We start from the raw sequence: 72089 nt of genomic DNA on the forward strand, positions 1-72089 counted from the left end.
ATGCACCCGGGCTCCTCTAGTACTTGTGAAGGGATGGCTCCTGTACAGGCTAGTGGAGGTACAGTAATGGTAGGGGAAGGTTTTCTTGATGCACCCAGGCTACTCTAGTACCTGTGAAGGGATAGCTCCTGTACAGGCTAGTGGAGGTGCAGTAATGGTAGGGGAAGGTTTTCTTGGCGCACCCTGGCTCCTCTAGTACCTGTGGAGGGATGACTCCTGCACAAGCTGGTGGAGGTACAGTAATGGTGGGGGAAGGTTTTCTTGGCGCACCCTGGCTCCTCTAGTACCTGTGGATGGATGACTCCTGCACAAGCTAGTGGAGGTACAGTAATGGTGGGGAAAGGTTTTCTTGATGCACCCTGGCTCCTCTAGTACCTGTGGAGGGATGGCTCCTGCACAAGCTGGTGGAGGTGCAGTAATGGTGGGGGAAGGTTTTTTTGGCGTACCCTGGCTCCTCTAGTACCTGTGGAGGGATGGCTCCTGTACAAGCTGGTGGAGGTACAGTAATGGTGGCGGACGGTTTTCTTGATGCACCCAGGCTCCTCTAGTTCCTGTGGAGGGATGGCTCCTGTACAAACTGGTGGAGGTGCAGTAATGGTGGGGAAAGGTTTTCTTGATGCACCCAGGCTCCTCTAGTACCTGTGAAGGGATGGCTCCTGTACAGGCTAGTGGAGGTGCAGTAATGGTAGGGGAAGGTTTTCTTGATGCACCCAGGCTCCTCTAGTACCTGTGGAGGGATGACTCCTGCAGAAGCTGGTGGAGGTACAGTAATGGTGGGGGAAGGTTTTCTTGGCGCACCCTGGCTCCTCTAGTACCTGTGGAGGGATGACTCCTGCACAAGCTGGTGGAGGTGCAGTAATGGTGGGGGAAGGTTTTCTTGATGCACCCTGGCTCCTCTAGTACCTGTGGAGGGATGACTCCTGCACAAGCTGGTGGAGGTACAGTAATGGTGGGGGAAGGTTTTCTTGGCGCACCCTGGCTCCTCTAGTACCTGTGGAGGGATGACTCCTGCACAAGCTAGTGGAGGTACAGTAATGGTGGGGAAAGGTTTTCTTGATGCACCCTGGCTCCTCTAGTACCTGTGGAGGGATGGCTCCTGCACAAGCTGGTGGAGGTGCAGTAATGGTGGGGGAAGGTTTTTTTGGCGTACCCTGGCTCCTCTAGTACCTGTGGAGGGATGGCTCCTGTACAAGCTGGTGGAGGTACAGTAATGGTGGCGGACGGTTTTCTTGATGCACCCAGGCTCCTCTAGTACCTGTGGAGGGATGGCTCCTGTACAAACTGGTGGAGGTGCAGTAATGGTGGGGAAAGGTTTTCTTGATGCACCTGGGCTCCTCTAGTACCTGTGAAGGGATGGCTCCTGTACAGGCTAGTGGAGGTGCAGTAATGGTAGGGGAAGGTTTTCTTGATGCACCCAGGCTCCTCTAGTACCTGTGAAGGGATGGCTCCTGTATAGGCTAGTGGAGGTGCAGTAATGGTAGGGGAAGGTTTTCTTGGCGCACCCTGGCTCCAATATTGGTGCTATGGGTGAATCGTATGATTATGTGATGCTGGTGTAAGAGTGACACCAATTATCCATATCACGAAAATGAAGCCCAATCATTACATTATGAAACATTCTGTAATTTCATTTTTCGCTTCAACCCCTCACCATTTGTAAGGTCTCTGCTTGTCCCCGGAAAATTGGATAATTCTCCTTTACAGCCATGTAAAACCATCTTCAGACCTAATACCACTCACAGCTCACTGGGCTTCCCATTCCAGATGGGAGTCGTAACAATGGGAGGGTAACAATGTTTTGAACTTTTGACTTTCAGGCTCCATATCTCACCATCCACTACAGCTTCCACCATGACACAACCCTCATAGAATGATAGACTGTTGGCGTTGGAAGGGACCTCCAGAGTCATCGTGTCCAACCTCCGGCTCAACGCAAGATTCACTAAACCATCTCAGGCAGATGTCCATCCGGCCTCTGAAGACGTCTATTGAAGGAGAATTTACCACCTCTTGTGGCCGCCTGTTCCACTCATCAATCTCCCTCACTGTCAAAAATTTTTTTCTAATATCTAATCTTTATCTTCTACTTTTCAGTTTCTTTCCATTGTTTCTAGCCTTTCTTTGTGCAAATCAGAATAAGGCTGATCCCTCTACACTGTGACAGCCCTTCAGATATTTGTAGACAGCTATTAAGTCTCCTCTTTCTTGCAAGCTAAGCAATTCCAGATCCCTTAACCATTCCTCGTAGGACATTAGGACATAGTTTGCAGACAACTCACCATCCTGGTCGCGGTTCTCTGAACTTGCTACAGTTTTTCGATGGCTTCTTTAAAACTGGAGACAGTATTCCAGATCAGGTCAGACCAAAGAGTAGAGGGGGATAATTACTTCATGTGGACTCTGTGCTTTCCTTCATACATCCCAGAACTGTGTTTGCCTTTTTTTGCTGCTGCATCACCCTGCTGACACCTTGTGAAGTCTGGGATCTATTAGTATACCCAAGTCTTTTTCACACGTGCTGTTGCTTAGTTCTATTCCTCCCATTCTGTAGATATTTTAATTTTTCCTTGCCCTGATGTAGAAGTTTGCATTTCTCGCTGTTAAATATCTTTCTATTAGACGCTGCCCATTGTTCCGGCGTATCTATATCATTTTGAATTCTTTCTTTGTCTTCTCTAATCTTTGCTATCCCTCCTAGTTTTGCATCTTCTGCAAATTTAATTAGTTTACCTACAGTTCCCTTATCTAGATCATTTATAAAAACATTGAACAGCACTGGGGCCAAGACAGAGCCGTGTATCACCCCACTTGAAACACTCTTCCAATTGGATGTGGAGCCATTTATTACCCCACTTTTAGTACAACCTCTGAGCCAGTTATGAATCCACCTAACCATAGCCTTGTCAGTCCCATACTTGGCCATTTTTTCAATAAGGATAGTATAAGATACTTTATCACATGCTTTGCTGAAGTTGAGATATACTACATCTACCGCATTTACCTGATCTACCCAGTCAGTGATTCCAAAAAAGCTGTCACTTGTATCAGAGATAGTCTCAAACTCTCTTAACCTGCAAGGGTTCGAACCCTTGAAGCTGTGCTTTGTGGTCGGCTTGTCTTTCTACTGAGCCACAATGGATAATAGCCTCCTTGGCTCAATAATTTTGGTTATCGCATACATAAATTTGACTTGCATCTATTTAGCATATGATTAGTTATGCAGATTCTTATCATCTCACTCCATTGTTACAGTTTTGCTCCTAAAAAACTCTAAATTTTAGTTTTGATTATTTTGTTAGTATTTTATAAATCCCCCTTTTGGCTTTCAGCTCTGCCTTAATCCCCCTGAGCTCTAGATCAGATTTAACCATGTTTCCACCAAAATATGATCCCAGTCTCTTCTACATATTCCTAATGTTGGCGTATACTGGTCGGCTCACTTGGGTATGTATACAGAGTTTTCTTCAATTCTACTCACAAGTGTTGGATTGGGGTCTGGAAACTGTGGGTACAATCCAGCTCCTCTACTTCATTGTGATTGATCCATTTCTTCTCCAATCTCACCGTATGCTTCAGGTCATTGTCCTGCTGGAACATTATGTCGTCCTTTACATACCCATAATACTCAAGTGTATGAAGTAACTTGTTTTGTAGGATACTCCCATATAGCTCAGCATTGAGACCACCATCCATCCTGGTCAAGTATCCCAATGCCTTTGGCTGTCAAACTTGACAGTTCCTTCAGTTCCTTGATCTATTAGCCCTTTATTCCCTTGTTCCTCCCAGACCCGTTTGCCCCCATCAGAGACGTTTATTGACCTTCATTTCATCGCTTCATATCATCCGTTTCTAATCTTCTACTGTCCACTTTTCGTCCTTGTTTGTAAACTCGAGCCAACGCTTCTTATGATGATATTGCAGTTGAGGCTTCTTCACGATTTTTCGGGCCACCATTCCAGACTTGTGTAATTTGTGTCGCTCGGGGCTTACATGGACGTCTGTGATGTCACTATTATGGAGCAGACGAGCCGCCTCCACTGCCGGGTGTCACCAGAACTGATAGCCTTTGTGATGAGCGACTTGTTGACTCCGATATTTTGCCTGGATGTCACCTCTTGGTTTTTGAATGGATGGACGGACTTCATTTCATTTTCTTCCAGCTGTCATGGCCTCACATGATGCAGTTTGGTAATTTTCTTGGCCGAGAAGCCACTATCGATGAGCTGGCTGTGGCTGTGTCTTTTTTCTTGGGAAATGTTTTTCATTGCAGCTCATTATCAACTTGATAACGTATCAACCTGATAACACACTGAGCTATTAGGAAATGTGAGAACAGCTTGTAATTTGTAGTATACAGGAAGAAAAATATTTTTTTCACCACTAGGAGCAAAATAGTAACAATGCAGTGACATGACAAGAATCTACATAACTAATCATATCCTAAATAGTTGCAAGTCAAATTTATGTATGAGATAGCCAAGATTCTTGAGCCAAGGAGGCTTGTATCTGCTGTGGCTCAGTAGACAGACAAGCTGACCACAATGCACAGCCTCAGGGCTCAAACCACTCACGCAAGACTTAAGGGTACTTTACACGCTGCGATCTCGCTAGCGAGATCGCAAGCGATCGTACCCGCCCCCGACGGTTGTGCGACACGGGAAAATCATTGCCCGTGACGCACAACCTCGCTTACACCCGTCACACGGACTTACCTGACCTGCGACGTCGCTCTGGCTGGCGAACTGCCTCCTTTCTAAGGGGGCGGTTCGTGCGGCGTCACAGCGACGTCACACAGCAGTCGTCCAATAGAAGTGGAAGGGCGGAGATGAGCGGGAAGTAACATCCCGCCCACCTCCTTCCTTCCGCATTGCCGGTGGACGCAGGTAAGGAGATGTTCGTCGCTCCTGCGGTGTCACACACAGCGATGTTTGGTGCCACAGGAACGAGGAACAACATCGCTAATAAGCAGAGAACGATTTTTGGTTTCAGGACGACATCTCCGCGGCAAATGATTTTGACCGCTTTTGCGATCGTTTAAGGTCGCTCGTACTTGTCACATACTGCGATATCGTTAATGACGCCGGATGTGCGTCACAAACACCGTGACCCCGACGATAATTCACTAATGATATCGCAGCGTGTAAAGCCCCCTTATGAGGTTCCAAGAGTTTGAGATCTCTGGTACAAGCGTCAGGTTTTTTTGTCTATAAAATGAAGGTCGTCTCATGCTCAAAGCTGTAGTGGATGTGAGATATGGAGCTGGAAAGTCAAAAGTTGAAAACATTGTTACCCTTTTGTTCATTAGTGTACTACCATCTCCCCAGAAGACACCACCAAATAACTCCCCATATTTCAGCCTCCTCAGCTCCTTTTAGTGTGACATTAGTTCACCCCGGCATCTTATACTGAGTTAGACTAATTGTCGGCTGTGCTCCAGTTTGACCAGCTGGTGCCTAGATAGATAAAGAGGAAAAACTGAGCATGTAATAATCCCCCATCATGTCATCAGGGAACTGAAATATCAGCATGAAAAGTGGGAACAACACTTGGGTGGAAGGGTTTGTGCATACGGTAGATCAGCACATGGTTCTGTAATACAAGCCATATGTCTCTGCACTGCTGTACCGGCTCCATGAGGTGCCGTATGGATGGAAATGCTTCCAGAATATACAATTCTAATTCCCCAAAAAGTTTGGTCGCTGTGAAAAATGTAAAGAGAACAAGAATTTAATGATATTGAAATCTCTTACCGCCTTATTTTATTAAACAGCAGAGAATATAACAGATCAGTTGAAAATTAGCCATTTTTCCATTTCATTTGAAAAATTCTCTCATTTGGAAATTGATGGCAGCGACAAATCTCAGAACAGTTGTGACTTACTTGACCCTCCAGCTTCCACTTTACTTTTCCAGCCTTTTGTTAACCAGGTCACGTGAAAAAGAGCATGTTAGAGAGGCAGAGTCTCTCTGAAGCAAAGATGGTCAGAAGTCACCATTCTGAGAACTGCGTCTACAAATTGTGGAAAATATAAAGATTAATGTTCCTCAGCGTAAAATGGCAAAGACTCTGAATATCCTTCTTGTACAGCACATATCATCCTCAAAAGATTCAGAGATTCTTGAGAAATCCATGTGCACAAGAGACCAGGCCGAAAATCAATATTGGATACTCGTGATCTCTGACGGCAATGCATTAAATACAGGCGATATTCCGTCATGTAAATTAATGTATAGGCTCAGGAATGTGTCCAGACAGTCATTGTGTGTGATCACAGGTCCACATACAATCCACAAAGAAGGAGCAATAAATCATCACTATCAAGAAACTCTGCTGCCTTCTCTGGGCCAAAGCTCATTCTAAATGGAGGGAGACAGAGCGGGAAACTGTTCTGTGGCTGGAAGAATTAAAATGTGAAATTCTTCATGGAACCACAGATGGCAGGCCACGCAAACTCAGAAGGAGACGGACCAACTAGCTTGTTATCACTGCACAGTTCTGCATCTATGATTGTATGGGGGGGCTGGGTGACATATGAAAGGCGCTGTCACTGCTGAGCATTATATAGAGGTGATAGAACCAAACATGCACCATCCAGACAATGTCTATTTCAGGGAAGACCTTGTATATTTCAGCAAGACAATGCTAAACCACATACTTTAAGGCTCGCAGAAGAAAAGTCAGAGAGATGAATATTATAGAACAAAGACTCCGGACTATGGAGCAGTGGGGATCTGACATCAGAGAAGAAGGGAACAACGTTCCCCTTTAAAAAAAACCTCCAGAAAATGTCTCCTCACTTCCCTGACATTTAGGGACTGTTGTAGAAAGAATAGGGGTCGCGGCACAATGGTGGACATGGCCCGGGCACAACTGTTCTGAGATGTTACTGCAATAAATTGCTAAATGAGTTAATCTTTTCACATGAAAAAGAAAAATGGCCAATGTCTAACTTCTGTTTGATAAAATATGGAGATGAGGTTTCGAGATCATTACGTTCTTGTCATCTTTACATTTTACACATCATCCAGACTTTTTGGTATTGCGGTTGTACATACAATATCCGATTTTGTATATCATTAAGACATATGTATTATGTAATGATGTGAATCAGACTTTCACAGCTGAGGTTTCCTAAAGTGCAAAAAAATTTAATTCACAAAATGGGCAACAATAATAAAGAACACTTTTAATTTACGGAATTGCAGGAAAGTAACTGATTTCCCTGAGAAGCGCCTCCTCCCCCATAGAGAGACTGGTAAAATGTTTCCAATAAATAATCTATACGGTAAATGTTTTTTTTATGTCATGAGCACAGGTCATACTTTTGGTGTCTGAGTAGACCAGTCTGATAGCGGAATGTTTTGTTGCAGTCTGTACATAGAAATGGTTTCTCCCCCGTGTGGATGCGTTGATGGACGACAAGATTAAACTTCTGACTAAACTGTTTGTCACATTTCTCGCAAGAATACGGCTTCTCTCCAGTGTGAGTTCTCTGGTGAAGGACAAGTTGGGAGGCCTTGCTAAAGACTTTGTGGCAGATGCTGCACCTGTGGCGGCCACTGGTGTGCATTGTCTGATGTTCCACGTACTGGTCTAACTGGGAAAAACATTTTTTACAATGCTCACATTTATATTGTTTTCTTTCTGTTCTTGATCTGGTACCAACAGATATCAGGCGATTTAAGACAGAAGATGAAGAGCTATCATCAACTTTGTTGAGTTCAATTTTATTAAGAAATGTGGATTTTGGTCCTTGTTCAGGAACTTGGTTGACCACAGGTGGACAGTATGGAGATATATTGTTGTTTATACCGTGGCTATGAAATTTAGGACTATGTGAAATTAAGGAGGGTTCAACCGAAGATCGAAGAGTAGAATAAAGTGTATTGGTGCCATTAAATGGTTCGTTAGTGTCCAAGGGCTTCAACTTAATATTAACTTTATAGGATGCCGGGCGTGTGGTTATTGTAGTGGCTACGTTTCCTGGTATTGAATTTGACTTGAGATGTCCGCCCAATGGTGAAGAAGACTTCTTAAATGTTGTACCTTGACAACTCTCTTGTGATGGTTCTGTTCCAAACTTCTTTGTTAAATCTGGAAGTTTAGAATTATGAACTTTTTGAGATCCCTGAGAAGCAGATGGAGACTCTAATGATCTATTTGTTGTAGGGGTTGACTGTCCAAAGCGTGGTTTAGCAGTAGAAGGGTTTTGTAATGGTGGCTTTCTTGTACATGATCCATGCCTCTCATGACGAAGAAGACCTGTTCGGTAACGGAAAGATTTACAACATTCTGTGCATACATATGGGTTTTCTCCTGTATGTATTCGTTGGTGTACCACGAGATTGAATCGTTGGCTGAAGCTTCTCCCACATTCAGTGCAGACAAAAGGCTTTTCTCCGGTGTGAGTTCTTTTGTGAAGGAGAAGGGTGGATTTCCTTATGAAACTCTTATTACATTCTGGACAAGTATTTCGTGATCCGGTGTGGGATTTCTCATGTTCCATCAGTTTATTCTCGTGAACAAACGCTTTTTTGCACTGACTACATTTAAATGGTTTTTCAATAGGACTTTGTGAACTGGTATATAATGGGGCTGTAAAGGAATGGGTCAACGGGCAAGCGGAGGTGGGTGGTTTAGAAGGCTTACTACCAGGCACTTGAGAAGTTGATGATAATGGCAATGAAGGTTTAATAGGAGACTCCATTACGAGAGGTGATTGGTGGGTGGAATTTACAAATGAAGAGCATTTTTCACCAGATGTATCAGTATGGGATGAAGCGTATGTCATATCGGAGGATTGTGAACATGAGACTATGGACAATAATTGAGAACTTTCACTTGCTGGAAGATATCTAGTTGAGGATCGTTTTACATCTAGGATAGAAGAAGAGGAGGAAGGTAATGTAGGGTTTTTAGTCACTTGGTAAATGGGGTAGGATGATGTGGTTGGGAGTTGATTTATAGCTGGTGCATGATGTCCTGAATAACTTGAGGCTATGGTTAGCTTCTTATCTGATAGAGGACTAGGCTTTAATACATCACAGTTGGAGGAAGGTGAGGCCAACAGAGTCTTAGTATTCACTGAATGATTGATGGAAGAAGGCAAGTCCAATGGAGGTTTAGTATCCAATGACTGACTAAAAATGGAATGTGAGGCCACAGGAGGCTTATTATCTAATATATTACTGTTGGAGGAAGGTGAGGCCAACAGAGCCTTGGTATTCACTGAATGACTGTTAGAAGACAGTGATGGCAATGGATGCTTAGTATCCAATGAATGAGTTATAGAAAAAGTATTGGTCAATGGAGGCTTAATACTCAATGAATGACTGATAGAGGAAGATGAGGCCAATGGTTTCTTAGTCTCTAATGAAGGACTGGAGGAAGGTAAGGCCAATGGTTTCTTAGTCGCCAATGAATGACTCGAGGAAGGTGAAGCCAATGGTTTCTTAGTGTCCAATGAATGACTGATGGAGGAAGGTGACGCCAATGGTTTCTTAGTGTCCAATGAATGACTGATGGAGGAAGGTGACGCCAATGGTGTCTTAGTATCCAATGAATGACTGATGGAGGAAGGTGACGCCAGTGGTTTCTTAGTATCCAATGAATGACTGATGGAGAAAGGTGAAGCCAATGGTTTCTTCGTATCCAATGAATGACTAATGGAGGAAGGTGAAGCCAATAATTTCTTAGTTTCCAATGAATGACTGATCGAGGAAGGTGAAGCCAATGGTTTCTTAGTCTCCAATGAATAACTGATGGAGGAAGGTGAAGCCAATGGAGCTTTTGTATTCAATGAATGACTGATGGAGGAAGGTAAGGCCAATGGTGGCTTTGTATTCAATGAATGACTGTTGGAGGAAGGTGAGGTCAATGGAGGCTTAATACATAATGAATGACTGATAGAGGAAGATGACGCCAATAGTTTTTTAGTCTTCAATGAATGACTGATGAAGGAAGGTGAAGCCAATGGTTTCTTAGTCTTCAATGAATGACCGCTAGAGGAAGGTGAGGCCAATGGAGTCTTATTATTCAATAAATGACTGGTAATGGAAGGTGAGGCTAATGGAGACTTAGTATTCAATGAATTACTGATGGAGGAAGGTGAGGCCAATGTAGCTTTTGTATTCAATGAATGACTGATGGAGGACGGCGAGGCCAATGAAGACTTATAATTTAATGAATGACTGATAGATGAGAGCGAGGCCAATGGAACCTTCGTACTATTTAATGAATGACTAATAGTAGATGTTGAGGCCAATGAAGACTTCGTATCCAATGAATGACCAACAAGGGAAGGTGAGGGCAATGAGTGCTTAGTTTTCAATGAATGACTGTTGGAGGAAGGTCTAGGAACACTGTAGACGGGAGAAGTAATGGCTACAGTTGTTTTATTACCAAATGGAGAACCCATAATGGAAGGTAAAGCCGAGAGAGACTTTATATTTGATTGATCATATGTCGAGGTTGACGGAGATTTCATTCTCAAGTCATGGGACATGATAGATTTAGATGATGAGGGACATTTAGTGCTTTTTTGATGATGTAAGGAAGAAGGTGCAGATGAAAGGTTTTCAACAACTGGTAGATTTTGGTTAATGCTCTCCAGGGAGGACAATGATCTAAGCTTCAATGGATGAACATTAGAATTTACTGTATCATGGCTTGAATTTAATGATGATTGATGAATGGGAGAACATGAAGGAGCATGTAGTGTTTTAAAAGTAGGCTTAACATTTGAAGATGCAGCCTTTTGAGGAAGATGTCCAGGGGTCTGATTCTTCATTGCGGTTTGTGTCTTCGGCATAGTTTTCGCACATTTTCCATCTCTCTCATGCCTGACAAGTGCCGGCTTGTAGCGGAAGTTTTTTTCACACACAGAACATCTATATGGCTTCTCTCCTGTGTGAATCCTCTGATGGATCACCAGGTTAAACCTCTGACTGAAACGTTTCCCGCAGTCAGTACAAGCGAATGGCCGCTCTCCTGTGTGCGTCCTCCGGTGAAGCTTCAGGATGGACTTCCTAATAAAGGTCTTCCCACAGTCGGGACATGTAAAGGACTTGTTTTCCTGGTGCATTTTTTCATGCTCGGCCAGAAGACTGAGGTCGGTGAATACCTTAGAGCAGTGTACACATTTACTGAAACTCTTCTCTGTTTCTAATCTTTGAATTCTGGTTCCCTTGTGGGAGTTGTAACATTTTGTTAACTCTTGGTCAACTTTTTGGGTCTTTATTGTGCACGTTGACCAATTCAGATTCTCATGGGTATCAAAAGTTTTCCACTCATTGTATCTTGACATCTGAAGATTTGAGATGACCTGTCTGTCATCAGGCATGAGCCGTGGTTTGTTTCTGTAGTGGTCAATCTTATGGTCAACAAGAAGGGACCAGCTATAAAAAATTTCTTGACACTGGGAGCACTTGTGGTGGACGTCTTCTAATACGCCATGGCTATACTTCTTGTATCGACTGCTCACATTTTCTGTGTCTTGGTCATTCCTCCGAGTTCTTCTCGATTTCCTCCTCACTGAATTATTGGAGAATGTAGAGGTGTTTTCGTTGGGTTTACCACAATGCAGGAAAATGTTTTCTAGAAAAAGCAAAAAGTTGTTCCAGGAAATTAATATTTCTATAACGAGGTGATCAAATATGTAAATTATGTAAACCCCTATATACAGTCCATCAGATGATGACTTCTACAATCCAATTCAAGCCTCAACTCTACCAGCCCTTTACCAGTTCCACCATGGCCTTAACTTTATCCTGCCTACTGCATCACAGTATTATTTCCTTACCAACTCAATCTCGGCCTCCACTTGACTAGTTTCCCACTGGCCTCCCTTCTACCAGTTCCTCCATTTTCACTTGTATCATGCCTATTTAATTCACACCTCTGAATTCTCTAGTTCCTTACCCAATGAAAGCAAGATCTCCAGGTTCTCCTGCATGACCTCCATGTACAGGGCTTTCTGCCACTCCTCTAGATGGCGCCATTCTTCCTTTGAGAAATATACTGCCACATCATTAAAGTTCACAGAAACCTGAAATAAAGAATTGTGTAAAGGTCAAAAATGTTTCTTCACGCTCCTAACTGGTGAACATAGTGTGTGTGAATAGGGATAGTTCATTCCTAATAAACAGTGCAAAATCATAAGTGTAATCCACAGGTAAAGTGACGACGCTCCGTCTTCCTTATAACAAATACAGTGGAACCTTGGATTAAGAGTAACTTGGTTTGAGAGGTAACTTTCTGTACATATGTACATACAGTACACCATTATACAGTACAGTATATACTATATAGCATGTCTATCACTTTGCATTTGTGGATACAGTACTCTTCTTTCTTTCTGCTTGTCTTGCACCTCCCGCACACCAACAATTCTATTATAAGATAATGTGCAGTTTAATTTGTTTTACATGTATTTTACTGTACAGTATTTTGTATTAGTGACTGTAATAATTTTATATGAATACATTACATTATTTTGTATTACTGTAATAAGTTTGTATAAATACACTAAATATTTTTGGGTTGTGGAACAAATTGTCTGCGTTTCAATTATTTCGTATGAGAACATTTTTTTTGTTATAAGAGTAACTTGGTTTAAGAGCTCACTCCCGGAACGAATTATGCTCGGAATCCAAGGTTCCACTGTATACGGCTTTCTTCATGTATGAATAAGACCACAATGTGCAGATATCAGGCGCATTGCAGAGATTAAAAAGAGAAAAAGTGTTCATACCCCATAACTTTTTCACATATTATTTTTTTATTTTATTTTTTTCACTTTACATCCACAAAGTAAAAAGTTTTTTTTATTGGGATTTTATGTGACACTAAAAGCCACTTTACACGCTGCGATCTCGCTAGCGTGCGTACCCGCCCCCGTCGGTTGTGCGTCATGGGAAAATCGCTGCCCGTGACGCACAACATCGCCCGGACCCGTCACACTACTTACCTGCCTAGCGACGTCGCTGTGACCGGCGAACCGCCTCCTTTCTAAGGGGGTGGTTCGTTCGGCGTCACAGCGACGTCACTAAGCGGCCGACCAATAGAAGTGGAGGGGCGGAGATGAGCGGGACGAACATCCCGTCCCCCTCCTTCCTTCCTCATTGCGGGCGGCCGCAGGTACAGTGAGGTTCCTCGTTCCTGTGGTGTCACACATAGCGATGTGTGCTGCCGCAGGAACGACGAACAACATCGTACCTGCAGCAGCAACGATAATTGAGAAATTGACAGCGTGTCAACGATCAACGATAAGGTGAGTATTTTTGATCGTTAGCGGTCGCTCGTACGTGTCACACGCAACGACGTCGCTAACGTGAACAGATGTGCGTCACAAATTCCTTGACCCTCAACGACATCTCATTAGCGATGTCTTTGCGTGTAAATTGTCCTTAACACTAAAGGCCCCGTCACACACACAGATAAATCTTTGGCAGATCTGTGGTTGCAGTGAAATCATGGACATATTGTTCCATTTGTACACAGCCACAAACCTGCCACTGATTGTCCACAATTTCACTGCAACCACAGATCTGCCGCAGATTTATCTCTGTGTGTGACAGGGCCTTAAGGGGTACTTTGCACGCTGCGACATCGCAGGCCGATGCTGCGATGCCGAGCGCGATAGTACCCGCCCCCGTCGCAGCAGCGATTTCCTTGTGATAGCTGCCATAGCGAACATTATCAATACGGCAGCTTCACATGGACTCACCTGTCCTGCGACCGTCGATCTGGCCGGCGACCCGCCTCCTTGTTAAGGGGGCGGGTCGTGCGGCGTCATAGCGACGTCACACACCAGGCGGCCAATCGGAGCGGAGGGGCGGAGATGAGTGGGATGTAAACATCCCGCCCATCTCCTTCCTTCCGCATATCCTATGGAAGCCGCGGTGACGCCGGTAGGAGATGTTCCTCGCTCCTGCGGCTTCACACACAGCGATGTGTGCTGCCGCAGGAGCGAGGAACGACATCGGACCGTCGCATCAGCGTAATCATGGATTACGCCGACGCTGCACCGATGATACGATTACGACGCTTTTGCGCTCGTTAATCGTATCATCGAGCCTTTACACACTACGATGTCGCATGCGATGCCGGAAGTGCGTCATTTTCAATTTGACCCCTCTGACATCGCACCTGCGATGTCGTAGTGTGCAAAGCCCGCCTAAGTATAAGGATTTGTGAAGCGTAAAGGAAATAATACTGGATTTTCTAAATATTGTAAAAATATAAATCTGAATATTGTGCTGTGCATTTGTATTCAGCCCCCCCGAAGTCAGTACTTTGTAGGACCACCTTTCTCTGTCTTGCGTTTGTATTCAGCCCCCGGAGTCAGCACTTTGTAGGAACCCCTTTCTCTGCCTAAAGGCCGCTTTACACGCTACAATATATCTTATGATGTGTCGGCGGGGTCACGTCGTAAGTGACGCACATCCGGCATCGTAAGGTACATTGCAGTGTGTGACAGGTACGTGCGATTGAACGGTAAAACGTTCATCGCACGCACGTCGTTCAATTCCTAAATATTGAACGTCAGATTGTTCATCGTACCCGGGGTAGCGCACATCGCAGTGTGTGACACGCCGGGAGCGATGAACAGATCTTACCTGCGTCCTGCGGCTCCCGGCCAGCAATGCGGAAGGAAGGAGGTGGGCGGGATGTTTACGTCCCGCTCATCTCCGCCCCTCCGCGTGAGGGCTGCCGCGTGACGTCGATGTGACGCCGAACGTCCCTCCCACTCCAGGAAGTGGACGTTCGCCGCCCACATCGAGGTCGTATGGAAGGTAAGTACATGTGACGGGGGTTAATCGTTTGTGCGACAAGTTCAACAAATTGCACGTGCCGCACATACCATGGGGGCGGGTAGGATCGCGTACGATATCGTATGCTGGATCGTATGGTGTAAGGCAGGCTTTATATTTGTATTCAGCCCTCGGAGTCAGTACTTTGTAGGACCACCTTTCTCTCTCTTGCATTTGTATTCACCCCCGGAGTCAGTACTTTGTAGGACCCCCTTTCTGTGTCTTGCATTTGTATTCAGCCGGTGGGGATGGTGTTTTCAGGGTGATGTGCGGTATTAGTGTTCCACCACACATAGTGTTTTGCATTTATCTCACTTTTCCTTTGGTCTCCTCTGACCAGAGCCCCTTCCTCCACTGCTCGCTGTGTCCCCTACATGACTTCTTCTTGCTGCTCTTCCGTAAAGGGCAGGTTTGTGGAGTATAAGACTAATACACATCCTGTGGACAGATTCTCTCTCTGAACTGTGCTCACTGCGGCTCCTCCTGTGACCATGAACATCTCGGCTGCTTCTCTCATTAATGCTCTCCTTCTTGAGATGTCCGTGGACGGCCATGTCTTGATAGGTTTGAAGTTGTGCCATACTCCTATTTTTGGATGATGGATTGAACAGTGCACAATGAAATGTTCAGAGTTTCGGCTATATTTTTTTTTTATAACCTAACCCTGCTTTACTCTTCTACACAACTTTATCCCTGACCTGTCTGGTGTGTTCTTTGGTTTCCATGCTGCTGTTTGATTCCCAATTTTCTCGACAAACCTCTGAGGCCTTCACAGAACATCTGTAGTTATACTGAGAAGACATTACACCCAGGTGGAGGCAATGTACTAACTATTTTACTTCTGGAGGCAACTGGTCACTCTGGATTTTATTTAGGAGGATCAGACTACAGGGGGCTGAATACAAATGCACATTACAGTCATCAGATTTATATTTTTTAAATATTTCGAAAACAGGAATCATTTCCTTTACACTTCACAAATATGTGATACTTAGTGTTGGTATAAAATAAAATCTCAAGTTGGTCAGTGGTAATGTGAAAAAAAATGTGGGAGTACACAGTGACTGCACCAGCAGAATAGTGAGTGCAGCTCCGGAGTATAATACAGGAGGTAACTCAGGATCAGTAATGTAATGTATGTACACAGTGACTGCACCAGCAGAATAGTGAGTGCAGCTCTGGAGTATAATACAGGAGGTAACTCAGGATCAGTAATGTAATGTATGTACACAGTGACTGCACCAGCAGAATAGTGAGTGCAGCTCTGGAGTATAATACAGGAGGTAACTCAGGATCAGTAATGTAATGTATGTACACAGTGACTGCACCAGCAGAATAGTGAGTGCAGCTCCGGAGTATAATACAGGAGGTAACTCAGGATCAGTAATGTAATGTATGTACACAGTGACTGCACCAGCAGAATAGTGAGTGCAGCTCCGGAGTATAATACAGGAGGTAACTCAGGATCAGTAATGTAATGTATGTACACAGTGACTGCACCAGCAGAATAGTGAGTGCAGCTCCGGAGTATAATACAGGAGGTAACTCAGGATCAGTAATGTAATGTATGTACACAGTGACTGCACCAGCAGAATAGTGAGTGCAGCTCCGGAGTATAATACAGAAGGTAACTCAGGATCAGTAATGTAATGTACACAGTGACTGCACCAGCAGAATAGTGAGTGCAGCTCTGGAGTATAATACAGGATGTAACTCAGGATCAGTAATGTAATGTATGTACACAGTGACTGCACCAGCAGAATAGTGAGTGCAGCTCTGGAGTATAATACAGGAGGTAACTCAGGATTAGTGAAGGGTGGACCCAGACTGTAAAAATCCGAATTTGCGCGGTTTCAAACGTAGCTGAGTGCTGGCCCCGGCCCCAAAATTCTCAGGGAATTCCGGCTAATGATCCGGATCCAGCACTCGGAAAATAAAAATAAAGGAAAAATAAAGAAAATAAGAATGAAACAAGCTCTGGCGTGGCTGTAACTAATTCCAGGCCGCTCATTCTTCCTCCGCTCATTAGCGCTAATCCGTATGCATTGCTTTTCTCACCCACCAGCAGTTCTGGCATCTGTGATTGGTTGCAATCAGACACTGTCACACAGGCTGGGGGCCCATTTGACTGCAACCAATCACAGGTGCTGTTTGCGGGTCACTATTGTGGTGTAAAAATAAATAAAAATATTTGGTGTAGGGCCCCCCGTATTATGATACCCAGCACAGATAAAGCATAGGGCTACAGGCTGCAGCCCCGAGCCATGCGCTTATCTTGGCTATGTATAAAATAAGAGGAATTACATGCGGCTTTTTTTTTAATTTATTTATTTAAATAAATAATAATAGTTCCACCCTAATTTTGATAGTCAGCCAAGATAAAACCTGACAGCTGAGGGCTGGTATTCTCAGGCTGGGAAGGCCCGCGGTTATTGGGCGCACCCCAGCCTAAAAATAGCAGCCTGCAGCCATACGGTATTGTCTCTTCCATAAGATGTGATAATCATGGCACTTTACCCAGCTCTTTCCGATTGCCCTGGTGTGGTGGCAATCAAGGTAATAAGGGGTAAATGTCAGCTCACAGCTGCTCACTAAGCCCTAGATTAGTAATGACTGTGACTGAAAAGAAATAAACACAAACACCCAAAAAATCCTTTATTTGAAATAAGACAAAAAGCTATCCTATTTCACATCTTTATTAACCCCCAAAACATCCAGGTCTGATGTAATCCACACGAGGTCCCACGAGAATTTCAGCTTTGCTACATCTGAAGCTCACAGTGAGCGCCATAGCATAATGACCACCTGCTGTGAGCTGCAGGCAGAAACTGAGTGAGTCGCACGATCATCAGTGATGTCACTTAGGTGATTTGTGGTCACAGGTGGAGGACCGTGGGAACCTTCAGCTGTGACCGCAAATCACCTGAGTGACATCATCGCTGATTGCGTGGCTCACTCACTCTCTGCCTGAAACTCACAGCGTGCAGTCATGTTCTATGGCCGCACAGTGTGAATTCAGATCTGGCAGAGCTGAAATCGTCGTGGGATCTCGTGTGGATTATGTCAGACCTGTAAGGGTATTTTGGGAGTTTATAAAAGTGGTGAAAGAGGTGTTTTTTTGTCTTTTATTTCAAATGAAGGGTTTTTCTCGGTGTTTGTTTTTATTTACTTTTACTTACAGATTAGTAATGGGGGGTCTCATAGACGCCTCCCATTACTAATCTTGGGCTTAGTGGCAGCTGTGAGCTGCCATTAACCCCTTTATTTGCCAGACTGCCACCGCACCAGGGCAATTGGGAAGAGCAAGGTAAAGTTCTGATATTGTCAAATCTAATGAAAGCGGCAATTCCAGGCAGCTGCAGGCTGTTATTTTTAGGCTGGAGGGGGGCCAATAAGCATGGGTCTCTATTCTTCCCTGCCTGAGAATATCAGCCCCCAGGTATCGTTTTTTACCATAGCTGGGTATCAAAACTGGGGGGGAACAAAAAAAAAAAAAAAAGCCACATGCGGTTCCTCTTATTTTGACACACAGCCAAGATAAGCGCACGGCCGGGGCCTGTAGCCTGTAGCCGTATACTATATCTGTGCTGGGTATCATAATATGGGGGACCCTACGCCATATATTTTATACCACGATAGACCTGCACAGTGTCTGTGATTGAAAACAGCTGACACTCAGGGTGGGGTCGAGTCTGACTGCAACCAATCACAGACGCTGGTGGGCGGGGAAAGCAGTGAATATGCATGAAGGTAAATGAAAGGCCCCAGAAGTGAATAAGTGGCCTGGAAGCAGTTCCAGCCGCGACGGGGCCTCGGTAAGTGTGAAGTTCTTGCTCTAATCCCACTATTTCTTTAACCACCATTTTTAATTGCCGGATTCTGGTCCCCATAGACTTATATAGGGACCATCATCCAGCTTGACCCGGGTTTTTTGGGGGTTTTATTTAACCCGATTAGACCCGCCGGTCCCGGTTATCTGCGAGTCCGCCCATCACTACCCAGGATCAGTGCAGGTGCAGTACATTATTCTCTATATAATTACTAATAATAGGATCCGGTCGGTGCCGTTAATGGGATCATTCCTGAGCTGGCAGCGGCTCATGGCGGTCGTTATTTATGGCCACTGATGTAATACGGGTTTATTTTCTGCCATCACAGATCAGTTATTGCTCCAGGTGACGGCTGAGTTTCTGGACCCCCGGTTATTGGGGGGTGTGAGGTGAGGAGGGTCAGTCAGGAGTACATACCTGCCCAGGGGTCATAGTGATACCAGGGGCTGGGATGCTGCGCAGTGACATCTGTGTGACATGTGAGCAGGAAGCTGCAGTGTCTCTGTCACCTCTGCTGCTCCGCACCCTGCAGTACAAGGGTTAAATGCTATGCACAGTGCAGAGCCAGGAGCACAGCCTTCTCCCAGCATGCACTGCTGCTGCACAGCTGTCTACTTCCTGATAGTCCATAAAATCTGGAAAACTACAAATCCCAGAATCCTTAGGTCAGCACCCCCTGGTGGCTGCAATATGTACTGCAATTCTGAAAGAGGAAAGGACAAATGACAACAATCAGCATCTAGTGATTGTGTATATGAATGAATACAGATAGGTGCATGTGATACTGTCTGCTGAGCCGTGCATCTAATCCTATCCTGTGTGATACTGTCTGCTGAGCTGTGTATCTAATCCTCTCCTATGTGATACTGTCTGCTAAACTGTGTATCTAATCCCATCATGTGTGATACTGTCTGCTGAGCCGTGTATCTAATCCTGTCCTGTGTGATACTGTCTGCTGAGAGGTGTATCTAATCCTATCCTGTGTGATACTGTCTGCTGAGCCGTGTATCTAATCCTGTCCTGTGTGATACTGTCTGCTGAGAGGTGTATCTAATCCTCTCCTGTGTGATACTGTCTGCTGAGCCGTGTATCTAATCCTGTCCTGTGTGATACTGTCTGCTGAGAGGTGTATCTAATCCTATCCTGTGTGATACTGTCTGCTGAGCTGTGTATCTAATCCTCTCCTGTGCAATACTGTCTGCTGAGCTGTGTATCTAATCCTCCCCTGTGTGATACTGTCTGCTGAGCTGTGTATCTAATCCTCTCCTGTGTGATACTGTCTGCTGAGCTGTGTATCTAATCCTATCCTGTGTGATACTGTCTGCTGAGCTGTGTATCTAATCCTCTCCTATGTGATACTGTCTGCTGAGCTGTGTATCTAATCCTCTCCTGTGTGATACTGTCTGCTGAGCTGTGTATCTAATCGTATCCTGTGTGATACTGTCTGCTGAGCTGTGTATCTAATCCTATCCTGTGTGATACTGTCTGCTGAGCTGTGTATCTAATCCCCTCCTGTGTGATACTGTCTGCTGAGCTGTGTATCTAATCCTCTCCTGTGCAATACTGTCTGCTGAGCTGTGTATCTAATCCTCCCCTGTGTGATACTGTCTGCTGAGCTGTGTATCTAATCCTCTCCTGTGTGATACTGTCTGCTGAGCTGTGTATCTAATCCTATCCTGTGTGATACTGTCTGCTGAGCTGTGTATCTAATCCCCTCCTGTGTGATACTGTCTGCTGAGCTGTGTATCTAATCCTCTCCTGTGCAATACTGTCTGCTGAGCTGTGTATCTAATCCTCCCCTGTGTGATACTGTCTGCTGAGCTGTGTATCTAATCCTCTCCTGTGTGATACTGTCTGCTGAGCTGTGTATCTAGTCCTATCCTGTGTGATACTGTCTGCTGAGCTGTGTATCTAATCCTCTCCTGTGTGATACTGTCTGCTGAGCTGTGTATCTAATCCTGTCCTGTGTGATACTGCCTGCTGAGCTGTGTATCTAATCCTGTCCTGTGTGATACTGTCTGCTGAGCTGTGTATCTAATCCTCTCCTGTGTGATACTGTCTGCCGAGCTGTGTATCTAATCCCATCCTGTGTGATACTGTCTGCTGAGCTGTGTATCTAATCCTCTCCTGTGTGATACTGTCTGCTGAGCTGTGTATCTAATCCTCTCCTGTGTGATACTGTCTGCTGAGCCGTGTATCTAATCCTATCCTGTGTGATACTGTCTGCTGAGCCATGAATCTAATCCTCTCCTGTGTGATACTGTCTGCTGAGCTGTGTATCTAATCCTCTCCTGTGTGATACTGTCTGCTGAGCTGTGTATCTAATCCTCTCCTGTGTGATACTGTCTGCTGAGCTGTGTATCTAATCCTCTCCTGTGTGATACTGTCTGCTGAGCCGTGTATCTAATCCTATCCTGTGTGATACTGTCTGCTGAGCTGTGTATCTAATCCTCTCCTGTGTGATACTATCTGCTGAGCTGTGTATCTATCCTGTGTGATACTGTCTGCTGAGCCATGAATCTAATCCTCTCCTGTGTGATACTGTCTGCTGAGCTGTGTATCTAATCCTCTCCTGTGTGATACTGTCTGCTGAGCTGTGTATCTAATCCTCTCCTGTGTGATACTGTCTGCTGAGCTGTGTATCTAATCCTCTCCTGTGTGATACTGTCTGCTGAGCCGTGTATCTAATCCTATCCTGTGTGATACTGTCTGCTGAGCCAGGAATCTAATCCTCTCCTGTGTGATACTGTCTGTTGAGCTGTGTATCTAATCCTCTCCTGTGTGATACTGTCTCCTGAGCTGTGTATCTAATCCTCTCCTGTGTGATACTGTCTCCTGAGCCGTGTATCTAATCCTATCCTGTGTGATACTGTCTGCTGAGCCATGAATCTAATCCTCTCCTGTGTGATACTGTCTGCTGAGCTGTGTATCTAATCCTATCATGTGTGATACCGTCTGCTGAGCTGTGTATCTAATCCTCTCCTGTGTGATACTGTCTGCTGAGCCATGAATCTAATCCTCTCCTGTGTGATACTGTCTGCTGAGCTGTGTATCTAATCCTATCATGTGTGATACTGTCTGCTGAGCTGTGTATCTAATCCTCTCCTGTGTGATACTGTCTGCTGAACTGTGTATCTAGTCCTCTCCTGTGTGATACTGTCTGCTGAGCTGTGCATCTAATCCCATCCTGTGTGATACTGTCTCCTGAGCCGTGTATCTAATCCTATCCTGTGTGATACTGTCTGCTGAGCCATGAATCTAATCCTCTCCTGTGTGATACTGTCTGCTGAGCTGTGTATCTAATCCTATCATGTGTGATACCGTCTGCTGAGCTGTGTATCTAATCCTCTCCTGTGTGATACTGTCTGCTGAGCCATGAATCTAATCCTCTCCTGTGTGATACTGTCTGCTGAGCTGTGTATCTAATCCTATCATGTGTGATACTGTCTGCTGAGCTGTGTATCTAATCCTCTCCTGTGTGATACTGTCTGCTGAACTGTGTATCTAGTCCTCTCCTGTGTGATACTGTCTGCTGAGCTGTGTATCTAATCCTCACCTGTGTGATACTGTCTGCTGAGCCATGTATCTAGTCCTCTCCTGTGTGATACTGTCTGCTGAGCTGTGTATCTAATCCTCTCCTGTGTGATACTGTCTGCTGAACTGTGTATCTAGTCCTCTCCTGTGTGATACTGTCTGCTGAGCTGTGTATCTAATCCTCTCCTGTGTGATACTATCTGCTGAGCCGTGTATCTAATCCTCTCCTGTGTGATACTGTCTGCTGAGCTGTGTATATAGTCCTCTCCTGTGTGATACTGTCTGCTGAGCTGTGTATCTAATCCTGTCCTGTGTGATACTGTCTGCTGAGCTGTGCATCTAATCCCATCCTGTGTGATACTGGCCCTCTTTGGGTTGCGGGTTTGCTCTCTGTTTTCTCCACAGATGTTTGACCCCATAAGTAGCTTAATACAAAGGGGGAAGGGACTGAGACATTTCATGCCCCGCGGCTCCATTCACAGGAAGAGGGGGAGGGCGGCTGCTCCGGCGCTCGGAGGAGACTTTTTCATTGTTAATGTAGTGGGGCGCGGAGGGTCCGTCAGATATGAGGGGGCTGCTGATTCTGGGGTGCGTGGCTCTTGGCCTTCTGCTGGTGGCCGCGTCTCATCAGGACCTGGAGGAGTCCGAGACAGAAGCCAGGAATGAAGGAGTCCAGGTAAGTGGCCACAATGAGCACAGGACAGGATGGAGGGAAAGTGACTGACAGAGCGCAGAAAAGTATAAGTCCTGGATAGAGAGAGGCAGACAGAGCGCAGCCTTATTATAAGTCCTGGATAGAGACAGGTAGACAGAGCGCAGAAAAGTATAAGTCCTGGATAGAGAGAGGCAGGCAGAGCGCAGAAAAGTATAAGTCCTGGATAGAGAGAGGCAGACAGAGCGCAGAAAAGTATAAGTCCTGGATAGAGAGAGGCAGACAGAGCGCAGAAAAGTATAAGTCCTGGATAGAGAGAGGCAGACAGAGCGCAGCCTTATTATAAGTCCTGGATAGAGAGAGGCAGACAGAGCACAGCCTTATTATAAGTCCTGGATAGAGAGAGGCAGACAGAGCACAGCCTTATTATAAGTCCTGGATAGAGAGAGGCAGACAGAGCGCAGCCTTATTATAAGTCCTGGATAGAGAGAGGCAGACAGAGCGCAGCCTTATTATAAGTCCTGGATAGAGAGAGGCAGACAGAGTGCAGCCTTATTATAAGTCCTGGATAGAGAGAGGCAGACAGAGCGCAGCCTTATTATAAATCCTGGATGGAGAGAGGCAGACAGAGCGCAGCCTTATTATAAGTCCTGGATAGAGAGAGGCAGACAGAGCGCAGAAAAGTATAAGTCCTGGATAGAGAGAGGTAGACAGAGCGCAGAAAAGTATAAGTCCTGGATAGAGAGAGGCAGGCAGAGCGCAGAAAAGTATAAGTCCTGGATAGAGAGAGGTAGACAGAGCGCAGAAAAGTATAAGTCCTGGATAGAGAGAGGCAGGCAGAGCGCAGAAAAGTATAAGTCCTGGATAGAGAGAGGCAGACAGAGCGCAGAAAAGTATAAGTCCTGGATAGAGAGAGGCAGACAGAGCGCAGAAAACTATAAGTCCTGGATAGAGAGAGGCAGACAGAGCGCAGAAAAGTATAAGTCCTGGATAGAGAGAGGCAGACAGAGCGCAGCCTTATTATAAGTCCTGGATAGAGAGAGGCAGACAGAGCACAGCCTTATTATAAGTCCTGGATAGAGAGAGGCAGACAGAGCGCAGCCTTATTATAAGTCCTGGATAGAGAGAGGCAGACAGAGCGCAGCCTTATTATAAGTCCTGGATAGAGAGAGGCAGACAGAGCGCAGCCTTATTATAAGTCCTGGATAGAGAGAGGCAGACAGAGCGCAGCCTTATTATAAATCCTGGATGGAGAGAGGCAGACAGAGCGCAGCCTTATTATAAGTCCTGGATAGAGAGAGGCAGACAGAGCGCAGCCTTATTATAAGTCCTGGATAGAGAGAGGCAGACAGAGCGCAGCCTTATTATAAGTCCTGGATACACAGAGGCAAAACAGAGCGCAGCCTTATTATAAGTCCTGGATAGAGAGAGGCAGACAGAGCACAGCCTTATTACAAGTCCTGGATAGAGAGAGGCAGACAGAGCGCAGCCTTATTATAAGTCCTGGATAGAGAGAGGCAGACAGAGCGCAGCCTTATTACAAGTCCTGGATAGAGAGAGGCAGACAGAGCGCAGCCTTATTATAAGTCCTGGATAGAGAGAGGCAGACAGAGCGCAGCCTTATTATAAGTCCTGGATGGAGAGAGGCAGACAGAGCTCAGCCTTATTATAAGTCCTGGATGGAGAGAGGCAGACAGAGCGCAGCCTTATTATAAGTCCTGGATAGAGAGAGGCAGACAGAGCGCAGCCTTATTATAAGTCCTGGATAGAGAGAGGCAGACAGAGCGCAGCCTTATTATAAGTCCTGGATAGAGAGAGGCAGACAGAGCGCAGCCTTATTATAAGTCCTGGATAGAGAGAGGCAGACAGAGCGCAGCCTTATTACAAGTCCTGGATAGAGAGAGGCAGACAGAGCGCAGCCTTATTATAAGTCCTGGATAGAGAGAGGCAGACAGAGCGCAGCCTTATTATAAGTCCTGGATAGAGAGAGGCAGACAGAGCGCAGCCTTATTATAAGTCCTTGATACACAGAGGCAGACAGAGCGCAGCCTTATTATAAGTCCTGCATAGAGAGAGGCAGACAGAGCGCAGCCTTATTACAAGTCCTAGATAGAGAGAGGCAGACAGAGCGCAGCCTTATTATAAGTCCTGACTAGAGAGAGGCAGACAGAGCGCAGCCTTATTATAAGTCCTGGATAGAGAGAGGCAGACAGAGCGCAGCCTTATTACAAGTCCTGGATAGAGAGATGCAGACAGAGCGCAGCCTTATTACAAATCCTGGATAGAGAGAGGCAGACAGAGCGCAGCCTTATTATAAGTCCTGGATAGAGAGCAGCAGACAGAGCGCAGACTTATTACAAGCCCTGGATAGAGAGCAGCAGACAGAGCACAGACTTATTACAAGCCCTGGATAGAGAGCGGCAGACAGAGCGCAGACTTATTACAAGCCCTGGATAGAGAGAGGCAGACAGAGCGCAGCCTTATTATAAGTCCTGGATAGAGAGAGGCAGACAGAGCTCAGCCTTATTATAAGTCCTGGATGGAGAGAGGCAGACAGAGCGCAGCCTTATTATAAGTCCTGGATAGAGAGAGGCAGACAGAGCTCAGCCTTATTATAAGTCCTGGATACACAGAGGCAGACAGAGCGCAGCCTTATTATAAGTCCTGGATAGAGAGAGGCAGACAGAGCGCAGCCTTATTATAAGTCCTGGATAGAGAGAGGCAGACAGAGCGCAGCCTTATTATAAGTCCTGGATAGAGAGAGGCAGACAGAGCGCAGCCTTATTATAAGTCCTGGATAGAGAGAGGCAGACAGAGCGCAGCCTTATTATAAGTCCTGGATAGAGAGAGGCAGACAGAGCGCAACCTTATTATAAGTCCTGGATAGAGAGAGGCAGACAGAGCGCAGCCTTATTATAAATCCTGGATAGAGAGAGGCAGACAGAGCGCAGCCTTATTATAAATCCTGGATAGAGAGAGGCAGACAGAGCGCAGCCTTATTACAAGTCCTGGATAGAGAGAGGCAGACAGAGCGCAGACTTATTAGAAGTCCTGGATAGAGAGAGGCAGACAGAGCACAGCCTTATTATAAGTCCTGGATAGAGAGAGGCAGACAGAGCGCAGCCTTATTATAAGTCCTGGATAGAGAGAGGCAGACAGAGCGCAGCCTTATTATAAGTCCTGGATAGAGAGAGGCAGACAGAGCGCAGCCTTATTATAAGTCCTGGATAGAGAGAGGCAGACAGAGCGCAGCCTTATTATAAATCCTGGATGGAGAGAGGCAGACAGAGCGCAGACTTATTACAAGCCCTGGATAGAGAGAGGCAGACAGAGCACAACTTTATTATAAGTCCTGGATGGAGAGAGGCAGACAGAGCGCAGCCTTATTATAAGTCCTGGATAGAGAGAGGCAGACAGAGCGCAGCCTTATTAGAAGCCCTGGATAGAGAGAGGCAGACAGAGCACAACTTTATTATAAGTCCTGGATGGAGAGAGGCAGACAGAGCGCAGACTTATTACAAGCCCTGGATAGAGAGAGGCAGACAGAGCACAACTTTATTATAAGTCCTGGATGTAGAGAGGCAGACAGAGAGCAGACTTATTACAAGCCCTGGATAGAGAGAGGCAGACAGAGCACAACTTTATTATAAGTCCTGGATAGAGAGAGGCAGACAGAGCGCAGCCTTATTATAAGTCCTGGATAGAGAGAGGCAGACAGAGCACAACTTTATTATAAGTCCTGGATAGAGAGAGGCAGACAGAGCGCAGACTTATTATAAGTCCTGGATAGAGAGAGGCAGACAGAGCGCAGCCTTATTATAAGTCCTGGATACAGAGGCAGACAGAGCGCAGCCTTATTATAAGTCCTGGATAGAGAGAGGCAGACAGAGCGCAGCCTTATTATAAATCCTGGATACAGAGGCAGACAGAGCGCAGCCTTATTATAAGTCCTGGATAGAGAGAGGCAGACAGAGCGCAGCCTTATTATAAGTCCTGGATAGAGAGAGGCAGACAGAGCGCAACTTTATTATAAGTCCTGGATAGAGAGAGGCAGACAGAGCGCAGCCTTATTACAAATCCTGGATACAGAGGCAGACAGAGCGCAGCCTTATTACAAGTCCTGGATAGAGAGAGGCAGACAGAGCACAGCCTTATTACAAGTCCTGGATAGAGAGAGGCAGACAGAGCGCAGCCTTATTATAAGTCCTGGATACAGAGGCAGACAGAGCGCAGCCTTATTACAAGTCCTGGATAGAGAGAGGCAGACAGAGCGCAGCCTTATTATAAGTCCTGGATACAGAGGCAGACAGAGCGCAGCCTTATTACAAGTCCTGGATACACAGAGGCAGACAGAGCGCAGCCTTATTACAAGTCCTGGATAGAGAGAGGCAGACAGAGCGCAGCCTTATTACAAATCCTGGATACAGAGGCAGACAGAGCGCAGCCTTATTACAAGTCCTGGATAGAGAGAGGCAGACAGAGCGCAGCCTTATTACAAATCCTGGATACAGAGGCAGACAGAGCGCAGCCTTATTATAAGTCCTGGATAGAGAGAGGCAGACAGAGCGCAGCCTTATTACAAGTCCTGGATAGAGAGAGGCAGACAGAGCGCAGCCTTATTATAAGTCCTGGATAGAGAGAGGCAGACAGAGCGCAACTTTATTATAAGGCCTGGATAGAGAGAGGCACACAGAGCGCAGCCTTATTATAAGTCCTGGATAGAGAGAGGCAGACAGAGCGCAGCCTTATTACAAGTCCTGGATAGAGAGAGGCAGACAGAGCGCAACTTTATTATAAGTCCTGGATAGAGAGAGGCAGACAGAGCGCAGCCATTGTGTTAAGTACAACATGGAGAGCAACTTTAGACATGAATAGAGAGGGGCAGAGAGAGCGCAGCTTTATTATGAGTACAACATACAGAGCGACATAAGCGCAACCTTCAAAGTCCTGGATAGAGAGCGACATGAGACACGGGGATAGAGAGAGCGCAGCCTTGTAAGTATAGGATAGAGAGCAACATGAGACACGGGGATAGAGAGAGCGCAGCCTCATAAGTATAGGATAGAGAGCGACATGAGAGACGGGGATAGAGAGAGCGCAGCCTCATAAGTATAGGATAGAGAGCGACATGAGACAGATGAGGTGAGAAAGCAACATGACATACAGAGAGAGCGAGGCAAAGAGAGCGACGTGAGACAGAGACACAAGGAGACCGCCACATGGAACACACAGAGACTAAAAGAAATAACATGAGGACGGAACAGAGATGTGAGGGAGAGCGGCAAAAAGACATTCTGCTTCTGTTGCCCAAAGTGACCAATCACATTGCAGCTTTTATCTTACACTTTGCTTTGGTAAAATGAAAGCTGCACTGTAATTGGTTGCTATGAGCAACAGAGACTGATTTACATTTTCCATGATGTGTGATCCAGAGATGATGGGAGTGATACCATGTGTGATCCAGAGATGATGGGGGTGATACCATGTGTGATCCAGAGATGATGGGGGTGATACCATGTGTGATCCAGAGATGATGGGGGTGATACCATGTGTGATCCAGAGATGATGGGGGTGATACCATGTGTGATCCAGAGATGATGGGGGTGATACCATGTGTGATCCAGAGATGATGGGAGTGATACCATGTGTGATCCAGAGATGATGGGGGTGATACCATGTGTGATCCAGAGATGATGGGGGTGATACCATGTGTGATCCAGAGATGATGGGGGTGATACCATGTGTGATCCAGAGATGATGGGGGTGATACCATGTGTGATCCAGAGATGATGGGAGTGATACCATGTGGGATCCAGAGATGATGGGGGTGATACCATGTGTGATCCAGAGATGATGGGGGTGATACCATGTGTGATCCAGAGATGATGGGGGTGATACCATGTGTGATCCAGAGATGATGGGGGTGATACCATGTGTGATCCAGAGATGATGGGGGTGATACCATGTGTGATCCAGAGATGATGGGGGAGATACCTTGTGTGATCCAGAGATGATGGGAGTGATACCATGTGTGATCCAGAGATGATGGGAGTGATACCATGTGTGATCCAGAGATGATGGGAGTAATATCATGTGTGATCCAGAGATGATGGGAGTGATATCATGTGTGATCCAGAGATGATGGGGGTGATACCATGTGTGATCCACAGATGATGGGGGTGATACCATGTGTGATCCAGAGATGATGGGGGTGATACCATATGTGATCCAGAGATGATGGGAGTGATACCATGTGTGATCCAGAGATGATGAAAGTGATACCATGTGTGATCCAGAGATGATACCATGTGTGATCCAGAGATGATGGGAGTGATACCATGTGTGATCCAGAGATGATGGGGGTGATACCATGTGCGATCCAGAGATGATGGGAGTGATACCATGTGTGATCCAGAGATGATGGGGGTGATACCATGTGTGATCCAGAGATGATGGGGGTGATACCATGTGTGATCCAGAGATGATGGGGGAGATACCATGTGTGATCCAGAGATGATGGGGGTGATATCATGTGTGATCCAGAGATGATGGGAGTGATACCATGTGTAATCCAGAGATGATGGGAGTGATATCATGTGTGATCCAGAGATGATGGGGGTGATACCATGTGTGATCCAGAGATGATGGGGGTGATACCATGTGTGATCCAGAGATGATGGGAGTGATACCATGTGTGATCCAGAGATGATGAAAGTGATACCATGTGTGATCCAGAGATGATGGGAGTGATACCATGTGTGATCCAGAGATGATACCATGTGTGATCCAGAGATGATACCATGTGTGATCCAGAGATAATGGGTGTGATACCATGTGTGATCCAGAGATGATGGGGGTGATACCATGTGGGATCCAGAGATGATGGGGGAGATACCATGTGTGATCCAGAGATGATGGGAGTGATACCATGTGTGATCCAGAGATGATGGGAGTGATACCATGCGTGATCCAGAGATGATGGGAGTGATACCATGTGTGATCCAGAGATGATGGGAGTGATACTATGTGTGATCCAGAGATGATGGGGGTGATACCATGTGTGATCCAGAGATGATGGGGGTGATACCATGTGTGGTCCAGAGATGATGGGGGTGATACCATGTGTGATCCAGAGATGATGGGGGTGATACCATGTGTGATCCAGAGATGATACCATGTGTGATCCAGAGATAATGGGAGTGATACCATGTGTGATCCAGAGATGATGGGGGTGATACCATGTGGGATCCAGAGATGATGGGGGAGATACCATGTGTGATCCAGAGATAATGGGGGTGATACCATGTGTGATCTAGAGATGATGGGAGTGATACCATGTGTGATCCAGAGATGATGGGGGTGATACCATGTGTGATCCAGAGATGATGGGAGTGATACCATGTGTGATCCAGAGATGATGGGGGTGATACCATGTGTGATCCAGAGATGATGGGGGTGATACCATGTGTGATCCAGAGATGATTGGAGTGATACCATGTGTGATCCAGAGATGATGGGGGTGATACCATGTGTGATCCAGAGATGATGGGGGTGATACCATGTGTGATCCAGAGATGATGGGGGTGATACCATGTGTGATCCAGAGATGATACCATGTGTGATCCAGAGATGATACCATGTGTGATCCAGAGATAATGGGAGTGATACCATGTGTGATCCAGAGATGATGGGGGTGATACCATGTGTGATCCAGAGATGATGGGAGTGATACCATGTGTGATCCAGAGATGATGAAAGTGATACCATGTGTGATCCAGAGATGATGGGAGTGATACCATGTGTGATCCAGAGATGATACCATGTGTGATCCAGAGATGATACCATGTGTGATCCAGAGATAATGGGAGTGATACCATGTGTGATCCAGAGATGATGGGGGTGATACCATGTGGGATCCAGAGATGATGGGGGAGATACCATGTGTGATCCAGAGATGATGGGAGTGATACCATGTGTGATCCAGAGATGATGGGAGTGATACCATGTGTGATCCAGAGATGATGGGAGTGATACCATGTGTGATCCAGAGATGATGGGAGTGATACCATGTGTGATCCAGAGATGATGGGGGTGATACCATGTGTGATCCAGAGATGATGGGGGTGATACCATGTGTGGTCCAGAGATGATGGGGGTGATACCATGTGTGATCCAGAGATGATGGGGGTGATACCATGTGTGATCCAGAGATGATACCATGTGTGATCCAGAGATGATACCATGTGTGATCCAGAGATAATGGGAGTGATACCATGTGTGATCCAGAGATGATGGGGGTGATACCATGTGGGATCCAGAGATGATGGGGGAGATACCATGTGTGATCCAGAGATAATGGGGGTGATACCATGTGTGATCCAGAGATGATGGGGGTGATACCATGTGTGATCCAGAGATGATGGGAGTGATACCATGTGTGATCCAGAGATGATGGGAGTAATATCATGTGTGATCCAGATATGATGGGGGTGATACCATGTGTGATCCAGAGATGATGGGGGTGATACCATGTGTGATCCAGAGATGATGGGGGTGATACCATGTGTGATCCAGAGATGATGGGGGAGATACCTTGTGTGATCCAGAGATGATGGGAGTGATACCATGTGTGATCCAGAGATGATGGGAGTGATACCATGTGTGATCCAGAGATGATGGCAGTAATATCATGTGTGATCCAGAGATGATGGGAGTGATATCATGTGTGATCCAGAGATGATGGGGGTGATACCATGTGTGATCCACAGATGATGGGGGTGATACCATATGTGATCCAGAGATGATGGGAGTGATACCATGTGTGATCCAGAGATGATGAAAGTGATACCATGTGTGATCCAGAGATGATACCATGTGTGATCCAGAGATGATAGGAGTGATACCATGTGTGATCCAGAGATGATGGGGGTGATACCATGTGCGATCCAGAGATGATGGGAGTGATACCATGTGTGATCCAGAGATGATGGGGGTGATACCATGTGTGATCCAGAGATGATGGGGGTGATACCATGTGTGATCCAGAGATGATGGGGGAGATACCATGTGTGATCCAGAGATGATGGGGGTGATATCATGTGTGATCCAGAGATGATGGGAGTGATACCATGTGTAATCCAGAGATGATGGGAGTGATATCATGTGTGATCCAGAGATGATGGGGGTGATACCATGTGTGATCCAGAGATGATGGGGGTGATACCATGTGTGATCCAGAGATGATGGGGGTGATATCATGTGTGATCCAGAGATGATGGGAGTGATACCATGTGTAATCCAGAGATGATGGGAGTGATATCATGTGTGATCCAGAGATGATGGGGGTGATACCATGTGTGATCCAGAGATGATGGGAGTGATACCATGTGTGATCCAGAGATGATGAAAGTGATACCATGTGTGATCCAGAGATGATGGGAGTGATACCATGTGTGATCCAGAGATGATACCATGTGTGATCCAGAGATGATACCATGTGTGATCCAGAGATAATGGGTGTGATACCATGTGTGATCCAGAGATGATGGGGGTGATACCATGTGGGATCCAGAGATGATGGGGGAGATACCATGTGTGATCCAGAGATGATGGGAGTGATACCATGTGTGATCCAGAGATGATGGGAGTGATACCATGTGTGATCCAGAGATGATGGGAGTGATACCATGTGTGATCCAGAGATGATGGGAGTGATACCATGTGTGATCCAGAGATGATGGGGGTGATACCATGTGTGATCCATAGATGATGGGGGTGATACCATGTGTGGTCCAGAGATGATGGGGGTGATACCATGTGTGATCCAGAGATGATGGGGGTGATACCATGTGTGATCCAGAGATGATACCATGTGTGATCCAGAGATAATGGGAGTGATACCATGTGTGATCCAGAGATGATGGGGGTGATACCATGTGGGATCCAGAGATGATGGGGGAGATACCATGTGTGATCCAGAGATAATGGGGGTGATACCATGTGTGATCTAGAGATGATGGGAGTGATACCATGTGTGATCCAGAGATGATGGGGGTGATACCATGTGTGATCCAGAGATGATGGGAGTGATACCATGTGTGATCCAGAGATGATGGGGGTGATACCATGTGTGATCCAGAGATGATGGGGGTGATACCATGTGTGATCCAGAGATGATGGGAGTGATACCATGTGTGATCCAGAGATGATGGGGGTGATACCATGTGTGATCCAGAGATGATGGGGGTGATACCATGTGTGATCCAGAGATGATGGGGGTGATACCATGTGTGATCCAGAGATGATGGGGGTGATACCATGTGTGATCCAGAGATGATGGGGGTGATACCGTGTGGGATCCAGAGATGATGGGGGTGATACCATGTGTGATCCAGAGATGATGGGGGTGATACCATGTGTGATCCAGAGATGATACCATGTGTGATCCAGAGATGATACCATGTGTGATCCAGAGATAATGGGAGTGATACCATGTGTGATCCAGAGATGATGGGGGTGATACCATGTGTGATCCAGAGATGATGGGAGTGATACCATGTGTGATCCAGAGATGATGAAATTGATACCATGTGTGATCCAGAGATGATGGGAGTGATACCATGTGTGATCCAGAGATGATACCATGTGTGATCCAGAGATAATGGGAGTGATACCATGTGTGATCCAGAGATGATGGGGGTGATACCATGTGGGATCCAGAGATGATGGGGGAGATACCATGTGTGATCCAGAGATGATGGGAGTGATACCATGTGTGATCCAGAGATGATGGGAGTGATACCATGTGTGATCCAGAGATGATGGGAGTGATACCATGTGTGATCCAGAGATGATGGGAGTGATACCATGTGTGATCCAGAGATGATGGGGGTGATACCATGTGTGATCCAGAGATGATGGGGGTGATACCATGTGTGGTCCAGAGATGATGGGGGTGATACCATGTGTGATCCAGAGATGATGGGGGTGATACCATGTGTGGTCCAGAGATGATGGGGGTGATACCATGTGTGATCCAGAGATGATGGGGGTGATACCATGTGTGGTCCAGAGATGATGGGGGTGATACCATGTGTGATCCAGAGATGATGGGGGTGATACCATGTGTGATCCAGAGATGATACCATGTGTGATCCAGAGATGATACCATGTGTGATCCAGAGATAATGGGAGTGATACCATGTGTGATCCAGAGATGATGGGGGTGATACCATGTGGGATCCAGAGATGATGGGGGAGATACCATGTGTGATCCAGAGATAATGGGGGTGATACCATGTGTGATCCAGAGATGATGGGGGTGATACCATGTGGGATCCAGAGATGATGGGAGTGATACCATGTGTGATCCAGAGATGATGGGAGTGATACCATGTGTGATCCAGAGATGATGGGAGTGATACCATGTGTGATCCAGAGATGATGGGAGTAATATCATGTGTGATCCAGATATGATGGGAGTGATACCATGTGTGATCCAGAGATGATGGGAGTGATACCATGTGTGATCCAGAGATGATGGGAGTGATACCATGTGTGATCCAGAGATGATGGGAGTAATATCATGTGTGATCCAGATATGATGGGAGTGATACCATGTGTGATCCAGAGATGATGGGAGTGATACCATGTGTGATCCAGAGATGATGGGGGTGATACCATGTGTGATCCAGAGATGATGGGAGTGATACCATGTGTGATCCAGAGATGATGGGGGTGATACCATGTGTGATCCAGAGATGATGGGGGTGATACCATGTGTGATCCAGAGATGATGGGAGTGATACCATGTGTGATCCAGAGATGATGGGGGTGATACCATGTGTGATCCAGAGATGATGGGGGTGATACCATGTGTGATCCAGAGATGATGGGGGGTGATACCATGTGTGATCCAGAGATGATGGGGGTGATACCATGTGTGATCCAGAGATGATGGGGGTGATATCATGTGTGATCCAGAGATGATGGGGGTGATACCGTGTGGGATCCAGAGATGATGGGGGTGATACCATGTGTGATCCAGAGATGATGGGGGTGATACCATGTGTGATCCAGAGATGATGGGGGAGATACCATGTGTGATCCAGAGATGATGGGAGTGATACCATGTGTGATCCAGAGATGATGGGGGTGATACCATGTGTGATCCAGAGATGATGGGAGTGATACCATGTGTGATCCAGAGATGATGGGGAATATACCATGTGTGATCCAGAGATGATGGGAGTGATACCATGTGTGATCCAGAGATGATGAAAGTGATACACTGTGTGATCCAGAGATGATGGGGGTTATATCATGTGTGATCCAGAGATGATGGGAGTGATACCATGTGTGATCCAGAGATGATGGGGGTGATACCATGTGTGATCCAGAGATGATGGGGGTGATACCATGTGTGATCCAGAGATGATGGGAGTGATACCATGTGTGATCCAGAGATGATGGGGGTGATACCATGTGTGATCCAGAGATGATGGGGGTGATACCGTGTGGGATCCAGGGATGATGGGGGTGATACCATGTGTGATCCAGAGATGATGGGGGTGATACCATGTGTGATCCAGAGATGATGGGGGAGATACCATGTGTGATCCAGAGATGATGGGAGTGATACCATGTGTGATCCAGAGATGATGGGGGTGATACCATGTGTGATCCAGAGATGATGGGAGTGATACCATGTGTGATCCAGAGATGATGGGGAATATACCATGTGTGATCCAGAGATGATGGGAGTGATACCATGTGTGATCCAGAGATGATGAAAGTGATACACTGTGTGATCCAGAGATGATGGGGGTTATATCATGTGTGATCCAGAGATGATGGGAGTGATACCATGTGTGATCCAGAGATGATGGGAGTGATACCATGTGTGATCCAGAGATGATGGGGGTGATACCATGTGTGATCCAGAGATGATGGGGGAGATACCATGTGTGATCCAGAGATGATGGGGGTGATACCATGTGTGATCCAGAGATGATGGGGGTGATACCATGTGTGATCCAGAGATGATGGGGGTGATACCATGTGTGATCCAGAGATGATGGGGGTGATACCATGTGTGATCCAGAGATGATGGGAGTGATACCATGTGTGATCCAGAGATGATGGGGGTGATACCATGTGTGATCCAGAGATGATGGGGAATATACCATGTGTGATCCAGAGATGATGGGAGTGATACCATGTGTGATCCAGAGATGATGAAAGTGATACACTGTGTGATCCAGAGATGATGGGAGAGATACCATGTGTGATCCAGAGATGATGGGAGTGATACCATGTGTGATCCAGAGATGATGGGGGTGATACCATGTGTGATCCAGAGATGATGGGGGTGATACCATGTGTGATCCAGAGATGATGGGAGTGATACCATGTGTGATCCAGAGGTGATGGGAGTGATACCATGTGTGATCCAGAGATGATGGGAGTGATACCATGTGTGATCCAGAGATGATGGCAGTGATACGCTGTGTGATCCAGAGATGATGGGAGTGATACGCTGTGTGATCCAGAGATGATGGGAGTGATACGCTGTGTGATCCAGAGATGATGGGAGTGATACGCTGTGTGATCCAGAGATGATGGGAGTGATACGCTGTGTGATCCAGAGATGATGGGAGTGATACGCTGTGTGATCCAGATATGATGGGAGTGATACGCTGTGTGATCCAGAGATGATGGGAGTGATACGCTGTGTGATCCAGAGATGATGGGAGTGATATGCTGTGTGATCCAGAGATGATGGGAGTGATACGCTGTGTGATCCAGAGATGATGGGAGTGATACGCTGTGTGATCCAGAGATGATGGGAGTGATACACTGTGTGATCCAGAGATGATGGGAGTGATACATTTAATGTTTGTTTCTTTTCAGGGAGATTTGGTGAAGGACAGAGACATTCGATCAACAGGAGGAAAGAAATCCAAACCACCCAAAACGGGAGTGTGGAGCACCCTGTCGAGACCGAGCAAGACGAAGGTGAAAAGGGTGAGTACACGGCAGCGGAGAGGAGACAAGTGTCCATGCCCAATATAACACACAGAAACAAGCAGGAAAGTATACAGATAAGGAGCGGATTTACAATAATATTTAAGTCACAACAAAGTACAAGACGCCCAATTAAAATCAGGCACAAAAATGGCCACAAGAAACAGAATTGATCAGAGTCTAAATAGAATGTCAGGAAGGCTCCGATCTTTTGCTGTTACTCCCCGTGTGATATCTGGGCTGTAATATAACTGCTGTTCCATAATTTTCTGACTTCCAGAATACAGACAATTTGGGATAAGTTAAGTCCTGTTTAGACTCGGCTCAGTCCTGTTTAGACTCGGCACAGCCCTGTTTAGACTCGGCTCAGTCCTGTTTAGACTCGGCTCAGTCCGGTTTAGACTCGGCTCAGTCCTGTTTAGACTCGGCTCAGTCCTGTTTAGACTCGGCTCAGTCCTGTTTAGACTTGGCTCAGTCCTGTTTAGACTCGGCTCAGTCCTGTTTAGACTTGGCTCAGTTCTGTTTAGACTCGGCTCAGTCCTGTTTATTGTGACAATTGTTGTGCCTTTTAATTGTTTTTTGATTCGGCGTCTTCTGCTTTTTTTTGTACCTTAAATAAAAATTTTTTTAAAGCGGATATCCCTTTTTTTGTATGCATACCTTATTTTTTTATTTTGTCTTATTACTTCTGGAGTATGTTAAGGTGATCCCGAAATATCATTGGTGTTCTCTTTATAAGTAACATACAGTGGGGAAAATAAGTATTTGATCCTCTGCCGATTTTGCAGTTTTCCCCCTACACAGAATGGAGAGGGCTGTGATTTTTATCATAGGTAACTTCAACTGTGACAGAATAACAAAAAAATGCAGAAAATCCCATTGTATGATTTATGAATAATTAATTTGCATTTTATTGCATGAAATAAGTATTTTATCACCAACCAACCAGCAATAATTCTGTTCACAGACCTGTTATTTTTCCCCTACTCTGCACTCATTACCTGGATTAATTACACCTGTGTGAACCCATTACCTGTATAAAAAACCCCAGTCCACACACTCAATCACACTCCAACCTCTTCACCATGGCCCCAAGATCAAAGAGCTCTCTAAGGACATCAGGGACAAAATTGTAAACCTGCACAAGGCTGAGGTAGGCTACAGGACAATAGGCAAGCAGCTTGGTGAGAAGGCAACAACTGTTGGCGTAATTCTTAAAAATGGAAGAAACTCAAGATGATTGTCAGTCTTACTCGGTCTGGGGCTTCATGCAAGATATTGCCATGTGGCATAAGGATGATTCTGAGAAAGGTCAGAAATCAGCCCAGAACTACATGGGAGGAACTGGTCAATGACCTGAAGAGAGCTGGGTCCACAGTCTCAAAAATTATCATTAGTAACACACTATGTTGTCATGGACTAAAATCCTGCAGGACACACACAGGACATGTGAGCACAGGACCAGCTCAACTGGTCTTGTGCTCACACCAGCACAGGTCCAGTGTTTGAAGTTTATCAATGACCATCTGGATGATCCAGAGGAGACATTGGAAATGCTCATGTGGTCAGATGAGACCAAAATAGAACTTTATAGTATCATCTGCACTAACTGTGTTTGGAGGAAGAAGGATGAGTATAACTCCAAGAGCACCATCCCAACCGTGAAGCATGGGGGTGAAAGCATCATACTTTGGGGTGCTTTCTCTGTAAAGAGGACAGGAAGACTGCACTGTATTGAAGAGAGGATGGATGGGGGTCATGTAACACAAGATTTTGGCCAACAACTTCCCTCCCTCAGTAAGACCATTGAAGGCAGGTCATGGCTGGGTCTTCCAGCAAGACATCGACCCAAAACACAGCCAGGGCAACTAAGAAGCGGATCCATAAGAAGCATTTCAAGGTCCTGGAGTGGTCTAGCCAGTTTCCATACCTGAACCCAATAGGAAATCTTTAGAGGAACATGAAGCTCAATGTTACCCAGCGACAGCTCCGAAACCTGAAAGATCTGGAGAAGATCTGTATGGAGGAGTGACATGAAAGATCTGGAGAAGATCTGTATGGGGGAGTGACCTGAAAGATCTGGGGAAGATCTGTGTGGAGGAGTGACCTGAAAGATCTGGAGAAGATATGTGTGGAGAGTGACCTGAAGGATCTGGGGAAGATCTGTGTGGAGGAGTGGCCTGAAAGATCTGGAGATCTGTATGGAGGAGTGACCTGAAGGATCTGGAGAAGATCTGTATGGAGAAGTGACCTGAAATATCTGGAGCAGATCTGTATGGAGAAGTGACCTGAAATATCTGGAGAAGTTCTGTATGGAGGAGTGACCTGAAAGATCTGGAGAAGATCTGTATGGAGGAGTGACCTGAAAGATCTGGAGAAGATCTGCATGGAGGAGTGACCTGAAAGATCTGGAGAAGATCTGTGTGGAGGAATGACCTGAAAGATCTGGAGAAGATCTGTATGGAGGAGTGACCTGAAAGATCTGGAGAAGATCTGTATGGAGGAGTGACCTGAAAGATCTGGAGAAGATCTGCATGGAGGAGTGACCTGAAAGATCTGGAGAAGATCTGTGTGGAGGAATGACCTGAAAGATCTGGAGAAGATCTGTATGGAGGAGTGACCTGAAAGATCTGGAGAAGATCTGTATGGAGGAGTGACCTGAAAGATCTGGAGAAGATCTGTATGGAGGAGTGACCTGAAAGATCTGGGGAAGATCTGTATGGAGGAGTGACCTGAAAGATCTGGAGAAGTTCTGTATGGAGGAGTGACCTGAAAGATCTGGAGAAGATCTATATGGAGGAGAGACCTGAAAGATCTGGAGAACATCTGTATGGAGGAGTGACCTGAAAGATCTGGAGAAGTTCTGTATGGAGGAGTGACCTGAAAGATCTGGAGAAGATCTGTATGGAGGAGTGACCTGAAAGTCCTGGAGAAGATCTTTATGGAGGAGTGACCTGAAGTATTTGGGGAAGATCTGTATGGAGGAGTGACCTGAAGGATCTGGTGAAGATCTGTGTGGCGGAGTGGCCTGAAGGATCTGGGGACGATCTGTATGGAGGAGTGACCTGAAAGATCTGGAGAAGATCTGTATGGAGGAGTGACCTGAAAGATCTGGAGAAGATCTGTATGGAGGAGTGACCTGAAAGTTCTGGAGAAGATCTGTGTGGAGGAGTGGCCTAAAAGATCTGGAGAAGATCTGTATGGAGGAGTGACCTGAAAGATCTGGAGAAGATCTGTATGGAGGAGTGACCTGAAAGATCTGGAGAAGATCTGTGTGGAGGAGTGGCCTAAAAGATCTGGAGAAGATCTGTATGGAGGAGTGACCTGAAAGATCTGGAGAAGATCTGTGTGGAGGAGTGGCCTAAAAGATCTGGAGAAGATCTGTATGGAGGAGTGACCTGAAAGATCTGGAGAAGATCTGTGTGGAGGAGTGGCCTAAAAGATCTGGAGAAGATCTGTATGGAGAAGTCGCCGAAACCCCTGTTGCAGTGTGTGCAAACATAGGAAAGATCTACCGGAAACGTCCGACCTCTTTAACTGCAAACAAAGGTTTCTACCAAATATTAAGTTCTGTTTTTCTATTGTATCAAATACTTACGGTATTTCATGCAATAAAATTCAGAATAATTATGTATAAATCCCACAATGGGATTCTCTGGATTTTTTTTTTTATTTTGTCACAGGTGAAGTTACCTACGATAGAAATTACAGACCTTTCTATTCTTTGTAGGTAGAAAACTACAAAATCCGCAGAGGATCAAATCCTTATTTTCCGCACAGTATACTCCGCGTCCGGCGCCGCCGTCTGTAACTGTCCCATCATCTCTTCCAGAGCGCTGAAGGATTCTTCACTCAGGATGGGAAAGTGAAGAAATGTCGCGGATGTTTCACGTCTTTGATTCTAAAGGTAGGTAACGTCCAACCCTCCATCTTTTCTATTGTGGGACTACAATTCCCAGCATGCCCTGACAGCCGCAGCTAATCACAACCATCTTTTGACACAAGTTTCCTAAAAATGATCCCTGTCACGGAGGTAAATGGTAACTTCTGACCCCCAAAGTAGCAGTATGGAGGGGTTCACACTGTAGTCAGGAAGTTTCTGAAACTTTTTCACTTCAGTTTTTGTAACTTTCTGGAACTTTTAGTAAATTTCTAGAACTATGGTTTTAAGGCCATGTGCCCACGGGAGCTGGCACCTGCGGACGTTTCTGCAGGAATTTCCGCAGGTTCTCGCAGCAACTCCCTGGAATCGCAGCTATCCATTGCTGCGGTATTTCTGCGGAATTCTTGCGGTAAACCTGTGGAAACGGTGCGGATTTCGTGTGGAATTCCTTCCTTGTATCTCCATAGTGGAAAGGCAGGAATGGCGCAGATAATTCTGCATAAATAATGGGCATGCAGTTACGTGCGGCTGCGGTAAATCCACAGCTTTTTCCGCAGCCGCACGTACCGCAGCATTGATACAGCACTCCCCAAATCCCATAGGATAACATGGGGAGTGTCTGTACTTGCGTAAACCAGCGGATTTATCTGGAAAATCTAGAAAATCCGCGGGTTTTCCCACAGCAAAATCCGCAGGTACTTTCTCCCGTGGGCACATGGCCTAAACGTCATGGACTTGTTGCTCATCCTGGAAGAGTGAAGTGGTCGTCAGGCTCCGCTGTATGGGCAGCCAGGCTGTGACTTTGGGTCCTGGTGGACAGAGGGGTGTCAGATGGGGGGGGCAGCTCGGAGGGATATCTCTAGGTCCTTTTTGTGGCCGCTGCCCTTATTAGTAGTCCTTGGGAGGAGGAAGCGCGGTCTGTCAGGCTAAGGTTTAGTTTTATATTTATCCTGATGTTTCAGGGAGAAGCCGACGTTAGACGCCTTCCGCCCCAGAATGCACGACGACAGCGGGTAAGAAAAATGAATATCTGTGAAAATAAGCCGAGAGGAGGCGTAACAGGGGGCCCGGGGCCACTATACAACATCTGGGGCCATCACCTGTCATGTGCCATCGTACAACACAGACCTCTAGTGCAGGCTCATTTTGGGGAGGTATAGACATGGCCGTCCTCAACGATATTTAAAGGGGAGCTCTATTAAAATCCTTAGGTTGCTGCTTTAAGATTGCAAAATGGAGACATGCAGATCCTGGAGAGATCTGGATGTGTCATGATTGGGGGAGACCCCCTTAAGATCCAGGTTTGCACTGCACCCAGAATTGAGTGCCCACTCCACAGGGTCATATCCACCCTCATCTGTGGATCCACGAAGGCCAGAATCAGCGAAGGACGGGGGGAGACTGGAGGGCGCTCTGCCTCTTGAGCAATAGGACGCCCATAGGGAAATTCCTGCGTTATTTTTTCGGATAGTTATGTGAATGGATGACGGGCTGCAGCTGGTTCTTCAAGGGCGACATCTGGATCTAGCAAAAAGTCTGTAAACAAGGCGAGAAACAGGCACGAGAAGAGCTTCTGAGATTAATGAGAGGAAATGGGACATTAAACAGCTGCAGACGTGTCCTTACTAATAGGGAATGTTCATCTGCGTCTTCACCGCATCCTGCTGCTCGTCACGTACCTGGAATCCTGCGAAAACAGAATCGGGGGGTTATATCAGGGTATAAATGGACGGAATTTAGAGAAAAGAGGGAAAATGTGGTTCACATGGATCAGGACAGTGATTGGGTTTTGGTTTCTGCTAAATTACCCTATGGGGGCGCTGTTGCACTAGTGTCTATGGAACAACTTGTTGGGATAGTGGTGAGAAATGGTACTGCACCTCATGGAAGTCTCAGTAAGCTGCAGATTAGATGTCAAATATCCCAGAAATGACAGCTCCTCACGAGAACACAACACTCCTGACATGCTCTGTGCTGCTGGGAACCTCGTCATTTCTAATCCCTCATTTGTCTCCTTCCATTTATCATCTGACATAAGACCCAGGCCATGTCATATACTCCTGTCCATATACTCTGTGCTGCTGGGTCCTGCTCCTTCCTGTGTATCTCTGTGTCCTCCTATAAGATCAGCGCTCTCCTCTCCTGAAATCCTCTGTGCTGCTGGGACATACTCCTTCCTCTATGTATCTCTTTTTTTTTCTCATTAACGTACACTTTGCGCCCCATCCCCCATCTTCCCATCCCCCATCTTGACAGAAAAAAACCCAGAAATGTACAAATTTTATAACAAAAAGGAAAACTGAAATATCACGTGGTCATAAGTATTCAGCCCCTTTGCTCAGTATTGAGTAGAAGCACCCTCCTTTTGAGGTAGTACAGCCATGAGTCTTCTTGGGATCCTGGATTTGGGGATCCTCGGCCATTCTTCCTTGCTGATGCTTTCCAGTCCCGTCAGGTTGGATGGTGAACGTTGGTGGACGCCATTTTTAGATCTCTCCAGAGATGCTCAATTGGGTTTAGGTCAGGTCTCTGGCTGGGCCGGTCAAGAATGGTCGCAGAGTTGTTCTGAAGCCACTCGTCTGTTATTTTAGCTGTGTGCTTAGGGTCATTGTCTTGTTGTAAGGTGAACATTTAGCCAAGTCTGAGGTCCAGAGCATCTGGAAAAGGTTTTCTTCCAGGATATCTCTGTACTTGGCCGCATTCATCTTTCCTTCAATTACAACAAGTCATCCTGTCCCTACCCCCATAGCATGATGCGGCCAAAACCAGGTGTACCACCCCGCGGCCTCAGCTGCGTCCGCCGAGCCGCTCGGATCCGTGCTCGCGTTCTACGGGTGGTGGCTCGAGCCTCTCACAGACCCGGGGGTCACGTCGCTCTGCAAGGGGGTTTGGCTCTACGCGCGGGGGATGCAGGTATTTAGTTTTGGGATGATTGTTCGTGACGCCACCCACGGGTTGTGGTGATTGTAGACACCACCGCTGCGGTGAAGGTACGGGGACTCCCGGGATCGGTGTAGTGGCGCAGCTAGGTGTTGACCCCTCCGTGGGTAGGGGAGATTGGTCCCGGGGCCCGGTTGGCGACAGCCGGGGTGCAGGGCACAGTGTTGCGGTGCAGCGCGGTGCGGTGCCTGAGGGCACTGGTGTACTCACTCTGATACAAGACACTGGAGGCACTGCCAAACCAAACAGGGTGATGAACGGGGCCCGCAGCCGGCTGCAGCTTCTCCAGTCTGGTTGGCAATGTCCGCCTTTCTCCTGCACCTGTGTATGTGATCTTGGCTACTGTGACTGGGCACTGGTAGTCCGCTCCCCGGCGTATAAGTATCATAGGAGCCCGTTTGCCCGTAGACGCTGGCCCCTTGGATCTCTGGCCTTTGGCGGTGGCTCCTATCCGGTCGGGTTGGGCTGTTGCCTTTAATCGGGACTTAGGTGGGAATGAACCCCTGAGGTCCAGACCGCAATCAGTTGATTTGACTATGGTGGTGGCTTATAGCCTAGTTCGTGGTCTGAGTACCCTGCCTGGTGCTCCGGTATCCAGTTGGCTCCCCGGTTCGGTTCCGGCGGGCCACTACCCTGTCCCGGTCCCTTACGGTTCCACCGGTCGTATTCCCAGTCTCCTGCAGGCGACCACTACCATCTGCCTGCCTGACTGATCGGGGATCCTAGGCTCCAACCCAGGCCCCGCGCAGAACTGCACTCCTCTCTCTTCCAAGCCTAATCTCCAACTCTCTTGTGTTTTCCTGCCTCAGGCCAGCAGACTCCTCGGAGGGTGTGTCTATCCGCCTGACTCCGCCCACCTGGTGTGCCTGTCTGACTCTGAGGGAGGCAATCAGGTCTTTGGTTGACTGATGGTACCTTTCTAGTGTGGGGGTGTAGGTGGTGTGTGTAGTGACCTGTGACCCCTGGGTGTCCAGGGCGTCACACATGCTTCACTATGGGGATTGTATTGGGCAGGTGATGAGCGGTGCCTGGTTTCTCCACACATACCGCTTAGGATTATCACCAGAAAGTTGTATCTTCGTCTCATCAGAGCAGAGAATCTTATTTCTCATAGTCTGGGGGTCCTTCATGTGTTTTCTTGATATACTCTATCCGGGCTTTCATGTGTCTTGCACTGAGGAGAGGCTTCCGTCGGCCACTCTGCCATAAAGGCCGGACTGGTGGAGGCTGCGGTGATAGGTGACTTTGTGTAACTTTCTTCCATCTCTCTACTGCATCTCTGGAGCTCAGCCGCAGTGATCTCGTGGTTCTTCTTTACCTCTCTCCCCAAGGCTCTTCTCCCACGATTGCTCAGTTTGACTGGACGGCCGGGTCTCGGAAGAGTTCTGCTGGTCCCAAACATCTTCCATTTGAGGATTATGGAGGTCACTGTGCTCTGAGGAACCTTGAGTACTGCAGAAATTGTTTTGTAACCTTGGCCAGATCTGTGCCTTGCCACAATTCTGTCTCTGAGCTCCTTGGGCAGTTCCTTTGACCTCATGATTCTCCTTTGGTGTGACAAGCAGTGTGAGCTGTGAGGTGTTATATAGACAAGTGTGCGCCTTTCCAAATCACGTCCTATCAGTGTAATTACACACAGCTGGACTCCAATAAAGGAGCAGAACCGTCTCAAGGAGGATCACAAGGAAATGGACTGCATGTGACTTACATATGAGGGTCTGAGCAAAGGGTGTGAATACTTATGACCATGTGATCAGGGCCGGATTAAGGTTGGTGGGGGCCCCTGGGCAGAAAATCTGGTGGGGGCCCCATAAACGTTAACATTTTTAGCCATAACAGTAGAGCACGAACTGTAGCATTTAGATATAAATTTAATGAACATTTATCTTCTCCTGTTCTGCCACATTCAGATTTACAGGACTACAATACAGACACAGTCCAGGATCACTCACAGCTGTCACTTATACACACAGTACAATACAGATACAGTCCAGGATCACTCACAGCCGTCACTTATACACACAGTACAACACAGATACAGTCCAGGATCACTCACAGCCGTCACTTATACACACAGTACAATACAGATACAGTCCAGGATCACTCACAGCAGTCACTTATACACAGAAAGTAGAGTTACTCACATATTTTTTTATTCATCCCAATGTTAAGGCAGCCAGGGCCGGCTCCAGGTTTTTGTGGTCCCCGGTTGAGTCTCAGTGGGCCCCATCCACACACAGACACGCACATACACATACAGGCATACGTACATATACATATTTGAAGACAAATTCACAAAAATACATTTAAACAGACAAATATATGCACAGTCATATACACTGGCACACATGCAGACACAGACGCATTACAGGTGTTAATATGGAGAAGTCACAAGCAGCATCACTCACCTCCCCCGCCTGTTTCCGTCCAGCTCCTCCAGGACATGTGGCTGTGTTGCATGATGGCCATCACTAACAGACATGACTGCACGCCATGCACACTGACACAGCACTTCTGTTTATACATCACAGGAGGGGCTAGGGCCTACAATATATACATTACAGGAGGGGCAGGGGGCATAGTCGTTACTGGGGGGCATAGATGTTGCTGGAGTGGCAAACAGCTCTGGTGGCGTACACATTACTGGGATGGGTGGCTTAGCGCTCTGGGGTGCCGCACAGACTGCTCTGATTCATATATACACACACACAGCTCTGCTTCACACACACACACACACACACACACACACACACACACAGCTCTGCTTCACACACAGCTCTGCTTCACACACAGCTCTGCTACACACACAGCTCTGCTACACACACAGCTCTGCTACACACACAGCTCTGCTACACACACACACACAGCTCCTTCACTCACACAGCTGCTTCACACACACAGCTCCTTCACACACACAGCTCCTTCACACACACAGCTCCTTCACACACACAGCTCCTTCACACACACAGCTCCTTCACACACACAGCTCCTTCACACACACAGCTCTGCTTCACACACACACACAGCTCTGCTTCACACACACACACAGCTCCGCTTCACACACACACACAGCTCCGCTTCACACACACACACACACAGCTCTGCTTCACACACACACACACAGCTCTGCTTCACACACACACAGCTCTGCTTCACACACACACACACACACAGCTCTGCTTCACACACACAACTCTGCTTCACACACACACACACAGCTCTGCTTCACACACACACAGAGCTCTGCTTCACACACACACACACACACACACACACAGAGCTCTGCTTCACACACACACACACAGCTCTGCTTCACACACACACAGCTCTGCTTCACACACACACAGCTCTGCTTCACACACACAACTCTGCTTCACACACACACAACTCTGCTTCACACACACACACACAGCTCTGCTTCACACACACACACACAGCTCTGCTTCACACACACACACAGCTCTGCTTCACACACACAGAGCTCTGCTTCACACACACACAGAGCTCTGCTTCACACACACACAGAGCTCTGCTTCACACACACACAGAGCTCTGCTTCACACACACACAGAGCTCTGCTTCACACACACACAGAGCTCTGCTTCACACACACACAGAGCTCTGCTTCACACACACACAGAGCTCTGCTTCACACACACACACAGAGCTCTGCTTCACACACACACAGAGCTCTGCTTCACACACACACACAGAGCTCTGCTTCACACACACAGCTCTGCTTCACACACACAGCTCTGCTTCACACACACACAGCTCTGCTTCACACACACACAGCTCTGCTTCACACACACACAGCTCTGCTTCACACACACACAGCTCTGCTTCACACACACAGCTCTGCTTTACACACACACAGCTCTGCTTCACACACACACACACACACACACACACACACAGCTCTGCTTCACACACACACACAGCTCTGCTTCACTCACACACACACACAGCTCTGCTTCACACACACACACACACAGAGCTCTGCTTCACACACACACAGAGCTCTGCTTCACACACACACAGAGCTCTGCTTCACACACACACACACAGAGCTCTGCTTCACACACACACACACACACAGAGCTCTGCTTCACACACAGCTCTGCTTCACACACACAGCTCTGCTTCACACACACAGCTCTGCTTCACACACACAGCTCTGCTTCACACACACACAGCTCTGCTTCACACACACACAGCTCTGCTTCACACACACACAGCTCTGCTTCACACACACAGCTCTGCTTCACACACACACACAGCTCTACTTCTCACACACACAGCTCTGCTTCACACACACAGCTCTGTTTCACACACACAGCTCTGTTTCACACACACACAGCTCTGTTTCACACACACACACAGCTCTGTTTCACACACACACACAGCTCTGTTTCACACACACACACACACACAGCTCTGTTTCACACACACACACACAGCTCTGTTTCACACACACACACACAGCTGTTTCACACACACACACACACAGCTCTGCTTCACACACACACACAGCTCTGCTTCACACACACACACAGCTCTGCTTCACACACACACACAGCTCTGTTTCACACACACACAGATCTGTTTCACACACACACACACACACACACACACACACACACACACAGCTCTGTTTCACACACACAGCTCTGTTTCTCACACACACACAGCTCTGTTTCTCACACACACACAGCTCTGTTTCACACACACACACACACACACACAGCTGTTTCTCACACACACACAGCTCTGTTTCTCACACACACATACACACACACACACAGCTCTGTTTCTCTCACACACACACACACAGCTCTGTTTCTGTCACACACACACACACACACAGCTCTGTTTCTCACACACACACACACACACACACACACAGCTCTGTTTCTCTCACACACACACACACACAGCTCTGTTTCTCACACACACATACACACAGCTCTGTTTCTCTCTCACACACACACACAGCTCTGTTTCTCTCACACACACAGCTCTGTTTCTCACACACACATACACACACACAGCTCTGTTTCTCTCACACACACACACACACACACACAGCTCTGTTTCTCTCACACACACACACACACACACACACACACACACAGCTCTGTTTCTCTCTCACACACACACACACAGCTCTGTTTCTCTCACACACACACACACACAGCTCTGTTTCTCTCACACACACACACACACAGCTCTGTTTCTCTCACACACACACACAGCTCTGTTTCTCACACACACATACACACACAGCTCTGTTTCTCTCTTACACACACACACAGCTCTGTTTCTCTCACACACACACACACACAGCTCTGTTTCTCACACACACACACACAGCTCTGTTTCTCTCACACACACACACACACAGCTCTGTTTCTCTCACACACACACACACACAGCTCTGTTTCTCTCACACACACACACAGCTCTGTTTCTCACACACACATACACACACAGCTCTGTTTCTCTCTTACACACACACACAGCTCTGTTTCTCTCACACACACACACACACAGCTCTGTTTCTCACACACACATACACAGCTCTGTTTCTCTCACACACACACACACACACAGCTCTGTTTCTCACACACATACACACACACAGCTCTGTTTCTCTCACACACACACACAGCTGTTTCTCTCTCTCACACACACACACACACACACACAGCTCTGTTTCTCACACACACACACACACAGCTCTGTTTCTCTCACACACACACACACACAGCTGTTTCTCTCTCTCACACACACACACACACACACAGCTCTGTTTCTCACACACACACACACACAGCTGTTTCTCTCACACACACACAGCTGTTTCTCTCTCTCACACACACACAGCTCTGTTTCTCTCACACACACACAGCTCTGTTTCTCTCACACACACACAGCTCTGTTTCTCTCTCACACACACACAGCTCTGTTTCTCTCACACACACACAGCTCTGTTTCTCTCTCACACACACACACACAGCTCTGTTTCTCTCTCTCACACACACACACACACACACACAGCTCTGTTTCTCTCACACACACACAGCTCTGTTTCTCTCTCACACACACACACACACAGCTCTGTTTCTCTCACACACACACAGCTCTGTTTCTCTCTCACACACACACACACACACACACAGCTCTGTTTCTCTCACACACACACAGCTCTGTTTCTCTCACACACACACAGCTCTGTTTCTCTCACACACACAGCTCTGTTTCTCTCACACACACACAGCTCTGTTTCTCTCTCTCACACACACACACACACAGCTCTGTTTCTCTCTCACACACACACACACACACACAGCTCTGTTTCTCTCTCTCACACACACACACACACACACACAGCTCTGTTTCTCTCTCTCTCACACACACACACACACACACAACTCTGTTTCTCTCTCTCACACACACACACACAGCTCTGTTTCTCACACACACATACACACACAGCTCTGTTTCTCTCTCTCACACACACACAGCTCTGCTTCACACACCACACATCTTTCTTCAGCTCTGCCCTTACCTGCTCCGATGCCATCCTCCTGCTGTTCCGGTATAGGCCGCCGTCCTCTTGCTGCTGTTCCGGTGCCGCGGCCATCCTCCTGCTCCGGTGAGTCTCCTCTGCTGGCCTTCTCATATGCGGCCGCGGCACCGGCCTTCTCATATGCGGCCGCGGCGCCGGCCTTCTCATCCGCGGCCGCGGCGCCGGTCTTCTCATCCGCGGCCGCGGCGGCGGTCTGCTGTGACGGCCGCGGCGGCGGTCTGCTGTGACGGCCGCGGTCTGCTGTGACGGCCGCGGTCTGCTGTGACGGCCGCGGTCTGCTGTGACGGCCGCGGTCTGCTGTGACGGCCGCGGTCTGCTGTGACGGCCGCGGTCTGCTGTGACGGCCGCGGCATTGGACCCCGCAGCAGAGCAGGGAGCAGGCATACCTTTGACCCCGGAAGTACAAACTACTTCCGGGGTCAATCAGCGTCCGGCGCCCGCAGTTTGTTTTTGCGTCTTAGAGACGCAGATACAAATAAATGTAGGTGCGCGCACCTCCACCCCCCCCCCCCCGAAAACACAGCTGATTTATTAGACTGTCTTTACGGAGGGGGAGAGGGTGTGAAGAAAAAAAAAAATTGCTGACGGGTGGCAAGTATGGCCCTGGTGGTGGGGGCCCCCTTGGAAGCTCTGATGGTGGGGGCCCCGGGGCTGAAGCCCCGCCTGCCCCGCCTATAATCCGGCCCTGCATGTGATATACTGAGCAAAGGGGCTGAATACTTATGACCATGGGATATTTCAGTTTTTCTTCTTTAATAAATTTGCAAAAACATCTACATTTCTGGGGTTTTTTTCTGTCAAGATGGGGGATGGGGGCAGAGTGTAGATTAATGAAAATTTACCAGATGGCTGCAATGAAACAAAGTGGGAAAAATTTAAAGGGGTGTGAATACTTTCTGTACCCACTGTATCTCTGTGTCCTCCTATAAGATCACCGCTCTCCTTTCCTGAAATACTCTGTGCTGCTGGGACCTGCTCCTTCCTCTATGTATCTCTGTGACCTCCTATAAGATCAGTGCTCTCCTCTCCTGAAACACTCTGTGCTGCTGGTCTCTAGCCTCCTCTCCTGTAATACTCTGTGCTGCTGGGTCCTTCTCCTTCCACTGTATCTCTGTGTCCTCCTATAAGATCAACGCTCTCCTCTCCTGAAATACTCTGTGCTGCTGGGACCTGCTCCTTCCTCTATGTATTTTTGTGACCTCCTATAAGATCAGCGCTCTCCTCTCCTGAAATACTCTGTGCTGCTGGGACCTGCTCCTTCCTCTATGTATTTTTGTGACCTCCTATAAGATCAGCGCTCTCCTCTCCTGAAATACTCTGTGCTGCTGGGACCTGCTCCTTCCTCTATGTATCTCTGTGACCTCCTATAAGATCAGTGCTCTCCTCTCCTGAAACACTCTGTGCTGCTGGGAGACTGTCGCAGAGTTACTATTTACAATCCCTTTTTTCCCTGTACAGGACACAGAGGAACATGTGAAAGTAAAGAAGCAAAAACATCTAAAGTCAAAGAATAAAGAAAAACGGAGAAGAAACAAGGACCACAAGCACAAGCATGGCCACCTGGTACTGGCCCATTTACCCGGGCACAGTCTCTTGTATGCACGGTTTAGACAGAAATGTGGCCATTCACTGACAGAGGGGCTCGTTACATGGTATCGGGGGCATAGGGCGGTGTTCACACTGCTGTACAGAGCAGGTGCGGCATCTGTAGTGAGACCGGAAGAAACGTATCCAATTCACTGACAGCAAGCAAAGATCTTAGAAAAGTGAAACCGCTCTGAGCAACTCAGACATAGAGATAGGACAGGATCACCGAGGCCAGTAGTGGCCAAATCCTCTGTCCAGAGAGCCCACCCCCGATCTGCTGCCCTGCACCCCCCTGCTGCACACTCACAGCTCAGGGTGTATACGCAGCTCATGTAAAACTGTATTTGTCACCAACACAGACCGCGGATCCAGAGATCGGAGAGAACAAGAGGCGCAAACATCACAAAGGGAAGAAGGACAGAGACCGCGCCCGGACCGGGGGGTTCACTGTTCTTGGGCTGGCACCTGGCATAGAGAAAACGCACACGGACATTCGTAACACACAGGTAACAATCCACAAAACACAGAACAGTGTGGAAGACACCGGGTGTATATACAGCAAATATATCCTTATACATAGGGGCAGTATTATAGTAGTTATATTCTTGTACATAGGAGCAGTATTATAGTAGTTATATTCTTGTACATAGGGGCAGTATTATAGTAGTTATATTCCTGTACATAGGAGCAGTATTATAGTAGATATATTCTTGTACATAGGGGCAGTATTATAGTAGTTATAGTCTTGTACATAGGGGCAGTATTATAGTAGATATATTCTTGTACATAGGGGCAGTATTATAGTAGTTATATTCTTGTACATAGGAGCAGTATTATAGTAGTTATATTCTTGTACATAGGGGCAGTATTATAGTAGTTATATTCTTGTACATAGGAGCAGTATTATAGTAGTTATATTCCTGTACATAGGAGCAGTATTATAGTAGATATATTCTTGTACATAGGGGCAGTATTATAGTAGTTATAGTCTTGTACATAGGGGCAGTATTATAGCAGTTATATTCTTGTACATAGGGCCAGTATTATAGTAGTTATATTCCTGTACATAGGAGCAGTATTATAGTAGATATATTCTTGTACATAGGGGCAGTATTATAGTAGTTATAGTCTTGTACATAGGGGCAGTATTATAGTAGTTATATTCTTACACATAGGGGGCAGTATTATAGTAGTTATATTCTTGTACATAGGGGCAGTATTATAGTAGTTATATTCTTGTACATAGGAGCAGTATTATAGTAGTTATAGTCTTGTACATAGGGGCAGTATTATAGTAGTTATAGTCTTGTACATAGGGGCAGTATTATAGTAGTTATATTCTTGTACATAGGGGCAGTATTATAGTAGTTATATTCTTGTACATAGGGGCAGTATTATAGTAGTTATATTCTTGTACATAGGGGCAGTATTATAGTAGTTATATTCTTGTACATAGGGGCAGTGATCTTCCATCATGTGGTAAGGGCACCAATAGGAATAAAATAATACATTATGTAATGTTATTGTGTGACTGATTTCTCGATCGTTGTTGCTTCCGTCTTCTTCTCTCCTCATAACAGGATATGACAGAATGAAGATGATCCCACTGAGAATCCATCATCCCAGGAGCCGGTGATCTTGGTTTGGGCTGTGGAGAGATGGAGGAAGACGTCTTTACTGCATGAGCCTTGTAGTATTTAGTATCTGTAATCTCACAGTATTGAATGTTTAGTCCATAGGACAGAATGTATCTGTATACCCATCTGTATACTCGCAGGAGCAGAGAATACACAGGTTACATTAATTATAGATATAGGAACCAGCACTTGTCATAAATAAACTGATTACAAATAAACGTCCATTTGTTGTTTTGTACACAAATAATTGGAAAAAGTTCAATGATGATTTCTCGGCTGCTCATCTACCAAGATCAGACGCCTGAGAGGACTAAGGAGCCTAGAGTCCATTACAGTGATATCACTGTGTATAGAGATACATAAGATTCTGTCTGCAGCCACCACCAGGGGGAGCTCCCTGTATACAGAGATACATGATAAGATCCTGTCTGCAGCCACCACTAGGGGGAGCTCCCTGTATACAGAGATACATGATAAGATCCTGTCTGCAGCCACCACTAGGGGGAGCTCCCTGTATACAGAGATACATGATAAGATCCTATCTGCAGTCACCACTAGGGGGAGCGCCCTGCATACAGAGATACATGATAAGATCCTGTCTGCATCCACCACTAGTGGGAGCTCCCTGTATACAGAGATACATGATAAGATCCTGTCTGCAGCCACCACTAGAGGGAGCTCCCTGTATACAGAGATACATGATAAGATCCTGTCTGCAGCCACCACTAGGGGGAGCTCCCTGTATACAGAGATACATGATAAGATCCTGTCTGCAGCCACCACTAGGGGGAGCTCCCTGTATACAGAGATACATGATAAGATCCTGTCTGCAGCCACCACCAGGGGGAGCTCCCTGTATACAGAGATACATGATAAGATCCTGTCTGCAGCCACCACTAGGGGGAGCTCCCTGTATACAGAGATACATGATAAGATCCTGTCTGCAGCCACCACTAGGGGGAGCTCCCTGTATACAGAGATACATGATAAGATCCTGTCTGCAGTCACCACTAGGGGGAGCTCCCTGTATACAGAGATACATGATAAGATCCTGTCTGCAGCCACCACTAGGGGGAGCTCCCTGTATACAGCGATACATGATAAGATCCTGTCTGCAGCCACCACTAGGGGGAGCTCCCTGTATACAGAGATACATGATAAGATCCTGTCTGCAGCCACCACTAGGGGGAGCTCCCTGTATACAGAGATACATGATAAGATCCTGTCTGCGGCCACCACTAGGGGGAGCTCCCTGTATACAGAGATACATGATAAGATCCTGTCTGCAGCCACCACTAGGGGGAGCTCCCTGTATACAGAGATACATGATAAGATCCTGTCTGCAGTCACCACTAGGGGGAGCTCCATGTATACAGAGATACATGATAAGATCCTGTCTGCAGCCACCACTAGGGGGAGCTCCCTGTATACAGAGATACATGATAAGATCCTGTCTGCAGCCACCACTAGCGGGAGCTCCCTGTATACAGAGATACATGATAAGATCCTGTCTGCAGCCACCACTAGGGGGAGCTCCCTGTATACAGAAATACATGATAAGATCCTGTCTGCAGCCACCACCAGGGGGAGCTCCCTGTATACAGAGATATATGATAAGATCCTGTCTGCAGCCACCACTAGGGGGAGCTCCCTGTATACAGAGATACATGATAAGATCCTGTCTGCAGCCACCACTAGAGGGAGCTCCCTGTATACAGAGATACATGATAAGATCCTGTCTGCAGCCACCACTAGGGGGAGCTCCCTGTATACAGAGATACATGATAAGATCCTGTCTGCAGTCACCACTAGGGGGAGCTCCCTGTATACAGAGATACATGATAAGATCCTGTCTGCAGCCACCACTAGGGGGAGCTCCCTGTATACAGAGATACATGATAAGATCCTGTCTGCAGCCACCACTAGGGGGAGCTCCCTGTATACAGAGATACATGATAAGATCCTGTCTGCAGCCACCACTAGGGGGAGCTCCCTGTATACAGAGATACATGATAAGATCCTGTCTGCAGTCACCACTAGGGGGAGCTCCATGTATACAGAGATACATGATAAGATCCTGTCTGCAGCCACCACTAGGGGGAGCATCCTATATACAGAGATACATGATAAGATCCTGTCTGCAGCCACCACTAGGGGGAGCTCCCTGTATACAGAGATACATGATAAGATCATGTCTGCAGCCACCACCAGGGGGAGCTCCCTGTATACAGAGATACATGATAAGATCCTGTCTGCAGTCACCACTAGGGGGAGCTCCCTGTATACAGATATACATGATAAGATCCTGTCTGCAGCCACCACTAGGGGGAGCTCCCTGTATACAGAGATACATGATAAGATCCTGTCTGCAGCCACCACTAGGGGGAGCTCCCTGTATACAGAGATACATGATAAGATCCTGTCTGCAGCCACCACTAGGGGGAGCTCCCTGTATACAGAGATACATGATAAGATCATGTCTGCAGCCACCACTAGGGGGAGCTCCCTGTATACAGAGATACATGATAAGATCCTGTCTGCAGCCACCACTAGGGGGAGCTCTCTGTATACAGAGATACACGATAAGATCCTGTCTGCAGTCACCACTAGGGGGAGCTCCATGTATACAGAGATACATGATAAGATCCTGTCTGCAGCCACCACTAGGGGGAGCATCCTATATACAGAGATACATGATAAGATCCTGTCTGCAGCCACCACTAGGGGGAGCTCCCTGTATACAGAGATACATGATAAGATCATGTCTGCAGCCACCACCAGGGGGAGCTCCCTGTATACAGAGATACATGATAAGATCCTGTCTGCAGTCACCACTAGGGGGAGCTCCCTGTATACAGATATACATGATAAGATCCTGTCTGCAGCCACCACTAGGGGGAGCTCCCTGTATACAGAGATACATGATAAGATCCTGTCTGCAGCCACCACTAGGGGGAGCTCCCTGTATACAGAGATACATAATAAGATCCTGTCTGCAGCCACCACTAGGGGGAGCTCCCTGTATACAGAGATACATGATAAGATCATGTCTGCAGCCACCACTAGGGGGAGCTCCCTGTATACAGAGATACATGATAAGATCCTGTCTGCAGCCACCACTAGGGGGAGCTCCCTGTATACAGAGATACATGATAAGATCCTGTCTGCAGCCACCACTAGGGGGAGCTTCCTGTATACAGAGATACATGATAAGATCATGTCTGCAGCCACCACCAGGGGGAGCTCCCTGTATACAGAGATACATGATAAGATCCTGTCTGCAGCCACCACCAGGGGGAGCTCCCTGTATACAGAGATACATGATAAGATCCTGTCTGCAGCCACCACCAGGGGGAGCTCCCTGTATACAGAGATACATGATAAGATCCTGTCTGCAGCCACCACTAGGGGGAGCTCCCTGTATACAGAGATACATGATAAGATCCTGTCTGCAGCCACCACCAGGGGGAGCTCCCTGTATACAGAGATACATGATAAGATCCTGTCTGCAGCCACCACTAGGGGGAGCTCCCTGTATACAGAGATACATGATAAGATCCTGTCTGCAGCCACCACTAGGGGGAGCTCCCTGTATACAGAGATACATGATAAGATCCTGTCTGCAGCCACCACCAGGGGGAGCTCCCTGTATACAGAGATACATGATAAGATCCTGTCTGCAGCCACCACTAGGGGGAGCTCCCTGTATACAGAGATACATGATAAGATCCTGTCTGCAGCCACCACTAGGGGGAGCTCCCTGTATACAGAGATACATGATAAGATCCTGTCTGCAGTCACCACTAGGGGGAGCTCCCTGTATACAGATATACATGATAAGATCCTGTCTGCAGCCACCACTAGGGGGAGCTCCCTGTATACAGAGATACATGATAAGATCCTGTCTGCAGCCACCACTAGGGGGAGCTCCCTGTATACAGAGATACATGTTAAGATCCTGTCTGCAGCCACCACTAGGGGGAGCTCCCTGTATACAGAGATACATGATAAGATCCTGTCTGCAGTCACCACTAGGGGGAGCTCCATGTATACAGAGATACATGATAAGATCCTGTCTGCAGCCACCACTAGGGGGAGCTCCCTGTATACAGAGATACATGATAAGATCCTGTCTGCAGCTACCACTAGCGGGAGCTCCCTGTATACAGAGATACATGATAAGATCCTGTCTGCAGCCACCACTAGGGGGAGCTCCCTGTATACAGAGATACATGATAAGATCCTGTCTGCAGCCACCACTAGGGGGAGCTCCCTGTATACAGAAATACATGATAAGATCCTGTCTGCAGCCACCACCAGGGGGAGCTCCCTGTATACAGAGATACATGATAAGATCCTGTCTGCAGCCACCACTAGGGGGAGCTCCCTGTATACAGAGATACATGATAAGATCCTGTCTGCAGCCACCACTAGGGGGAGCTCCCTGTATACAGAGATACATGATAAGATCCTGTCTGCAGCCACCACTAGGGGGAGCTCCCTGTATACAGAGATACATGATAAGATCCTGTCTGCAGTCACCACTAGGGGGAGCTCCCTGTATACAGAGATACATGATAAGATCCTGTCTGCAGCCACCACTAGGGGGAGCTCCCTGTATACAGAGATACATGATAAGATCCTGTCTGCAGCCACCACTAGGGGGAGCTCCCTGTATACAGAGATACATGATAAGATCCTGTCTGCAGCCACCACTAGCGGGAGCTCCCTGTATACAGAGATACATGATAAGATCCTGTCTGCAGTCGCGACTAGGGGGAGCTCCATGTATACAGAGATACATGATAAGATCTTGTCTGCAGCCACCACTAGGGGGAGCTCCCTGTATACAGAGATACATGATAAGATCCTGTCTGCACTCACCACTAGGGGGAGCTCCATGTATACAGAGATACATGATAAGATCCTGTCTGCAGCCACCACTAGGGGGAGCTCCCTGTATACAGAGATACATGATAAGATCCTGTCTGCAGTCACCACTAGGGGGAGCTCCCTGTATACAGAGATACATGATAAGATCCTGTCTGCAGCCACCACTAGGGGGAGCTCCCTGTATACAGAGATACATGATAAGATCCTGTCTGCAGCCACCACTAGGGGGAGCTCCCTGTATACAGAGATACATGATAAGATCCTGTCTGCAGCCACCACTAGCGGGAGCTCCCTGTATACAGAGATACATGATAAGATCCTGTCTGCAGTCGCGACTAGGGGGAGCTCCATGTATACAGAGATACATGATAAGATCTTGTCTGCAGCCACCACTAGGGGGAGCTCCCTGTATACAGAGATACATGATAAGATCCTGTCTGCACTCACCACTAGGGGGAGCTCCATGTATACAGAGATACATGATAAGATCCTGTCTGCAGCCACCACTAGGGGGAGCTCCCTGTATACAGAGATACATGATAAGATCCTGTCTGCAGCCAACACTAGCGGGAGCTCCCTGTATACAGAGATACATGATAAGATCCTGTCTGCAGTCGCGACTAGGGGGAGCTCCATGTATACAGAGATACATGATAAGATCCTGTCTGCAGCCACCACTAGGGGGAGCTCCCTGTATACAGAGATACATGATAAGATCCTGTCTGCAGCCACCACTAGCGGGAGCTCCCTGTATACAGAGATACATGATAAGATCCTGTCTGCAGCCACCACTAGGGGGAGCTCCCTGTATACAGAGATACATGATAAGATCATCTCCAGCCACCACCAGGGGGAGCTCCCTGTATACAGAGATACATGATAAGATCCTGTCTGCAGTCACCACCAGGGGGAGCTCCCTGTATACAGAGATACATGATAAGATCCTGTCTGCAGCCACCACTAGGGGGAGCTCCCTGTATACAGAGATACATGATAAGATCCTGTCTGCAGTCACCACTAGGGGGAGCTCCTTGTATACAGAGATACATGATAAGATCCTGTCTGCAGCCACCACTAGGGGGAGCTCCCTGTATACAGAGATACATGATAAGATCCTGTCTGCAGCCACCACTAGCGGGAGCTCCCTGTATACAGAGATACATGATAAGATCCTGTCTGCAGTCGCGACTAGGGGGAGCTCCATGTATACAGAGATACATGATAAGATCCTGTCTGCAGCCACCACTAGGGGGAGCTCCTTGTATACAGAGATACATGATAAGATCCTGTCTGCAGCCACCACTAGCGGGAGCTCCCTGTATACAGAGATACATGATAAGATCCTGTCTGCAGCCACCACTAGGGGGAGCTCCCTGTATACAGAGATACATGATAAGATCATCTCTGCAGCCACCACTAGGGGGAGCTCCCTGTATACAGAGATACATGATAAGATCCTGTCTGCAGTCACCACTAGGGGGAGCTCCCTGTATACAGAGATACATGATAAGATCCTGTCTGCAGCCACCACTAGGGGGAGCTCCCTGTATACAGAGATACATGATAAGATCCTGTCTGCAGCCACCACTAGGGGGAGCTCCCTGTATACAGAGATACATGATAAGATCCTGTCTGCAGCCACCACTAGGGGGAGCTTCCTGTATACAGAGATACATGATAAGATCATGTCTGCAGCCACCACCAGGGGGAGCTCCCTGTATACAGAGATACATGATAAGATCCTGTCTGCAGCCACCACCAGGGGGAGCTCCCTGTATACAGAGATATATGATAAGATCCTGTCTGCAGCCACCACTAGGGGGAACTCTCTGTATACAGAGATATATGATAAGATCCTGTCTGCAGCCACCACTAGGGGGAGCTCCCTGTATACAGAGATACATGATAAGATCCTGTCTGCAGCCACCACTAGGGGGAGCTCCCTGTATACAGAGATACATGATAAGATCCTGTCTGCAGCCACCACTAGGGGGAGCTCCCTGTATACAGAGATACATGATAAGATCCTGTCTGCAGCCACCACTAGGGGGAGCTCCCTGTATACAGAGATACATGATAAGATTCTGTCTGCAGCCACCACTAGGGGGAGCTCCCTGTATACAGAGATACATGATCAGATCCTGTCTGCAGCCACCACTAGGGGGAGCTCCCTGTATACAGAGATATATGATGGTCCGCAGAGTTCCCTATGCACTATTTTCTGTCCCCACAACCTCTTATATACCCTATTAAACCCCATACTTCTTCTAATATACAGTTTAACCCCTTGACAACCTTGCAATTTTCTATTTTTGTGCGCTTTTTTTCTCCCCTTTTTGCAAGAGTCATATTTTTTTTTTTTGTCCACATGGCCATATGAGCGCTTATTTTTTTCAGGACAGGCCGTGCTTTGGAGTGATATCTTCCATTTTATCTGGAAACCAGAAGAAAAATTCTAAGCGAATTGAAATCGCAAAAAAGTGAAATTCCACAATTTAATTTTTTTGAATGTATTTACGACATTCACTATATGGTTAAACTGATACAGTATAATGGCCCCCACTTCTCCCTATACAGTATAATGGCCCCCACTTCTCCCTATACAGTATAATGGCCCCCACTTCTCCCTATACAGTATAATGGCCCCCACTTCTCCCTATACAGTATAATGGCCCCCACTTCTCCCTATACAGTATAATGGCCCCCACTTCTCCCTATACAGTATAATGGCCCCCACTTCTCCCTATACAGTATAATGGCCCCCACTTCTCCCTATACAGTATAATGGCCCCCACTTCTCCCTATACAGTATAATGGCCCCCACTTCTCCCTATACAGTATAATGGCCCCCACTTCTCCCTATATAGTATAATGGCCCCCACTTCTCCCTATACAGTATAATGGCCCCTACTTCTCCCTATACAGTATAATGGCCCCACTTCTCCCTATACAGTATAATGGCCCCCACTTCTCCCTATACAGTATAATGGCCCCCACTTCTCCCTATACAGTATAATGGCCCCCACTTCTCCCTATACAGTATAATGGCCCCCACTTCTCCCTATACAGTATAATGGCCCCACTTCTCCCTGTACAGTATAATGGCCCCCACTTCTCCCTATACAGTATAATGGCCCCCACTTCTCCCTATATAGTATAATGGCCCCCACTTCTCCCTATACAGTATAATGGCCCCCACTTCTCCCTATACAGTATAATGGCCCCCACTTCTCCCCATACAGTATAATGGCCCCACTTCTCCTTATACAGTATAATGGCCCCACTTCTCCCTATACAGTATAATGGCCCCACTTCTCCCTATACAGTATAATGGCCCCCACTTCTCCCTATACAGTATAATGGCCCCACTTCTCCCTATACAGTATAATGGCCCCACTTCTCCTTATACAGTATAATGGCCCCACTTCTCCCTATACAGTATAATGGCCCCACTTCTCCCTATACAGTATAATGGCCCCCACTTCTCCCTATACAGTATAATGGCCCCCACTTCTCCCTATACAGTATAATGGCCCCCACTTCTCCCTATACAGTATAATGGCCCCACTTCTCCCTATATAGTATAATGGCCCCCACTTCTCCCTATACAGTATAATGGCCCCACTTCTCCCTATATAGTATAATGGCCCCCACTTCTCCCTATACAGTATAATGGCCCCACTTCTCCCTATATAGTATAATGGCCCCCACTTCTCCCTATACAGTATAATGGCCCCCACTTCTCCCTATATAGTATAATGGCCCCCACTTCTCTCTATACAGTATAATGGCCCCCACTTCTCCCTATACAGTATAATGGCCCCCACTTCTCCCTATACAGTATAATGGCCCCCACTTCTCCCTATACAGTATAATGGCCCCCACTTCTCCCTATACAGTATAATGGCCCCCACTTCTCCCTATATAGTATAATGGCCCCCACTTCTCTCTATACAGTATAATGGCCCCCACTTCTCCCTATACAGTAGAATGGCCCCCACTTCTCCCTATACAGTATAATGGCCCCCACTTCTCCCTATACAGTATAATGGCCCCCACTTCTCCCTATACAGTATAATGGCCCCCACTTCTCCCTATATAGTATAATGGCCCCCACTTCTCCCTATACAGTATAATGGCCCCCACTTCTCCCTATACAGTATAATGGCCCCCACTTCTCCCTATACAGTATAATGGCCCCCACTTCTCCCTATATAGTATAATGGCCCCCACTTCTCTCTATACAGTATATTGGCCCCCACTTCTCCCTATACAGTAGAATGGCCCCCACTTCTCCCTATACAGTATAATGGCCCCCACTTCTCCCTATACAGTATAATGGCCCCCACTTCTCCCTATACAGTATAATGGCCCCCACTTCTCCCTATATAGTATAATGGCCCCCACTTCTCCCTATACAGTATAATGGCCCCCACTTCTCCCTATACAGTATAATGGCCCCCACTTCTCCCTATATAGTATAATGGCCCCCACTTCTCTCTATACAGTATAATGGCCCCCACTTCTCCCTATACAGTAGAATGGCCCCCACTTCTCCCTATACAGTATAATGGCCCCCACTTCTCCCTATACAGTATAATGGCCCCCACTTCTCCCTATACAGTATAATGGCCCCCACTTCTCCCTATATAGTATAATGGCCCCCACTTCTCCCTATACAGTATAATGGCCCCCACTTCTCCCTATACAGTAGAATGGCCCCCACTTCTCCCTATATAGTATAATGGCCCCCACTTCTCTCTATACAGTATAATGGCCCCCACTTCTCCCTATACAGTATAATGGCCCCCACTTCTCCCTATATAGTATAATGGCCCCCACTTCTCTCTATACAGTATAATGGCCCCCACTTCTCCCTATACAGTATAATGGCCCCCACTTCTCCTTATACAGTATAATGGCCCCCACTTCTCCCTATACAGTATAATGGCCCCCACTTCTCCCTATACAGTATAATGGCCCCCACTTCTCCCTATATAGTATAATGGCCCCCACTTCTCTCTATACAGTATAATGGCCCCCACTTCTCCCTATACAGTAGAATGGCCCCCACTTCTCCCTATACAGTATAATGGCCCCCACTTCTCCCTATACAGTATAATGGCCCCCACTTCTCCCTATACAGTATAATGGCCCCCACTTCTCCCTATATAGTATAATGGCCCCCACTTCTCCCTATACAGTATAATGGCCCCCACTTCTCCCTATACAGTATAATGGCCCCCACTTCTCCCTATACAGTATAATGGCCCCCACTTCTCCCTATACAGTATAATGGCCCCCACTTCTCCCTATACAGTATAATGGCCCCACTTCTCCCTATACAGTATAATGGCCCCCACTTCTCCCTATACAGTATAATGGCCCCCACTTCTCCCTATACAGTATAATGGCCCCCACTTCTCCCTATACAGTATAATGGCCCCCACTTCTCCCTATACAGTATAATGGCCCCCACTTCTCCCTATATAGTATAATGGCCCCCACTTCTCCCTATACAGTATAATGGCCCCCACTTCTCCCTATACAGTATAATGGCCCCCACTTCTCCCTATACAGTATAATGGCCCCCACTTCTCCCTATATAGTATAATGGCCCCCACTTCTCCCTATATAGTATAATGGCCCCCACTTCTCCCTATACAGCACAATGGCCCCCACGTCTACCTATATAGTATAATGGCCCCCACTTCTCCCTATATAGTATGAGGGCCCCCACTTCTCCCTATATAGTATAATGGCCCCACTTCTCCCTATATAGTATAATGGCCCCCACTTCTCCCTATATAGTATGAGGGCCCGTACTTTTCCCTATATAGTGTGAGGGCCCCCACTTCTCCCTATACAGTATAATGGCCCCTACTTCTCCCTATACAGTATAATGGCCCCCACTTCACCCTATATAGTATAATGGCCCCCACATCTCCCTATACAGTATAATGGCCCCCACTTCTCCCTATATAGTATGAGGGCCCCCACTTCTCCCTATACAGTATAATGGCCCCAGCTCCTCCCTATATAGTATAATGGCCCCCACTTCTCACTATACAGTATAATGACCCCCACTTCTCCCTATACAGTATAATGACCCCCACTTCTCCCTATACAGTATAATGGCCCCCACTTCTCCCTATACAGTATAATGGCCCCCACTTCTCCCTATACAGTGTAATGACCACCACTTCTCCCTATATATAGTATGAGGGCCCCCACGTCTCCCTATATAGTATGAGGGCCCCCACTTCTCCCTATATATAGTATGAGGGCCCCCACGTCTCCCTATAGTATGAGGGCCCCCACTTCTCCGGTATTGTATTGGGGTGACAGCAGGATGAAGAGGTTGTGGAGGTCGGGAGTAGATGAGGACGGGGCTGAAAATGTGAGAAGTCAGATGTGCCTGCATTATAATCTCCGCAGACGAGTTGTGGCTGGAGAAGTTGTCTTGATGGTCTGGGCTGGATGGAAGATAAACGACTCCATCAGAAAGAACGTCATCTGTGAGTCTTCATCTATAACTGTACTGTAACCTCTTATATGTTCTGTATGACTGGTATATAGCACTATACGGTCACTGTATGGCGGTAATATCGGTAGTCCTTGTGTAGGTATTTATTTCCGGTAACAGCACGGTCATCAGCTGAGGTTCCCCTGTACCCAGGATTAAGGGGGGGGGATGGGGTCACACGACCATAGGATCCATTTTTCTCGGATGTGGAGAACAATAATTAAAAAGATTCCCTTTGTTCTCCGTCCTGTCAGTCCGTGAAAAGCCAAACTCGGATGTCATCAGGTCCAATTTTCGGCATGGACCCCTAGACTTGTATGGCTGAGTGCGATCCTATTCCTATCAGGAATCTCGGAAAGCTGGGTGGTGGCCATCTGTAATGAGAAATCTGCCTGTTTATGGACTTGCACCAACTTCCTCAATACAAGTGATCTCCAAACACTGCTGGGGAGAAATGGGTTAACATGAGAATGGAGGACTGTACCATTATACCCAGGATTGAGGGGGGGTGATGTTAGAGTGAAGGACTGTACCATTACAACCAGCAGTACAGAGGGGTCTGCAGTGAGTCTGAGGGATCCTGTAATGAGGAGAGGAAGGGGTTACAGTCAAGCTCATGGGTTATACCATTACAGGAAGCAGTGGGGGGAGGAATAGGACATGCTGATGCCTCCTCTGTGAGAGCAGAGCACAGAAACCTGCCTGGAAACCTCCGTCTTCTCAGAGAAGATGGTGAGATCCGTCCCCGGATGTGGCCTGAAGGAAGGATAATGGCTCCTCACTGCCCCGAACCTCCCAGGTAAAAGCACCCAGAGAAGGCTGAAAACGCCTAAAAGTAACCGCACAACAGGACGTAATACTACACCAATACCACGCACGTAAGAAACACCGCCATATGTCATATACACACATAAGAGCAGAGGAAACACCGCCATATCACATCATATACACACATAAGAGCAGAGGAAACACCGCCATATCACATCATATACACACATAAGAGCAGAGGAAACACCGCCATATCACATCATATACACACATAAGTGCAGAGGAAACACCGCCATATCACATCATATACACACATAAGAGCAGAGGAAACACCGCCATATCACATCATACACACACATAATAGCAGAGGAAACACCGCCATATCACATCATATACACACATAAGAGCAGAGGAAACACCGCCATATCACATCATATACACACATAAGTGCAGAGGAAACACCGCCATATCACATCATATACACACATAAGAGCAGAGGAAACACCGCCATATCACATCATACACACACATAATAGCAGAGGAAACACCGCCATATCACATCATACACACACATAAGAGCAGAGGAAACACCGCCATATCACATCATATACACACATAAGAGCAGAGGAAACACCGCCATATCACATCATATACACACATAAGAGCAGAGGAAACACCGCCATATCACATCATATACACACATAAGAGCAGAGAAAACACCGCCATATGTCATATACACACGTAAGAGCAGAGGAAACACCGCCATATGTCATATACACACGTAAGAGCAGAGGAAACACCGCCATATCACATCATATACACACGTAAGAGGAGAGAAAACACCGCCATATGTCATATACACACGTAAGAGGAGAGAAAACACCGCCATATGTCATATACACACGTAAGAGGAGAGAAAACACCGCCATATCACATCATATACACACATAAGAGCAGAGGAAACACCGCCATATCACATCATATACACACATAAGAGCAGAGGAAACACCGCCATATCACATCATATACACACATAAGAGGAGAGAAAACACCGCCATATGTCATATACACACATAAGAGGAGAGAAAACACCGCCATATCACATTATATACACACATAAGAGCAGAGGAAACACCGCCATATCACATCATATACACACATAAGAGCAGAGGAAACACCGCCATATCACATCATATACACACATAAGAGCATAGAAAACACCGCCATATCACATCATATACACACATAAGAGCAGAGGAAACACCGCCATATCACATCATATACACACATAAGAGCAGAGGAAACACCGCCATATCACATCATATACACACATAAGAGCAGAGGAAACACCGCCATATCACATCATATACACACATAAGAGCAGAGGAAACACCGCCATATCCCATCATATACACACATAAGAGCAGAGGAAACACCGCCATATCACATCATATACACACATAAGAGCAGAGGAAACACCGCCATATCACATCATATACACACATAAGAGCAGAGGAAACACCGCCATATCACATCATATACACACATAAGAGCAGAGGAAACACCGCCATATCCCATCATATACACACATAAGAGCAGAGGAAACACCGCCATATCACATCATATACACACATAAGAGCAGAGGAAACACCGCCATATCACATCATATACACACATAAGAGCAGAGGAAACACCGCCATATCACATCATATACACACATAAGAGCAGAGGAAACACCGCCATATCACATCATATACACACATAAGAGCAGAGGAAACACCGCCATATCACATCATATACACACATAAGAGCAGAGGAAACACCGCCATATCACATCATATACACACATAAGAGGAGAGGAAACACCGCCATATCACATCATATACACACATAAGAGCAGAGGAAACACCGCCATATCACATCATATACACACATAAGAGCAGAGGAAACACCGCCATATCACATCATATACACACATAAGAGCAGAGGAAACACCGCCATATCACATCATATACACACATAAGAGCAGAGGAAACACCGCCATATCACATCATATACACACATAAGAGCAGAGGAAACACCGCCATATCACATCATATACACACATAAGAGCAGAGGAAACACCGCCATATCACATTATATACACACATAAGAGGAGAGAAAACACCGCCATATCACATTATATACACACATAAGAGCAGAGGAAACACCGCCATATCACATCATATACACACATAAGAGCAGAGGAAACACCGCCATATCACATCATATACACACATAAGAGGAGAGGAAACACCGCCATATCACATCATATACACACATAGGAGCAGAGGAAACACCGCCATATCACATCATATACACACATAAGAGCAGAGGAAACACCGCCATATCACATCATATACACACATAAGAGCAGAGGAAACACCGCCATATCACATCATATACACACATAAGTGCAGAGAAAACACCGCCATATCACATTATATACACACATAAGAGCAGAGAAAACACCGCCATATCACATCATATACACACATAAGAGCAGAGGAAACACCGCCATATCACATCATATACACACATAAGAGCAGAGGAAACACCGCCATATCACATCATATACACACATAAGAGCAGAGGAAACACCGCCATATCACATCATATACACACATAAGAGCAGAGGAAACACCGCCATATGTCATATACACACATAAGAGCAGAGGAAACACCGCCATATCACATCATATACACACATAAGAGGAGAGGAAACACCGCCATATCACATCATATACACACATAAGAGGAGAGGAAACACCGCCATATCACATCATATACACACATAAGAGCAGAGGAAACACCGCCATATCACATCATATACACACATAAGAGCAGAGGAAACACCGCCATATCACATCATATACACACATAAGAGCAGAGGAAACACCGCCATATCACATCATATACACACATAAGAGCAGAGAAAACACCGCCATATCACATCATATACACACATAAGAGCAGAGGAAACACCGCCATATCACATCATATACACACATAAGAGCAGAGGAAACACCGCCATATCACATCATATACACACATAAGAGCAGAGGAAACACCGCCATATCACATCATATACACACATAAGAGCAGAGGAAACACCGCCATATCACATTATATACACACATAAGAGGAGAGAAAACACCGCCATATCACATCATATACACACATAAGAGGAGAGGAAACACCGCCATATCACATCATATACACACATAAGAGGAGAGGAAACACCGCCATATCACATCATATACACACATAAGAGGAGAGGAAACACCGCCATATCACATCATATACACACATAAGAGGAGAGGAAACACCGCCATATCACATCATATACACACATAAGAGCAGAGGAAACACCGCCATATCACATTATATACACACATAAGAGGAGAGAAAACACCGCCATATCACATCATATACACACATAAGAGCAGAGGAAACACCGCCATATCACATCATATACACACATAAGAGGAGAGGAAACACCGCCATATCACATCATATACACACATAAGAGGAGAGGAAACACCGCCATATCACATCATATACACACATAAGAGGAGAGGAAACACCGCCATATCACATCATATACACACATAAGAGGAGAGGAAACACCGCCATATCACATCATATACACACATAAGAGGAGAGGAAACACCGCCATATCACATCATATACACACATAAGAGCAGAGGAAACACCGCCATATCACATCATATACACACATAAGAGCAGAGGAAACACCGCCATATCACATCATATACACACATAAGAGGAGAGGAAATACCGCCATATCACATCATATACACACATAAGAGCAGAGGAAACACCGCCATATCACATCATATACACACATAAGAGCAGAGGAAACACCGCCATATCACATCATATACACACATAAGAGGAGAGGAAACACCGCCATATCACATCATATACACACATAAGAGGAGAGGAAACACCGCCATATCACATCATATACACACATAAGAGGAGAGGAAACACCGCCATATCACATCATATACACACATAAGAGCAGAGGAAACACCGCCATATCACATCATATACACACATAAGAGCAGAGGAAACACCGCCATATCACATCATATACACACATAAGAGCAGAGGAAACACCGCCATATCACATCATATACACACATAAGAGCAGAGGAAACACCGCCATATCACATCATATACACACATAAGAGGAGAGAAAACACCGCCATATCACATCATATACACACATAAGAGCAGAGAAAACACCGCCATATCACATCATATACACACATAAGAGCAGAGGAAACACCGCCATATCACATCATATACACACATAAGAGCAGAGGAAACACCGCCATATCACATCATATACACACATAAGAGCAGAGGAAACACCGCCATATCACATCATATACACACATAAGAGGAGAGGAAACACCGCCATATCACATCATATACACACATAAGAGGAGAGGAAACACCGCCATATCACATCATATACACACATAAGAGCAGAGGAAACACCGCCATATCACATCATATACACACATAAGAGCAGAGGAAACACCGCCATATCACATCATATACACACATAAGAGGAGAGAAAACACCGCCATATCACATCATATACACACATAAGAGCAGAGGAAACACCGCCATATCACATCATATACACACATAAGAGGAGAGGAAACAGCGCCATATCACATTATATACACACATAAGAGCAGAGGAAACACCGCCATATCACATCATATACACACATAAGAGCAGAGGAAACACCGCCATATCACACCATATACACACATAAGAGCAGAGAAAATACCGCCATATCACATCATATACACACATAAGAGCAGAGGAAACACCGCCATATCACATCATATACACACATAAGAGCAGAGGAAACACCGCCATATCACATCATATACACACATAAGAGCAGAGGAAACACCGCCATATCACATCATATACACACATAAGAGCAGAGGAAACACCGCCATATCACACCATATACACACATAAGAGCAGAGAAAACACCGCCATATCACATCATATACACACATAAGAGCAGAGAAAACACCGCCATATCACATCATATACACACATAAGTGCAGAGGAAACACCGCCATATGTCATATACACACGTAAGAGCAGAGGAAACACCGCCATATCACACCATATACACACATAAGAGCAGAGAAAACACCGCCATATCACATCATATACACACATAAGAGCAGAGAAAACACCGCCATATCACATCATATACACACATAAGTGCAGAGGAAACACCGCCATATGTCATATACACACATAAGAGCAGAGGAAACACCGCCATATCACACCATATACACACATAAGAGCAGAGGAAACACCGCCATATCACATCATATACACACACATAAGAGGAGAGAAAAAACCGCCATATCACATCATATACACACATAAGAGCAGAGGAAACACCGCCATATCACATCATATACACACATAAGAGCAGAGGAAACACCGCCATATCACATCATATACACACATAAGAGCAGAGGAAACACCGCCATATCACACCATATACACACATAAGAGCAGAGGAAACACCGCCATATCACACCATATACACACATAAGAGCAGAGAAAACACCGCCATATCACATCATATACACACATAAGAGCAGAGAAAACACCGCCATATCACATCATATACACACATAAGTGCAGAGGAAACACCGCCATATGTCATATACACACGTAAGAGCAGAGGAAACACCGCCATATCACATCATATACACACATAAGAGGAGAGAAAAAACCGCCATATCACATCATATACACACATAAGAGCAGAGGAGACACCGCCATATCACATCATATACACACATAAGAGGAGAGGAAACACCGCCATATCACATCATATACACACATAAGAGCAGAGGAAACACCGCCATATCACATCATATACACACATAAGAGCAGAGGAAACACCGCCATATCACATCATATACACACATAAGAGCAGAGGAAACACCGCCATATCACATCATATACACACATAAGAGCAGAGGAAACACCGCCATATGTCATATACACACGTAAGAGGAGAGGAAACACCGCCATATCACATCATATACACACATAAGAGCAGAGGAAACACCGCCATATCACATCATATACACACATAAGAGCAGAGGAAACACCGCCATATCACATCATATACACACATAAGAGCAGAGGAAACACCGCCATATCACATTATATACACACATAAGAGCAGAGGAAACACCGCCATATCACATTATATACACACATAAGAGCAGAGGAAACACCGCCATATCACATTATATACACACATAAGAGCAGAGGAAA

General features: G+C 46.6%; 3 protein-coding genes across 3 annotated transcripts in view; 2 read left to right on the plus strand and 1 right to left on the minus strand.

The window, feature by feature from the left end:
* Positions 1-7168: 7168 nt before the first annotated feature.
* Positions 7169-19226, minus strand: LOC142243660 (uncharacterized). Its single transcript, XM_075315790.1, has 3 exons — positions 19062-19226; positions 11921-12047; positions 7169-11596 (listed from the first exon to the last, which is right to left on the minus strand). The coding sequence occupies exons 1-3, from the start codon at positions 19110-19112 to the stop codon at positions 7305-7307; spliced, it is 4470 nt and encodes a 1489-aa protein (XP_075171905.1). The 5' UTR covers positions 19113-19226; the 3' UTR covers positions 7169-7304.
* Positions 19227-22660: 3434 nt separating this feature from the next.
* On the plus strand, positions 22661-53712 carry LOC142244636 (uncharacterized). The gene is made up of 7 exons (XM_075316896.1): positions 22661-22854; positions 36742-36855; positions 40688-40762; positions 41701-41751; positions 51729-51833; positions 52217-52363; positions 53438-53712. Exons 1-7 carry the CDS (start codon positions 22744-22746, stop codon positions 53450-53452), a joined length of 618 nt encoding a protein of 205 aa, XP_075173011.1. The 5' UTR covers positions 22661-22743; the 3' UTR covers positions 53453-53712.
* Positions 53713-65490: 11778 nt separating this feature from the next.
* LOC142243672 (zinc finger BED domain-containing protein 6-like) overlaps positions 65491-72089 on the plus strand; it is a 22807-nt gene continuing 16208 nt past the window's right edge. The window contains exon 1 of the mRNA XM_075315810.1: positions 65491-65712. The gene's annotated coding sequence lies outside the window, so the exon portion shown is untranslated. The remainder of the gene's footprint in view (positions 65713-72089) is intronic.

Source organism: Anomaloglossus baeobatrachus, chromosome 6 (genome assembly GCF_048569485.1).
Source record: "Anomaloglossus baeobatrachus isolate aAnoBae1 chromosome 6, aAnoBae1.hap1, whole genome shotgun sequence".
Taxonomy (NCBI): domain Eukaryota; kingdom Metazoa; phylum Chordata; class Amphibia; order Anura; family Aromobatidae; genus Anomaloglossus; species Anomaloglossus baeobatrachus.

What these genes read in the sequence shown, in the direction of transcription:
- LOC142243660 (XM_075315790.1), bottom strand. Translation starts at nt 19,112, where the DNA reads ATGTCACTGCGCAGCATCCCAGCCCCTGGTATCACTATGACCCCTGGG. An exon ending in TCACTATGACCCCTGGGCAG is followed by an intron (nt 12,048 to 19,061) that starts GTATGTACTCCT and finishes TCTTTATTTCAG; the next exon opens with GTTTCTGTGAACTTTAATGA. An exon ending in GGAGATCTTGCTTTCATTGG is followed by an intron (nt 11,597 to 11,920) that starts GTAAGGAACTAG and finishes TGCTTTTTCTAG; the next exon opens with AAAACATTTTCCTGCATTGT.
- LOC142244636 (XM_075316896.1), top strand. Translation starts at nt 22,744, where the DNA reads ATGAGGGGGCTGCTGATTCTGGGGTGCGTGGCTCTTGGCCTTCTGCTG. An exon ending in GCAAGACGAAGGTGAAAAGG is followed by an intron (nt 36,856 to 40,687) that starts GTGAGTACACGG and finishes CATCTCTTCCAG; the next exon opens with AGCGCTGAAGGATTCTTCAC. An exon ending in AGAATGCACGACGACAGCGG is followed by an intron (nt 41,752 to 51,728) that starts GTAAGAAAAATG and finishes TTCCCTGTACAG; the next exon opens with GACACAGAGGAACATGTGAA.